Raw genomic sequence first — 72,089 nt, forward strand, 5'->3', positions numbered from 1 at the left:
GTTTTCTTCAATAAATCTTTTTAATAACTTGAATTTTTTTTTCCAGAATGCCATTTAAGTTTGAGAAGCAAAGTTAAATGAAGTGCTCTTAAATCATGGAAGCAAAGTGCTACAATTAGATAGAGTTACGGTCCACTGTAATGAGATTTCAATTCAGTATCCTAGTCAAGACAGAGGCAGTATTTGAAAAATGAGCTTTTCTGGCATGTGGATATTTCTCATTGAATAGTAATTATGAGATGAGAGATGTTCTTTTTGTTTATTATGCAATTTAGTTGCACCCTGAACTAGGAAGTTCTGAATGCCAAGTCATTTTGTTTGGTTCTGAAGACCTGTAGGTATGGTGCTTCTAAGCACTAGTTAAAAAAAAATGTTCAGTGGAATTGCTCCTTGTTTTCATTGTGATATGAAGGTATCTATACATATATATACACATACATAAACATAATACAGCATGTCATATATATGCTTGCGAACCCACATGTAAGAAAAACTACTTACTTTATATGCATAAGGGATTTATATCTAGCATGGCTGACAGATATTTTGCATTTTGTTTTCTGTTAAATGGACCCATGGTATCCATTCTTGATTAATTCTGTTGAGATTATGATGGAAAAGAGTAATACTAGAAATTAATTTTTATATCAAACAATGAAGAAATACACATATAGAATATATTGGTACATGGCTTTTTCCTTAGCTCTTATTGAATAACCTGAGAGAAAAAGTGATATGAAATAAAACATTCCTATGTATCCATTTCACACCATTTGCTGTTGTGCACTTTGTACCTCTTAAATGTTAAAACACAGAACAGATGTCTTATGAATTATGTATATTTCATAACACAAGACAATTGTCACATGTATTTTGATACTGAATAATTCATAGATAATCCGCTACATCTGTGGAGGGATGGATCTACTTCTTATTGTAAGAGACACTTTGAAAATGACATGACCCAGCAACGTGCACTCTCAGCCCAGAAAGCCAGTCGTGTCCTGGGCTGCATCCAAAGCAGTGTGGGCAGCAGGGCCAGGGTGGGAATTCTGCTGCTCTGCTCTGCTCTGCTCTGCTCTGCTCTGCTCTGGTGAGACCCCACCTGCAGTGCAGAATCCAGCTCTGGGGGCCCCAGCACAGAAAGGATAAGGAACTGTTGGAGTGAGTCCAGAGGAAGCCACTAAGATGATGGGAGGGATGAAGCACCACTCCTATGATGACAGACTGAGAGTTGGGGCTGTTCAGCCTGGAAGAGAGGAGGCTCCAAGGAGACCCTATGGCAGCCTTCCAGTACCTAAAGGGCACCTGGAAGAGAATTGGAGAAGGACTTTTTACATGGGCATTTAATGATAGGACAACAGGTAATGGCTTTAAACTGAAAAAGAGTAGGTATAGATTAGATATTAGGAAGAAATTCTTTACAGTAAGGGTGATGAGACACTGGAAAGTGCTCCCAGAGAAGCTATGGATGCACCACCCCTGGAAGTGTTCCAGTTGATGGGGCCCTCAGCAACCTGATGGAATGGAAGGAGGGTTGGAACTAAATGATTTTTAAGGTCTCTTCCAACCAAAACCATTCTATGTTTCTGTGACCCTACAAACAAACAAACAAAACCTAACCCAGAAACACAAGTTGATTTTGATTTGCCCTTGAGATATTTCAGGCACCAAGCCTACTAAGGATTTTTGCTGTCAGAAGTTTCTGGGATGAGTAAATCTCTCTAATAAAAACTTCCGGTATTTCTTGTGCTATTTGCTAGCATAGGGAATTTTCATAGGCTTTTTTGGAAAGAAACACCACTTTGGGAAATATAGTATGGTGAAACATATCGAACTCTTGAGTTTAAAGAATAACCATTATATATTTTCATTTCTGGGTGTAATATGCTCAATAGATATCAAAGTTAAAAACTCACACTGCAAATGCCAGGAGACCATTTCTATCAGTAATTTGGAAAAAAGCCTGGTAGAATACTTGAAATATATTTGAAATTATATTTGTCAAGCAAAGGATAATTTGAAATTGTCAGAACATTCCATTGGGAACAAGAGAAGAAACCTCCAATGTAATAGGTAATATATTTTTTAAAAATTCAGGAATTAGTAGTTCATTAGAAATTAGATGTTACTATGTTGATAAATATTTTATACAGCATTTAATGTGTGTCTAAAAATTATCAAATAGAATATTATAAATTAAGGGCATCTTTAGACGATAAAAATAATTCTCACCTGAAATGAAGAACTCACTTAAATGATTTTGTGTGCATTAAATTGCATCAGCAATCTTTTCTCCTTCTAAGTAAAATGGGACGGTTTAATTCTCTAGACATTAGACACATTTAACATCTTTTTTACTTTGCAGGGGGACAGTTGATATTCTGCTTAGGCATGCAGTAACTTCATTATAAGACATGGAATTAACAAAAAAAAAAAACAACAAAAAAACAAAGGCAGGCAGACAAGACTTGTTTTATTCAGTATTTGTCTCTAAGTATATTGGAAAGAATTAGACACACAAACAAGTTGAATACCAGGAATTAAATAAAAATGAAATACATTTTCTACAGAATGCAACTTGCAATGCAAAGTGTACAGCAATAAATTATCAGAATAATTAAGTGATTTATAGTGTGCATTTTTTTTCAAGCACAGAAATGGTGGTAAGCAAGGTATTAACTGAGGATGAATATTATCTTTTCAGACATGGAGTGGCATCTATAGTAAAGGCAATTTCTTTTCATTACATAGAGAATTTAATCACATACAATTTTTGGTTACAAAATGGGACAAGAATTTGCTTACAAATATGAGAAGCAAGTCATTCAGTTACCACCAATTTGAAAAATTTAGAGGAGTTCATTAAAATTTTGACATGTAGTAAAATCAAAAATGGTTTGAAATAAAAATGGCTCGAAATAAAAATGGCTTATATTCTAAAAAACTGGGTACAGTGGTTTCATATATTGGAATGTGTTCCTTTTGGTTTTTTTTTCTCTTTCAAATGAACCTTTGCCTCCTCTCTGATTTTCAATACCAAGTGTGCCAGTACCATTCTACTAGTAACTCCTATTACCCTTATAGACTGAAATGTAAAAGCTTCTGAATTTTACCAGTAATTTGCCAAGGCAGAAACTACATTAAATAGAGGCACAATTTCATTAAAACTTTTAAGACTTAATTGCAAATAACAGTAGGAGAAACCATCTACATGAACAGAATTCTGGTGTTTTGTGTCTTGCAGAGGAAGATTTGAACCAGGTGCAAGATCCTCTTTAACAGTCAATCAAGCTCACATAAAAAAAACCTGATGAGCAACCGATAGCAAAATTAGGTTGTTGAGGTTCAGGGACCACAGTTACTCATATATCTATATCTATATCTATATCTATATCTATATCTAATCTATATCTATATCTATCTATATCTAATCATCTATATCTATCTCCTTCCTCCATTCTCCAAGTCTGATCCAAAGCTGAGAAAGGGCATGTACAGAGGATAAATGAAACAAATCCACTTAAGACTATAGAATATTTGTGGGACAAATCTAAATCCTTTAGCATTACTCTGTTGGGATTTGTATTATCCCTGACAACTGTAGCTGGATGAAAGCCAAATCAAACCAAAATTAAGTTGAATGTTTCTAAGATAAAATTAGCTGCTATATACATTGTGGAAAGTAGTTGCCAAAACAACAAATACAAGCACAGAACAGATATGAAATTTGATAAATCAACCAGCAAGATGGTGTAGAGTAATTGGGATGTATATTAAAGACCCTAGTTTTAAACCACCTTACAAAAAACTCTGAAAATATTTCTTAAAGAGAAAAAACCAAAAAATTTGAAATTATTAGACCAAGTAGTTGGGCTAAAGTCAAAAATCTCCCAAATTTCGAGTCAATGTTCAAGAATTCAATATTCTTCATAATGATCCAGTTAAAAAAACTACACTTTTTGTTCTTGAAAACCTCTGGGCACTTTGCTTTAATAAACAAAAATATTTATGATCCTAAATGACTGCTGTTAATGACTTCATTATGGCTGAGACAAAAATTGTCTATGTCACACTGATGGCCATTTTTATTTTTTGACAAGTTTCTATGCTAAATTCATAGAAGATACTTTTTATTTGTCTGATGGTTAGAGATGCATCCTATGAATTGAAAAATTATGTCTTCAACAGCTTTAAAGTATTTAAAATTCTGCTTCTTAGGTTCTTAAACAATGAGCTCTCTACACCACAGTGGAAGGGGAAAATATCCCATATCTCCTGTTCCACATCTGGAAATGTGGTATGAAGAATCCAAAAATTCATTAGGAAAAAGTGTATTTTCTTTATGTATAAATGAATTTTGTTATATTCCAGTTTTGCTATTACTTCTTGCTCTTTTACTGAGTACCACTGTGAAAACACTGTCCCTTGTCTTCTTTACTGCCACCTGACAGATATGATTAAGTTTCCCCTGGAGCCTTCTCTTCTCCAGGCTGAAAAGTCTCATCTCTCTCAGTCTCTCTTCATATGACAGATGTTCCTAACCCTTAAACATCTTCACAGCTCTTCTGGTAAATTCATGTCTTTCTTTTGTGTTGAGCCCAGAAGGCGCCTCCAGATGTGCCTCGTCAGCGTAAAGTGGAGGGAAGAATCACTTCCCTCTACCTGGTGGTAATGGTCTTCCTAAGGACACCTCTAGGATGCAGCTGTCCTTCTTTGTCACAAAGGCACATTGCTGGCTCAAATTCACCTTGTCCAACAGGACTTCCAAGGTTCTTTCTGCAACACAGAATTTCACTTGAGTGGGAGATTCAAGCCCTTAAGTATTTCAAAACTTGTCATGATTGAATTTTACATACTTTTCAGTGCATTATTAAACCCCTTTCCTCTTCACTTTGAAATATTTTATTAAAACAATGCTTATTTTATTGGAGAATGTCTATACTGAGTTATAAAACTAAATATAATTTCAAAGATTTTTAAGAAATTGACCATTTCCCTGAAAAATAATGTCCTTTACATTAATCTGAACTCCTAATGAGCTCATGGAGTACAATATAATTCTCTCATCCATAGTAAGCCCATTCCAGATATTTCTTTCTTTCAGGAATAAAAGTCAAATGATACCAACTTGAACTCTTAAGAGAAATGATTCTTGGACTTATAACTTGGTTTCTTGTTTTTAAAGTACTAAATAGATCTTAGTATCTAAAATATTAGACTTAATATCTATATTAAGATAAATGCTTAATAAAATTAAAATAATAACACACAGTAAACATAATAATTTCTAAATCACAATTTTTCATGAACTCAAATGGAAATGTATTTTATACGTTAATGGAATGTATTTTTATACATTAATATTTTAGTGTGTAATAATGGTTTAGTACTACTAATCCTGATTTGATTATCAGGAATTTATAAGGAAAACAAGTTGTAATTATGATTCCAGCTGGGGAAATAACATTCCCTTAATTTCTGTTTTGTTGGCAATAATTATCTGCTTTGAACAGATATTAAATAAATGCTTCATTTATGCTGAGGCCAAAGCTTAAATCCAGCTATATACAAAAAAAATTTTTCTAGCTATGTGTTAATATATTTTTATTTTCAAAATGATAAAACCCAGTGACATTTAGCCAATAGATTCAAAAATATAAAGTTAGAAAAACATTGTTTCTGCTAAAGTGCAGATGTTCTCCCTGTGTAGTATCTGTAGCATTGCAGCTGGCAATTCTGGTATTCTGAAGTGAGATTTAAATGCTGCATTTGTAGGGACTATAATGTGAAAAAACCCACAGTATGGAACAGAGACTAGAAAGAGAAGTGCTTGTTTTGTTCTGTATTTTTTCTGTTTATTCTAATTTACAAATTAGAGGAAGGATTGTTAGATTGTTACAGGTTTTCCTGCTGGTTTTGCAGCTTTCTGAAAAGAATCCTTATATTCTACTTAATTTTATACCTCTGTGGTGGTTTTGTCTGGGGTAGAGTTAATTTTCTTCACAGTGGCTGATAGAGGGCTGTGTTTTCAATTTGTGATGAACATAGGGTTGATGATATAGAGATCTTTTTCTTTTATTGCTGAGCAGTGCTTGCACACTTTTCTGCATTTTCATACTGTCACACTGGCACAGAAGCTTTGGGTGCATGGGAAGTTGAGAAGATGCACAGATGACCCCAACTGCCCAAAGGGATATTCCAGACCATATGACAACATGCTCAGTATTTAAAGCAGGAGGAAGAGGGAACATTAGGAGTGATGGCATTTGGTGCTGTCTTCCCAAGTCACCGATACTCCCGATGTTTGCCTGGAGATGGCTGAACACCTGCCTGCCCATGGGAAGCAGTGAATGAATTCTTTGTTTTACTTTGCTGGCGTGTGTGGCTTTTGCTTTCCCTATTAAGCTGCTTTTATTTCAACCCACGAGTTTTCTAGCTTTTAACCTTCTGATTCTCTCCTTGATTCTACTGGTTGGGGAGTGAGTGAGAGAATGCACAGTGCAGAGATCCTACTCTATTCCAGCTCAGCCTACTGTCTCCAAGGTTCTTCCTTAAAAGCATCAAAACCAGAAATTAATGATGAGGTAGGAACATTGGCTCTCAGCAATAGGATCCTAAGGGATGCTCCTGGCTAATACTGGAAGAAGAAGAATGCCAGTAGAGAAAGCACATAAAAAGAGAGAGCTGAAGGCAGGGTAAAGCTGGGGGTGGGGGGGGAGGCAGCATTGGGGGCGGGGAGGGGGGAGGTGGAAGCTTTGGAAGTGGGGAGGGAAGAGATAAAAATTATAGAATTGTAGAATCATGGAATAGTTTGGGTTGGAAAGGAACTTTAAAGGTTATCTAATCTAAATCCTACCAGATAAGCAGGGACATCTTCCACTGAATCAAGTGGCTGAGACTCCCATCCAACCTGACCTTGACATTTTCCACCTCTCTGGGCAATGTGTTCAAGTGTTTTACCAACCTCATTGTAAAAAGATCTTTGTCCTTACATCTTACCTAAACTGATCCTTTTTTAGTTTAAAACTGTTGCCCCTTGTCCTACTGCAACAAGCCCTGCTAAAATGCTTGTCCCCATCTTACTTGTATGACGCCCTTAGAGACCCAAAGGCCACAATAAGGTTTCCTCATAGCCTTTCTGCTCCATCTTTCTCAGCCAGTTCTCATAAGACAGATGCTCCAGCTCCCTGGAACATCTTTGGGGCCCTCCTCTGGACTTGCTCCAATGATTCCGTGTGTTTTCTATGCTGGGGAACCCTGAAATGCAATTTAAACAGCTTGAAAAGAGAAATAAAATTATGTAATTTTTGAAAAGTTAGGGGTCTTTAGGGTGGTGTTTTTTTCAGTTGACTGTATTTTTCTTTTGTTTTGTTTTTTTTTCTAAAAAATTAAAATAAATTTGATTCAGGTTCTAGCTCATATAAACTTCAGGTATCAACTTTATATACACTATTCATATGAATATGCATAGAAGCCACAGATTGTGATTTGAATGCAAATATATTTGATGAAATCACTAACTGTTTTCAGAAACTCAGATTAGTCCTCAGAATAGAAACAACAGCAATTTTTTTCTTAAACAAGTATGATTTCATTTATTATTAGAGAATGTGCCATATTTTTTGTATTTCTTCAGGAGATTAATATTACATCAAAATGAATATGACCAGTTATTAACTAGTGTATCTGCAGAATAGATTGTAGAAAAGTTTTTCTTTTCTAATTTAGAATACAGATACTGGTTGAAATTTCAAAATGACTTCTGATAGAAATTCCAAAATAATGTGAATACTTGTAACAACAGTTTCCAAACACACAGATAAAAAATTAATCTATTTTTGCCACTCATTCCCTTCCTGTTGTTTCTGTTTTGGCTTTTGGCATTCAGAACAAAAAGTTGTACCTGTGTTTTGTGACAAATGAGATAATACGGGTGTGAACTCTAGCAAGAAGTAGTATACACATAGGATACTGTAAAGTGTCAAAGTTGTTACCATTAATTTGGCACTTTAGGAAAGGAAGTTTTTTTCACAACCTGAGTAAGAAAAAGGTAAGAGGAAAGAATATTGAGAACAACTCTTGAGGAACCATCTGATTTTTTTTTTTCAACTTATAACATGGTAATGATGCTACTTACTTAGATAATGTCTCTAAAATGGAAATGAAATGTTTTTTCTAAAGATACTTTCTGAACTTCAAAAGACAAAGTGCAGCCAGTTTGCATGTTTCAAAAGAGATGAAATACAAATATCTCATCATCTCCTTTCTTCAGATTACTGTTTCTAAATATTTGGCAATTTGCCATTGTAATGAAAATGCTGAAGCTTGGCAGCGTGCCATGAAATTGCAATAGAATATATTGTAATTGCTTTTATGGGAATAATAGTGATCAAGATAAAAAATATACTTTGAATCTACTAAAAGTTGGGGCAACATTAAGTTCTTTCTCTCTCTCTCTCCTCTTGGTTTTGCCTTCTAGCTCATTTTTGGGACAAGAAACTAATTTGTCTTCCGGACAGAACTGTTTTCTAAAAACATGCTCCATGTAATGAGGTGAGGCTTTGTAGCGCCAACACTAGACTTTCAGTTGTATCCTTTTGACACTATTTGTTGCATTACACTTTCTTCCAACACCTTTGCTTACATAATTCCTTCTTTAACCTTCAGTGCACCATACAGAATTCTATAAATGCTACACCATAAGTAAATCAGATGGAGATATGCTGATTTACAAATCATCATTTTTCTGGGGCATTTAAAGAGTTCTACCTGTGAAAGTGAGTGAAACAGTTATAGGTTACTATTCTACATTAGTACATATTACAGGAGTCCATAGATCCTTTGTCTCTGGAAGAGCAATTTGAACCATGAGAGTCAGATACACATAGATACAAATTAGATAAATGTTAGGATTACCTGAAACCAGGTCATATTGCCATCTGGTAAACCAAAGAATGACTGTGGTATAATTTATTTCTTATTCTTAAATTTCAGACAGCCTTTGACATCTTGTCCCATACTTTGGCTATGTTTTAAATAGCAGCACAGGTAAATAATCAAATAGTTTTCCAACAAAAGTACCGCCCAGTGGTACCGTGAGTCATAAAAAAATCTAAGGCAAATCCCCCACTGGTCTCAAGTCTTGTCCAGCCTGCAGAAGATAAGATCTTGGAAGGGAACCTGACAGAACAGCAGCATGCCCATGCCCATGTCTGTGTGGAGATTATCCAGAGCGTGGAATCAAGTTCTTCACAGTTTCCTATGGTGGGAGGACAGGAGACAGTAAACACTGAAACAAGATTCACACTGGATATAAGGAACACCTGTTTTGTTATGAGAGAGTCAGACAGATGAAGAAGTTGCCCAGAGATGTTATGCAATCACCTTCTTTGGAGGTTTTTGAAGCCTGGCAGAATAAAGCCCTGAGCATTCTGATCTCATAGCTGACCCTATTTCAAGCAAGAGGCTGGATTAGAGACCTTCTGTGCTCCCTTTTGAAATGGCTTATCCTGTGATCCTAGATCCTATAATGAGTAATTTCTAAAGCAGGAAACTGCTCACAGAAAGACTCTTCTATAATTAAAAAAAATATATTCTTAAATGTTAGAAATTCTCAAAAGATTTCCTGAAGTTATACTACAAAAAAACATGGATCTTTGTATTATACCAGACTATATTGTTTCTCCATTTAGAAATCTTCACCCTTCTCTCAACAGGAAGTCTCATAATAGAACAGTTAATTTATAAATGCTGAAATTCAGAAAACCTGGATTTCCTTGCAAATTAGACCTTCAGTAATATATCCCAAATAATGGCAATTTATATATTTTTAAATTTCTTTTTGTTGTTTAAAAATTATTTATTTATTTGTTTTTATTTATTTTTAACATTGTTATTTTATTTTTAATTTTTTAGATTTTTAATTTCTATTTTTAAAAAACATATATTTCTTATTTTTTAAAAAAAATTGTTTAACTTTTAGATTTTTTTTCTTTTTTTGTGGGAAAGAAATCTTGTTTTATTTTTCTCTGACTGTAAATAGTTCATCTTCTAAAGGTTACCTTTGCCTCCAAACCTTGCCTTGCTCATATCCCCAGACAATCATGGGTACGGATACAAAACCACTAGCATTACTTGTTTCTCCTAAGTTCAAAGACTGTTTGTTATGATGTTTTGAAATGCAAAGATTCGGTTTCAAGGTTTCTGCATGATTCCTTTAATAAAATATAGGGACAAAATTCATTAATCAGTCACGTACTAGACAATGCATAGTTTTACATCTGGCATTTGCTACCACACACCTCAAAAGCAAGTAATTTTTTTTTTCTGCTTTTGGTATTCTTGAAAGTACCTTTCTAACTGAGGGGAATTCCAGTTCTCCAGGAGGGAGAATTTTTGTAGTTGAAGGAACAAAACAGAGTTGGCAGGAATGAATAATTTAAAAAAAACCCTCTCTCCTAATTAGATAGTGTATATTGTCTTCTTAACTTTGTAGAAATTTAAAATTCAGTTTGTGAAGTGTAGGCTAAACAAGGTTTGGTTGCATAAACAGAGTAAGTGTTATAGCCTGCTACATCCAGAACATTGGCTGCAAGCCCTGTGGTAAACTCCCTCAGTTAGAAGTCTGACAGAGAGAAGATAGGGGAAAAAAAATACAGGTAGTCTCATTTTTGTTTTCAACATAACATAAAAACATCTGTCCTGGATCAGATCAGTAATTCTGCTTTAGAGAGTGGTCAGTAATAGGACTGGAGTGTAAAAGACAGGGAAATTATAAAATCTATTGTTTTCTTTTTTTTTTTTTGCATTACTGTTTCCTGGCAATAACTGGGGTAGAGTATTCCTGTCTCAAACAGTTGCTTGTATCTAAATCACTGCATTTAGCAACCAACAATAAAACTTTCCTTTTGAACACATTTATACTTTTGCACACAAAAAGTTACTGTGGCAATAAATTATTCTTTTAAAATATGAAAAAATTATACCATTAGGATCCAGAAGTATCTACTTTAAATCTGGGCCTGCAAATTTAAATAAACTCTTCTTCTCCTAATACGTAACTTGTATAATGATGAAACCTATTATTCAGACCTCCGGCTGCCGTATCCGGTGTCCCGGATAGCACTGGGTTGATAAGTACAACCTGTCCAGCTCCCTCAGGCTAGCTCCCAGCCGTAGGCAAGCTTAGCAAGCAGCTCTTAAGTGAGATCAGCTCTTTGGTGAATTCAGCTCTTAAGTGATTTCAGCTCTTTGCTTGCTAAATGCCCCAGGCAGACACATAGAGATGGAGAGAGGAGAAGGCTGTATGAGGTTCCACAGCGGTGTCTTTATTGGCAGCTCCCGCGAAGGGTTTCAGTGACAGCTCTTCTGCTGAACTGGGCAGAAATGGGGGTTTATATAGGGTACAGGGTCCAATAGTAAGGGTCGAGGTGAATATGACCTATCTCTCTTACAGAGAGATAACAAGGGTCCCAATGCAGGAGAGGGGCTACTTTGATCCAGTCATCATGACTAGGCATTTCTTATCTTAGGCAAGTGACCACCAGGGAGGCCTTGCAGGGCCTCTGGCTGCTACAGAAACATATTTTAAAAAATGCTTTTTCATCACCTCTGATAATTTCTAGTGAAATCCAAATCCTAAACTGTGTTGTTTCATAGCATCAGAAGCAAAAATCTCTTCCCCTTGTGTTTCATTTAGTGGACACAATACCTTTTTCAGTTTTCTCCCCCATTTTCAGCTTATTATGAAAGAATTAACATTCGTTTGTTGTTCATAAGAGCAAAAGAATTTTAGTTGTGTGGTGTGGTAGTGCATGGAGCACTGCACTTGGGGCACCCACTTACCCACTATACAGCACATCCTTCCTCGAGCATGGGAGTAGAGGTGCTGGATACCCAATGAGTTCACGTAGCACAGTAGCTGTAGCTGTAGCTGCTGCTGCTGGTATTCAAAACCAGTCTTATCATTGGTCTGTTGTCTAGATTTGCATGCATGGTTAAGGTTCAGAGATCCCCTTGCTATTTTCACGTAACATCAGCAGTACCTCATGGAACGAAAAGGAAAAAAAAATTCAGCCTTCTTGTAAGTCACTTTCATATCTAGTGACAAAATATGGTATATAAGAGCTTGACATTTAGCTATTATTCCATTAAATTATTGTCAGAACAATCTCCTTACTGAGTACACAATATGGCTTTTTGCTTTTCTGTAGCAAACGTTTCTTCTGTATGTGTAATTACAGAATGGTTATCTCAGTTTAACTCATATCTAATTATGTAAATAAGCATTTATGCCCTCAAACTGCTTTTTGCATACTGTTCTGACCTAAGAATCATGCCTTTACTTGCTCAGATTCATGTCTTAGGGGTGTTGGCCCAAACCTTCTTTACATGAAAGTTTATAAATAAAGATCGCATAGAAGTCTTATTATTTTAAGCCCATTTTTATGTTTTCTCAAACATGAATTATGGGAAAATCAAAAGTGATGAAGGTGGGAAGATTGTGAATGCTGCAATGCTGAAACATTTTTATTTCTGTACTGGAATTCAAATGTATCTCCTGGAATTTTAAGAAAACTGACATATAACAAAGGAGAGACACAAATTATTTTTTGTTTGGTCGGTAAGAAGTTTTCATGTTGAGACAAGAGTTTTTGCTTGCATGAGAACATTCTTTCGTCCAAAAATCATACCAAACCAGACTGTTCCTGTTGGTCATTCTCTCCACAGACCACTAACTATGTTGTCTTTCATTCTGTATGTTTCAGTTTCTGATTTTTTTTCTGTTAAATTTTTAGCAAGTCTAATCATCTCTCTTGCTTTTTTTTGTCTCTGCTTTCTCTTTTTTCTAACCCTCTGAGATGAAGATTCTCCAGCAAAGCTTTTTCAAAAACTGTTTCTGAGAAACAGGTGACTTCAGTGATATAGAAAATAATATCCAAGTGTTTCAACCAATTCTTAATACTGGGCATTAAACAGCTACATGGTGTGCTTGGGTGATTAAGAATATCTAACACAGTTCTGATGTTTAACAATATAATTGATAATTTTAATAATTAATAAAGCCTATTCTGTAATTTGGAATCAAGTATTCACATAAGCCCTAACTACTTAAGATAGCAGAAAGCAATAATCTACAATACTCCCAAAAGACACTCTGGTTCCCTGAATCACAGACTCAGTCGAGTTTGGAAAGTACCTCTTGAGACCATCTAGTTGAACACTGTCCTCAAAGGATGATTTACTACAACAGGCTACTCATGGCTGTGTCTCATTACATTTTTAATAGCTCCAAGGATAGTGACTCCACAACTTCTCTGGGCAACCTGTTCAAGTGCTCAGCTGTATCCACAACTAAAATAAAGTCTTACTTCTTCAGACTGAGTATGCTGATTATAAAACAAGTATCTTTTATAATCTCATAAAGGGTTGCATGGATACCGTCACATTACACTTTACAAGTTTCTAAACCAGATTCTTTTGCCTGCACTCAGCTTGGCAAATATTTGTCCCACAAACTGGCAAGCAAATGAGTTCAAAACAAAGCAGTTAAAGAAACTACTTATAAACCAGTTAATCTGTCTGAGTATAGCTTGAAAAAAAGCTTTAACCATAATCTATGGTTCGGATGGAGCACAGGCTTGTAGCAAGCAAATTAATCTTTCTTCATCTGCCACATGGAACACCTGTGTATTTTAGCATATGAATCCTTGCTGAAATGAAAAGGCTGAGCTTAGCATGCAGCATCACCTCCAGTTCTGTTCCTATCCAAGCAATTGGCAAATATCACTGAATTTCTTCCTACTTATCTAGATGCACACTATGTCTTGGTTCATCCAAAATTCTCTGGCATTTTATTCAACTCTGTGTGGTCTTAAAATTCCTGGTGTGGTCCTCAAGCAGACAATACCCAGCATATTTGCTGTCTAAGTTGAAGATTTTGATACAGATTTGTAAAATGAATGGTGCATTTCTTTTGGTTCTCATTTAAAAATTTAGGCGCTTCATTAAGATTAATAATTTGTTTTTGTTAGTCACAAATACCCACATAAATATTTCACAGAATTCCTTCAGGATTCTGTTCAGGACTGATTTGTCATGACTGTTATGAAAAATTACATTCCTGTAGATGGATATCTATTTATTTCCATACTCTTACCCTTCTTTCTTTAATCTGTAAGATTTCTATATGCCTTAGGGACTGAATGATAAAGTAGGTGATCTTTCTCAGTTATTTTCAATGTGTTCATTTGACACATTGTTTATGATGCTTTCACTGTATTTAGAAGGTCATAAACTATCAAAAGCTACAATGAAACTTTGCTGTAAAAATAACTCATGACAAAACAAAGCTTTTAGAGGGTACTCAATTATAAATTAGATAAATAGGTAAGACTTTTGACATACTTGTAATCGTATTTGGCATTGATTTTGTTTTAAAATTACATTCCCTGAGGAAATTCTTATAGCAAGAATAGCTTTCCTTGAGTTTTATGAATTCTAAGGCAAAATCAGGAAGAAATTGTTTTAATATTGCTCAGTTTTAGCAAAGGGATATAGCCATTTCAAATCAAACCATTTTAAAAATGGAAATGTTCCTGTCAAACTGATGGCATAGATATAAACAAGAATTATATCAGCCACTTTTTTTACCATTAACAGATGTGATACAATACAATACAGGATTGTAAATATTCTTCACCAAAGGCAGACTTCATGGCCCATATTTCTGGGCCAGAAAGTAAAGAGGTTGTCTTAGTTGTCAAATAAAACATAAGGAAAATATTTTATGATCTTAGCACTGTCCCTTGAAGAGAATGACTTCCTCATGCCAGCTGGAGCCATTGAAAATCTAAAAACTGAGTAAAACACATCCTGGATGGATTTTTTATCAAATATCTACAGGTTGGCCTTTTTTTTTTTTTTTTTTTTCATTTTTAATGAATTACAGTCCAGTGAAAACTGACATGTTTGGATGACAAGGTAGGATCGGAGCACGGAAATCATTGGTGCCTTTTGTAGGAATTAGAGGCTGAACTGAGTCTTAAAATTTTATATACAAAATCTTTTAAGAAAACTTCCATGCAATTTTAGTGTTGCTTGATAAATAAGGAAACATTTTCATTTGACTTCCATATATGGACATGCAATCTAATGCTAATACTGTTTTTTTACTTTTATTGTTGATAAAAACCAAGATGTTTGATGAAAATACAATCACATGTATTAAGGAATGCTGAGGTTCATGATTTGCCTACTTAAGATTAGGAAAAATAGCTCTTTTGATTTTAGTGTGAAAAATGAGACATTCCTTCATCCATGAAAAGCTTGTATAACAAATATGGTACAAACTTTTTATTTTTATAAGTAAAACTATATAGAGATTTTAGCTTAATTGTTTACATATTTCAAAAAAAAATGTAACAGGGAAACCAAAGTGGAAATGAAAATTACAAAGCTAACACCTAGTCTACTGGCTTACTTTAAAGGTAATTTGACTTACAAGATGTAGTCACTCAGTTACTTTCAAGAATTTGTAGCAAACTTACACTTTTTAAAGAAATTGTAGTGGTCTCTTTCTCAATGCCAAGCATAATTTCTGCCCCAAAACATAAAAGCAGGCTGGGAAATGACTGCTGTTAGTAATTTTTGTTGTGTAAAGATTTGGCTGTGTGAATGAAGCAGGAAAGAGTAGAGAAACTGAGAAAAGGTGGCATTCAATCACGAGCTGCAGCCTGGAAAAGCACTAGGATCATGGCCCAGGCAAGGACCTCTAGTAACACCCATTCAAAACAGAACAAATGGAACTGTAAGCAAAAGGACTGTACCTCGGGTTTTCCTATGTCCAAAGAAACAAGATTTGGTAGATTTTCTGTAAATAAAAGGAATTATCTAAACCTACTATTGGTCCCTTTGTCCGTCAGGAATAACACTCACATCTCTAACACTACCTAGCTAGATGTTTCCAGAGAGAAAACACCAGTGGTATATGTGGTGGGGAAGGAGAACATAACAATAATGTCCTGACACATGGCTCACCACTTTAGGCTGGGATATTTTAGAAAACAAAGTGGTTTGGAATGAACCACTGGTATAAGTCAGTATTGCAAACCACAGATACTTGAAAAGAAAATCAACACATGCGGCATTCTGGTGTTTCTCCCAGCTCCGGAACAGCCGCCATGCCCGGCGGGGCACTGTGGCTCCTCCAGTCCCAGACACGCCGCTGCTCCTGGGCTCCACGCGCTCCGGGAAGGTGGGTCGGCCGTCTCTACCGCCGCACATGAGGGACCTCGGTAAAGGGGGTGACGGAAGGACCAAATTCCCTGTGGCAGGAGCTGAGAGCATTTTATTGATGTGCTCCCAATCCCTGTATTGGGTAATATGGCCGCATGGCCTCGGCTGCATGGGGGGGTGGAGCGGGGGGTGTCACGTGGTCTGGAGAAGCCAATAGGGACGCAGTAGGGGACGGCACCGGGGCCCGGGGCAGTCCCGGGGCTGCGGGGGAGGGGTAAAAGCAGGGAAGGACCCACATGGGGGGATGGGAGCCAGGCTGCATGGTAAGGCAACCCAGGAACCGGGTACTGTAGGGAGGAAAACCCAGGGGATACATGGGGGTACACAGAATTTGCTAAGATACATCAGAACCCCGAGCTAAACCCAAAGTCCGGGATGCAACAAACACACAGCAGCATATTTCATCTGTGTCCTCTCAAGGCCTACCACCATGTAAAGATTAATAAGTACATACTTCATTACTAGTATTCTGATTTGCCTGTTTTCTAGATAAGGTCCACTGATTATAGACATAGAATTTAATTGTTTTTCTAGGAACAGGATGTTTTTACATACCATGTAGTCTTTGCTTAAAATGTATTTTTCAAACAGTGGGGTGTAGAGGGGAATCCATATGAGGAGCAGCTGAGGTCACTTGGTGACCAGCGACAGGACCCAACGTAACAGCATGAAGCTTTGTCAGGGAAGGTTTAGGTTGGATATTAGGAAAATATTCTTCACCCAGAGGGTGGTTGAGCACTAGAACAGGTTCCCCAAGGAAGTCGTCACAGCACCAAGCCTGACAGAGCTCAAGAAGCATTTGGACAATGCCACTAGGCACATGGTGTGATTCCAGGGGCTGTCCTGTGCAGAGCCAAGAGTTGAACTCAATAATTTCTGTTGGACCCTTTCAACCCAGCATATTCTATGATCCTATGATAATAATTAACATGATAATAATAATAATAATAATAATAATAATAATAATAATAATAATAATAATAGGGTTTAGATATAGGACAATTAGAAACAACATCAGCTATGTTGGTCAGCTCCCTTCTTCCAATGCCTAATTAATTTTTTACTAGATGACCAAAGCATTTGTATGACAGAAGTATGATATAGCCTAGAAAGAGATTTTTCAGATTAACCAGACTCTGGAGATTTTCTTCAGGCTACTTACTTGAGAAGAAGAATGGCTTTGGTTTTTAAATTTAAAAGTACTTCTGTCTACTTTCTCTACATATAAAGAACAGATACTGCATGTGCAAAGCATAAAAGTGATTAACTGAATCATTAGTATATAGCTTCTAAATAATTAAGCAATCTATTGAAGAAGATGTCTAAAACTATAACCATATACTAAAATGTTAGGGGGACAGCATTAGTATCATATACAGAAGTCTGACCACCTTTCTCAAGGCCTGTATGAAACAACTGGAATACTACATGGAAGGAATCCATGTACAGAGATCAAGAGACAGATACATTGCTTTTGACTTATTACTCTATTCTCTATTATTCCTTTGAATATTTTACTAATGGTTTTATCTTTCTGACAATCAAGAAACTATTCTTTTGTTCCTTCAGGTGGAATTTTAACAAAGTTATATATAATCAGCAGAAGATAATCACTTTTACTGGCTACAAAGAAGAATAATAATATCCACGCGGTAAACCTGAAGATATCACTCCTTCAGGATGTATGGTAGCAGCTTGTGGTCTGGTGTTCAAGGTCCCATATGCAGCTTCAGCTGAAAAATCCTAAATTTTCTAATCTGAAAGACTAAACGCTTTCATTGTCTTACTGCTGTTAACTTGACTTCCTTTCCCTTTTTATATTGCTTTTTAGGTAATGTTTCTGTTGCAATTTTATAGAATTATGGTGGTTTTTTTCCTAGCACAGGTTATCTTTTATAGCTCTACTGCTATTGGAATATTGTTCTGATTGTGATGGCTGCACTCCTAATATTGAATCTTGCTTCTTTCCAATTACTTGAAAGCTCAAACTAGAGACAGGTACAGAAGCATCTACAGAATCATTATTCTCAGGTTATGGTCTTTTGAGACAAAGAAAATAATCATGCTTTGATTTAGAGTGATTTGACTTGGAGTGAAGCTCTACAGCATGTCTGTGTTTCTCCACTATTATATTGAAAATCGACAATAAAAAACTTCTAGCTAAAAGTATACTCACAACCATCCCACCCTCTAAGAAATTCACTAGAACAGTATGTTGAAGTTCCTTGTGTGAGTTTCACTTGCAGTGTTCATTTCCCTATAAAGCAATTGACTTATTAAAAGATGTTGTTCATCACAAGACAGCGTCAAATAATCCTGTGGTTTTGATTGCATAAAATAAAACTTGTCTTGATTGCTGCAGATCAGCTCCATTCCCTTAGAAGGGAAGAACTCAGGTTGATAAAAAAGAGTAACTGACACACCAGTGAGTGCTGTAATAAATTTAGACTAATGCTGGTGACAGTGGCCTTGGGAAACATATCCACATTTGCAAGATTGATGTCTTCATTACTTTCAACCTGTACAGTACACCAGCAATATAAAATATTCTCTTCAGGTTCTTCCAATTATTGGTGTATCAGCTGTGTGCCTTTTCAATTTTTAAAAAGAAGTCCTTAAGCACTTGTATTCTTCACAATAAAAATTTACATCTTTCATGACCAGCTAAAATAGTTTCCTGCTTTTATTAACTCATAGCAACTTGGATTGACAAAGGGATAGTTTTTACATTTTAATTTTTCAGAATGCTTCCTGTTGGATTTTTGCAGCTTACTTGATATATGCATTGGTTTTGACCAAAATAGTTAGAAAATGTTTAACTCTATTTAGCTATTTCTGTGCTAAAACTAAAATAATGTCTCCAGAGTGCAAAGCACATTACATTCTGAACAGTAGATATGTTTGATGTCTTCCTTTCAAGGAAAAGCAACAGAGCATAACCTGAAGCATTATGACTAAAATATTTGTTTGACAGAAGCATCAGTTCATCTTGTCTTATATCAATATCACAGAACTGTATGCATTTGAAGTACAAGAAATTAATTTGTTCCCCACCTAGAGTGCATTTTTAAAACATCTTATGTTACAGAAAATAATGCACCAGCCAAAGAAAAAAAAAAATTGTATAAAGATCTAATACACTTCCAGAATGACTGAATTGTGACACTACAGTTTTCACAAACATTACGTATTTTTTGCACCATGTGGTGCAAAACCTGAAATTCTTTGAAATTACGAAGATATTTTCAGACAGGTCAATATCAAGTGGATAGGTTAAAATAGAAGGGAAAAGAAATAGAAAAGATCAGAAGAGAATTCAGTGCAATTTATTTTTTTAGGGCACCTCTTATATTCTGAGCACCTTGAATTTCTTTACAAAGTAATGAATTAACAATTTTACTTGTAGCAAAGCAACCATTATGATAGGAGAAGATGTTATGTGCCAGCATTTCAAACAAGTCCCAGCAAGCCTCGTGAGTTTCAAGCCTAGTTGTTAGGCTGTGCTGTTTGCATCCAGGAGTAATTGTGCTTGAAAAGTTGCAGGTGCAAATTAATAATAAAAAAAGCCCAGGAAATATATATTACTTTAAAGAACTGATTTTTTAAATGTTAAATTTACAAATTTGTGGAAGTGCAAGCTTATCTTTGGAACTCAGTAGTTTAATTAGCTTGGGGTTTTTTGCAGGTATTTTTCTTTGTTTGTGTGCTTGTATTTTCTTTGTTTTAGAAAAGGCAGGGGAAAACTAAAATTAAGATAGAAGGCCATTATGGGTTCTTTTGTGATGCAGAAGTGATCTCTCAAACAGAGGAAGGAGCAAGTCTTAAAATTCAAGTTGAAATAATCAAAGGCCAAGAAAGAACTGAAAGAGGGGAAGAAGCTACAATATTTCAACGCCTCCTGTTATCATTCCAAAATTATGGAATGAAAACAGAGGATGATGGACAAGTTTGAAAAACATGTACCAGTCATAGGAGATACTAAAATTCTTTTTTAGAGTTTGATTGATATGCTTATCTTCATTAAGTCTGTACCAGGAATGAGTATATAAATTTCTCTTTGTCTGGTGAGGAAAAAAGAAATGGTTCAGGCTTTGATAAAGTTTTTAAGGAAAAGAAAGATGTTATTTACTTTTACAAGAAATCTTGTATTGGATTTTCTTAATACCTGAAACAAATAAAAGCATGAAAGAGAAGATAAAAAAGGAAGAAGTTGTTACAGTCATTCAAACCTTAAACCTATCTTTGTCTTAGGGAAAAAAAGTAATTTTTAATGCTGCTTTCTTAATAGGGAGCTAAACAAAGCACAATGCTTGATTTTGAGAGTCATGTAAATGCTATGCCGTTATAGGAATAGGAAAATCTATCAAAAGAATGTTTTTAAAAATTAGAAAAGCATGAAAGTAAAATATGCAGAGTTTAACAGACCTTAAAATATGCAATCAAAATATGTTGCCCAGTGACATTTCACTGTACAAGTTTTAGTTATTCACCAGAAAGACTCTTCAAAGAGATAAGACAATATAGCAGCCAACACACAAAGAGGTTCTACTTTTTAAAGTATCACCATTTCATATGCCTACTTAAGAATTGTTCAGGAAGGTGTGCACATAATACACTTTAGATAATTTATCCTCACAGTGTAAAGGCAAATGATTACTATATGTGGTCCAACATGTAAAATTCTTCAAAAAAAAATTAAGATTTTTTTTCTGCAGTGGTTAATGTCATCTAAGAAGTGTCTCAAACTTTGGTATTTCTAGAGATTGAAGTATGCAAAGGAAAATGATACAAATTCATCTGAATATAGCCTTTTAATTCTTCAGAAACTTAGACAGAAGCTAAATAGTGGTTTATACATCTGTTATCACTTAACTCTCTAAAATATCCATTTGTGCGTAACTGCCCAATGCCTTAGAACAATACAAAGCAATATTTTAAAATGAATGCTTTGGACTTTCTCCAGAAAGCACAGAAATAAGACCACAGTGGCACTTGTTGAGGTAGACTATAGAGGAAAAGTCCTCAGATATTACAAAATTATATCGGCACAAGCATCTGAGACCATCCCTTATGTCTGAATTGTGACTTGTGCCACCAAGCTGTGTTAGGGGAACTGCCATATGCCTCTGCTGAAAAATCAAAGAAAAACCTCTGGTTCTCAGAAAACAAAGGAGTAGCACTCCTTACCCCTTTCGGGGTAAATGTTGGCCAAATTAACTCCTTTTAGGTGTTGCCCAAAAGGAGCTGGGCATACCTAATTTTTTCCTTCAGCCTGATGCATCCAGACAATAAAAGAGTTGGGAGAAATTAACTTGGAACATGGATTGTGGACCTGGGATTCAACTTCCAGCTGCCACTGGGGCTGCAGCACTGGCAGCTCTGCTGACACCTCCAGGGAAATGCATTTTCATTTGGTGACATTCATGTCAGCCAGGGAGAACAAGTTGGAGTGCAATAACTTAGCAACACAGATTAGGAATCTACTGAAAAGATTCTGTTGCTACTACTGTGGTGCAGTAGGACTGTTCTTTAAGTAAAATATGTTCTTTAAGTAAAATATGCCCAAAGTAAAAATTTCTCAAATATCCTGGTTGATCCTTCATAACTTCTTTCAGTTTTTCCCTTCAACATCATTAATTTTAAGACATTTTATTATACAGTTTTATAAAGTCTCAGGGAAGATGGAAAGAATATTTCTGAGGTTTTTTTGGGTTTTTTCCTCCTGAATTATGGAAAGGAACAATGAAAAATAAAGGTGGATCCCTCTGCATCAGTTACAGAGCAGCTATCAACCTTACAGATTTAAGGCTTGATTTTGCTGCTATTAAAATAAATTCAAAATTTCAATTTGATTTTCAATTACACTTAGAATCTAAAAATTAATGTTGGAGCAACAAGAATTTACTGTTGCAGAAATGTCTTAGTCCTGTCTTTATGGAAGATTCCTACTGAACTAAATACTTGTTGTCTGAACCAGCCGCTAGATTTTAATAGAAATTACATGGTGGTGACGGAACTCAATGGGACAAATAAAACCATACTAGAAAAGAAAGCATTCTTTTAGCAAATGCCATAATTTTTTGGCTGATTTGTATAGGATCAAATTCTATTTCTACAGAATGGATTTTTCTTTTACCTTTGTAAGTTACGTCCATGAAGGCTGTCTACAATGAAAAGTGACAAGTATTAACTTCTCCAACACATTTTTCTAGTGCTACTAGTACTTATACTGTACAGTATTTCTGTAATTTTCTATTTTCATTGTTTTCTTTTGTTATTTTGTTTTTCTATTTAAGCTGCAAATTAATAAATAACCTTTCCTTTTCTTTTGGCTTGTTACTGATGTTCAGAAAGACATGTGAATATCTAATTGTTTTGATGTTTTTGACAAGAGCAAAATGGGATTTTTATCATTAATTGCAATGTTTCCCATTCTATTTTAACTGTTTTGAATCTCTGATTCATGAATTATTTCATATTTGAAGCTATAGTGTGGATTCTTAACTGTTGTAAAAAGGCTGAATAGTCCTGACAAATAGACAATAGAATTGTCACAACCTACCCCAACAGTGGGTTTCACACCAGCAATTTTCCTAAAACCTGATGCTAAACTATCCCAAGAGCTTGGTGAAGGAACTCCTTCATTATATTAATTAGCTGCACTCTGATTATTGAGTAAATTGCACAGGAAATAAGAGATTTGGGGAATGCTAGGCAGGTCTAGAGCTGTATGTACAAGAGCTTTTAATAATATCAGTTGTTATATCATTTAAACAGTAATGATGATAACTGCGTGCATTTCCTGAAGAATAATAAATGATGGAAACCCTTAATGACCTGAGATAAATATGAGGCACTTTTATTACTAACTGGTCATTAACCCCTTAAGAAATGCAGAAATATAAGATGCTTATGACTTTCACAACATAAACTGTGATTAGAAAGAATTATAGATATTCTCCCTCCTTCTTCTCTTCCATCATTTCTGCTATATGTACATAATCCTATGCACTTTCACTTGACTGGTCATATCTATGTCCTGTATTATTAGTCATACAGAAAGGTGCTTGACTTTTTTCCAGATGTCTTTCTAGAAATAACATATATGCTTTATTATCATATACCTACTGTCTAAGTGAAGAAGTCTTCATCTCCTAAATTTATGACAATTTATACATTTAACTTTGATAAATAATGGCTATTGTTATTCTGGTTTACAATTGTCTGGGTAACCATGTAGATTGTTTGGACTAGAACAATTATTATGTAATATGTTTCTGTACATTTGAAAAGGAACATCATGTACTTCTTTTATCAATTAGAAATTACTCAAGGTTGAACTTGTTTTTTAACATAAACAGCTTGGAAAAGTCTTTTTGTTTTAATAACTGGAATATCAAATTATAAATTTTTTTACAGAAACAGAAAATTAACTAGCTCATGGCTTTTCTATTTTACAGAACTTGATAGCATTAAGTGATATTCTATGTAGTCTAGAAAAATTAAACAAGATTTTAAGGAAAGGGTGCTATTATGTACTATTATATACATGTAGTCCAACTCTATTGCTGTACTAATGTCAAGGTTGTGGGTTTGATCCCTGTAAGGGCCATTCCCATATGTGTTGGACTTCATGATCCTTGTGGGTCCTTTCTAGAATATTCTGTGATTCTGTGATTACATGCTTGTCTTTCATCAGGGAGAAATTAAATCCTATAGTAAAATTCTCAAAATGAAGTAAATCTGTCATGTGGGAACATATGACAAAATGCAGGATAAATTAAATGAAAGAAGAAATTTCATATTATGAAATGTTGTCCTGTGGCTCCAACACAGAAATTTAAAAAAATTAAAAAAAAAAAAAGAGCCAATGAAAATGGGCCTTAGTATTCTTAGTGACTTTATTAAGTCTCAGAACTATATCTACTTACACATATATGGAACAAGGAACAAAGAAACTTAATTAAATTAAAGAGAAAATTATTATACTGTTCTAAAAACAAAATAACAATGAATTCATAAAGAATTCATTAAAATGAGACATGAAATGAAGTATAATTCTGCTCTGTGTTAGAAACAGAGGAAGATATATTCTATTCCATATATTATATCTAATACTGGGACCTTACCATGTAGTTGAAAGCAATTTGTAAGACCGTAAGAGCCATACCAAACAGGAAGCAGGAGTGTGCAAAATGTATCATCAGTGAAAACAGAAGTAAAATATACAGTTTAAATTCTCTGAATCATTCTCCTTTTCTGCTTCAGGTATGGATGAGTATCCACAAATAAATTTTTCAGACTTTTTATCACCTTCTTCAACATAAACAATACAGAGGAAATGCAGGACACATCTATGTTTATATTCTTTTTGAAAAATGGAACAAACTCCCATGAATTACAGTTTTTCTCATATAGATGTGCAGGTAGTAAATTGAGAAGAGTTGAAAAATGCAGCATATTGTATGTCTCTGCATTGATATAAGTGGGTGCATAAGTGGAATATTCTTCTTTGGGAACAAAGCAATAACAGATAACTTCTATTACTTATACTGCTCCTGGGAAAAGTGGAGGTATATGCTACCCCTTATTTAAGAATAGAAGAAAAGTGACAGTCTATACTGTGTAATATGAATTCTACTGATACAGTCATCTATGTTCTTTCATCTTCTTGTCAGTGCAGAAGATTTGGAAGAAATAAAAAAAAAAAAAAATTGTGTTTGTAGCTTTACATATATTCTCATATTTTTCTCCACAAGCCAAAAGAGAATCATAGCAGAATAAAAGTGCTGTGAGTTTAGGGTGAAATTCTTTCTTTAATATTTTAATACTGCTGTTGTCAAATTCTGTATTCTTTGTCTTGTCTGGCAGCACCCAGATCATATTAGCAAGAAAATAACATGAAGCTTATTTTACAGTAGTAAAAACTTTTGTTATTGTAAGTGAAATATGAATGAGGTGCTTTTAATTAGAAGTTCTGTCTCATAAGGGATTATAAAATGGAGCTAACTTATATGTTAAAATAGCTGAATGCTACACTTGAATTTATAGAATATTCATTATATAAAGTGTTAGATTCTAGTTACTTGAATGTAATAAATTGAATGTTGAGAGTCAACTCTGATATCAGAGAATCTTAGAATGGTTTGGATTGGAAGGGTAAAGATAAAGCTATCTAGTTCCAACCCCTCCCTGCCATGGACAGGGATACCACCCACTAAACAATGTTGCTCAAAACCCTATCCAACCTTTTATCTTTATTCTTTTTACCATAGATGGAAATGGAGTTTACACAAGTAAATGGCCCAGAAGCCTTGCCTTTTCCTTTGAAACATGGAAAAATAAAGCCAGGTTTTGTCATTTTCTAGCTCTTCAAATTGTCTTTATGGTGTTTTCCTTTCTGTTCAATTCGTCTTTACTTACATTTGACTTCAAAAGAGAGGTTAGGCATGTTTATAATGCTTACTGCTCACAGAAAGAACACATGGGAGGAAGTATCCAATAAATACTCGGCAGTTTTGGATGGTATTAATTTCAGTCAGGAGTTTTCCATAGAACATGACTGCTGAATAAACAAAAGTAGAAACTTGGAAACAAACAGAGGTTTGCAGAAAGAAGTGCAAGTTATTTTCCTACAAGTGAAAAATTGCAGTGTTAAAAACTAGTGGTCCTAGTAAAAAAATTGAGATCATCAAAAAGCCCCCTCAAAAAAAGCTCACTTCTCTAAGAAATGCTTCCCCTATATACATTAAAAAATTTAAAGCTTAAGGCTTTTATGTCCTGGATATTTTATTTGCTGAGGTGAAGTAAAGGTTGTGACAAGGGACTTTGATGTATTTGGTTTATCTCAAATAAAATAGATTCACCTGTGAGGTACATCTGGTGTATATTACACTCAGAATATGTAACAGTTTAAACTGTAAGTGAATTACAAAAACCACGATCTGGACTAAGGAAGAGAAGGATTTGCTGACTCCTACTTACCACATGATGTGCTGTAAGAAACAGATATTAGAGCATATCTACACACTTGAACACCTTAGGACAGCTGTCAGGATAAATGCTCCTTCAGGATCTAAAGCTTGTCACAGCTGGTTTCAGAATATGAGAGCTAACTGCAGGGTGGTCCATTCCCTGCATGTTTGCAACGACCTGGAGTTTAACTGAGCTAGCAAGCATGTCTCTAGGCTGAATGTAAAATTTCAAATGAAACTGTTATGTTTTTGGTGTAGAAAACATAACATTATGTGCATTTCTTAAGAAATGTAATGCAGCAGAAACACTTTGAAAACTTCTCCCCTCTGTTTGCACAGATAAGAGCAAACACACTATATGTGGATGATTTGTCATATCCTTATGCAGTCACTCCTTCTGAGTGCGTGACAGACAGAGATGTGCACATTGTGAGCTGTGCTAATGCATGAATTCAGCTTTTTTAGATTAGCATTTAATGCCTTCCAAAAGGCTAGGCATGTGAACTGCTTTGTGTATTACTTGGAATAAGTCCTGCCAAAGTTGGGTTTTGCAGCACCTAGTCCTGATGATCAGGTAGCTGTAGGTCTGAACTGAAATAAGGGGAGGGGCTGCCCTGGCTGGGAGGGCAGGAGTAAGAGCCTGTGACTCCCACTGCCCTTGCTGGTTTTGGGCTTGATATGGAGAGCTGGCTGGGACCACATGGAAAGAGAGGTGAACTTGACAGAGTTCTCCTGGGAGAAACAGCAGTGCATAGAGACTCAGTGGCAGGTTTTCCAAGCTAACACTTTATTATGTGAAACTCTGATTAGAATATTCACGTGATATTGTCATAGATGTCTGCAAAATTCCTTATAATCCACTGAGAGGAAAAGATATTTCAGTATACAGTTTGTCTGTCATTTTAGACTAGGTGAATAATATGCTAGTTACAGCTTTTATTCTTTATCCTTGCATAGGCAGTAAATTGACTGCATGACAACCTAGTAAAGAGTTGTCCTTACAAGGACAGATATAAGGAATTCTGATTTTGACATCAGCCTCATGGAAATAATAATAATAAACAAAATAGCTAATATCCTGTACATGAGCAATTAGAACAATGTGAAATGCTTCTGAATAGAAAATATACACTCTGGTTGTCATTTGTCTATTTATTTGCTTACAAATTGTGTGTGTGATATTCTATAACTCACAAAATACAGACTGTCCTAGCTAAGATACCACTAGAGGAAGAAGAATTCCTGGTTCCCAGTTTGAAAGCTTGGAAAGTCTTTAATTCATAGGCTAGAGAACATTCCACTGCTTGTTTGTCTAGTAAGGTTGGTTATTGCAGAAGAAGGAGGTAAATCCAATTAGTAAAATCAATATTCAAGAGATGTATTAGAGCTAAAAAATTGCCTTCTACATGATAATAAATAAACAAATAAATACAGAAAACAAAACAGTGTAATATAGAAGGATAAAAGAAAGGTTAAACATACCATGAAAAAATGAAGATGAGCAATTTGCTCTTTTAACAATGCTCTGTTTCTGAAAGAAAGTATGATTCTATTGCAAAAAATGGTTAATTTGCTTCTTTGTGCTTTATGGATGTCAAATCAATGTCCTTTTTTCAAATTGTTTTCTCCCCTCCTCAAAGCAGGAGGAATAAATAATTATTTAATTATTATTAATTATTTTATTATTAATTAATAAATATTAAGCACAGAGTATTAGTGTTCTTTCATAGGCAATTCCTAATTTTCAAATATTTTAGAAAATTAAAAAGCTATTTCAGCATGACTTTTCAATGGCTTCTTCAACATATTAATTTAATTATGAAATTTAATTATGAAAATTACCTTTCAAATTTGGACCAAGAATCCGAATTGTGGAATGGATGAAACTGCTACAAGAATTATAAGTATATGCAGTTTCAATGAACATGTATTTTTCCTTTGTACTATTTACCTACAGATTTATACAATGATAGAATAGCTCACATAAAGTAAGTGCACTGTGTATTAACGATCTTTTCCATAAACTTCTCTGTCCAAAATGTCTTAGTTGCTTGGTAGATTGTGAAGAAAGTTGTTTTCATTTCCAGTAGATATGAAAATGCTTGATATGAGGTCTTTCAGTGTCCACAGAGAGCAAAACATGATTTTTTAAAAAAGTTTTTGCTCTTGGATGATATAACATCCATAACAAAATTTTTCATCCATTTCTCAGCTGAAAATTCTTTGGATTATCAGAAGAATTACTTCTTTAATGCTGAACTCTGCGTACATGCCAAAATTCTTGCCATTTAAGATTTTAACAGGGACATTATATAACAAATTTGTAAAAGCATATCAGTTGTAGGTCCATTTCTGCCTTCATACCAGGCAGGACCCTACATTACTCGCTTCTCTTTGTGAAGAATGAAGAAATAAAATCAGAAATTTAAATTCATGATTCAGCGATCTTAACATCTCTTAACATCTTTGCTACAATATTCTTCAAAACAGACAGTACTTTTCTCTCCCTTATGGCAACTTAGTATTGTGTGTCTTCAGAAGATATTTCCTGGTCAAGTCCACTTCATGATATGACCAGAATAAGTTAGCTGAAAGATTTAATTTTGCACTTGGTGTAAAAAATCCCAGTTAGATTTCCATGTGCTTTATTGTTGTGCCAATAGCTTGACATTGCTCAGTGACACTGATATTACAAACATGCAAAAAAGAAATTAAAAAAAAATTTAAAAAAACAACTTGACCTATAAATTAATTTTTAAATTATCATTGAGTAAACATGTTTTTTTCTTTTTCAATAATGTACTTATTTTCTATCCCATAAAATTTCAGAAGTATGCATTAATTACCTTTTTTTTTGGCTATGACAATGGTTAATGCCTTGGTAATAATAATAATAATAATAACATGAATAATAATAAACAAAAATACTGGCCTCATTCAGTACAAGGCACTATAATTGTTTGCCATTTAAATCCTCCACAGGGAAAAGGGTTGATACAGAGTAAAACACGACAATTTACTAATTGATGTTCTGTAGCTCTCTCCAAATGCAAAACCCACACTGCCCCTAGAATCTTGCAGTCTGAAAGATTATTTGCACAGTGGCTAAAATTAGATGCAAATAGAAAGTTTAATCCATGTGTGTAATCTGATAAGTGACATTTCTACATATTTGCATATATATTCTTTTAAGAGAACTACAGGCTTGGTTTGATTAAAATGCAGTCTTAGTGAAAAAACAGAGGAATGCCTTTTCAGACACCTTCAAAATTGTGAATGTAGCATGGTCTTACCACACCATAATTTATTTTAAATTCTATTAAGTGCAGCAGTAAGTTTTAGCCGTATTCTTTTTCCTTCCAGAAAATATTTGAAGTAATAAATAGCTCACTGATTGGAGCTATTTTAAACTTAGCAAGTTAAATACTTAACATTCTTTTTCTATGTTCTCCAGTCATCTGGGGAAATAAGTGTTCCTTATAAAAAGAACCACACTGAAACAATTCAGATAATTCAAAGCCTTAGGTTGCCTGCCAGAACTGGCTTTAATGCATTTGTTTTCTGAAATTTAAACAAGGGACACAATATTTATATGTGTACCCTATCATTATGCAATTTGTCTTTTTAGAAATCATTCTTAGGACTGGGCATTTTCAGAGCTATAAAAATGTTTATAAATAAGATTATAAAGTGATACAGTAGATCTAAGTTTGTTTAAAGCACAGGACTGGGAGTCGTAAGAACACAAGACTTTCTCTGACTTCACTAATGACATTATGGAAGAAAACTTTCTGCAACATTTAGGTTTAAGCATTCATAGAAAAACAAAGGTAACATCAGCAGCAGGGAGGTGGGGACACACAAGTAGATGTGTTCCCTTACAGACAACCTTATCCCTCATAAACTGCAATCAATCCTCCTCTGCAATTTCATTCACCAAGATCCACAGATTTCTTTCTAGGAAGAAACAAGAACTGAACAGTTCAGTCATTGTGGCCAATAGCACTTTTATTTTCTCTCCCTTTAATTTGCTAATAAGAAAATAAATAGGACATGATAATATGCTGTTGAAAACACTAGGATGTTGAATCTCTCTCATATTTCTTCTTTGTTCTGTAGACTGTGACACCAACACCAGGCTGTAGCAAGGATTTAAATTATTGTAAACAGGCTGTGTCTTGGGATATCTAAACCTGCCATCCTGCTGCCCATCTGAGACTTCCTAAAGTGAGACTGACAACTCAAAAACTAGGATTATTTGGGATTTAGAAATATTTACTGCATTTCCACAGGTAACAAACCCATGACAGCAGCATTACTGTCAAAAATGAAGTGTGCTATATTGCACAAATCACTGTCTAGGCAAACTGCCTTTTAAAAGGGAGACTGAATGTGCCCAGTTGTGTGCTCTGTCTTTCTAAGTGCATCAAGCAGCAAAGTGTATCAAACATTTCTCTGCATCAATCTCCACATTCCCAGTGAGGGGGTCATTAGAGTTATCAAGCCTCTACCACTGTAGATACCTCTCCATGATGGGAATGCTCTCTTTTCTCATTTTTAATTATTTTTGACCCTTACAAAAGCAAATGATTTTTTTTTTTTTTTTTTTTTTTCTGGTAAAGCCATGAGTGTTCTCCTCTGTGTACATTGCTTTTTCTAATTGAGGTTTAATTGGCTTTTTGTTCCCTGGATCTTCCTTCTTGGGTTTTTTAAGATGTAAATTACTTTCTCCCCTGCCCCCCCCCAGCAATAGAGAACTTCCTGATCACTGTGACCTGTGAGAAGGTAACAGAGAGTGGCCGCTCATTAAAACATTCCTTAGCAATCACAGGTGCATCCCTCCCAGTGTCAGTATGTCAAACTGACTTGAGTGGTTGCTGCCTTTGACATTCCTCTGCTGCTGTTAGTACTTCCTTCACCCACATCTTGTCACTAAAGATCTGGGAGGCATGACGACAGAGCTTGATATTCCAGGTCAGTGTAAAGAGAACATTGGTTATCTTTGTTTCTGGAGAGTCACGTAGTCCTGAAAGACAGGGCTCTGCCTGAAACAAAAGCTATACATATAGGTGTTAACTTGCAGGATGTGCCCATGGCCGTCTCTTTCCCAGTGACTGGCAGGGTTGGGGAGACCACAGTCTGATTGCCTGTGCTCCCTGTCTTAACCCCACAGAGCCCTGTAATCATCCCTGAATTGCTCAAGATCTCCCCGGCCAGTAACATCAGTGCTTAAATTAATGAGTAGAATTCTTTTTCTGTGAAAAGAGAACAGTCTTTAGGCTGGACAGTATATTAAATTTGCTCCATTACTGTGGAAAGGCAGTGCAGAGCCTTAGCACCAGTCTGCACTTGTCTTGAACCAAGCTTGTTGTAGCTTGGTTTAGCAGTCAGTAACTACTGCCTGACCAGTTTTGCTTCCTCAGTGGGAACTGTCTGTGGTAAAGCCCTAAAAATCCTGGAAAAATAAATTTTCATCCTTAGGATTCAGGGGGTCATCAGGAAGGTCACTATATGTTTCAGTAGAACAGTGGTTTTGTGTAATAAATTTACCTGTATTATTAACACAGCTATTCTGTGGACTAGGAGTTTTAGTTTGGACTAGGAGTGTTAGTATTACACAATTTGTACTTCTAAATTGTTAAGACAAAAATAGGAATAACAATTAATTCTTCGATTCCCCTTAGACCCATATCTATGATGTGCTCCCCTTACCAACAAGCTGCAGAGCACTGTGTCCTGTTCTGCTTTATCACTGTTATCACACTGGGTCTGGCAGCCCCATGCAGTGACTGAGCTCACTGTGAGCACGCCTCTGCACCAGCTGTGGATTATCATTTTTTATCTTGTTATAAGAAGTATTTCTGGATAATTCTATTCTGGGTAACAAGTCTGATTAATCTGCCTGAACCAAGCAGTCTGCTTCACTAAGTGTATGAATGTGGAGCCTTGTCGGTGGTGGCCTCCCTGGATAACGGTCAACACTGCTACCACACACTGCTACATATGAACTTTCAGTGACTAACACTTCATAGTGTGAGCTTCTGCATGATAAACTGAAGGAAAAGTGTCTTTCAAAATCTTCTCCAAGGTATAATTTTTCTGCAGAAGTTTTAGCTACTTGAGTGTGAGATAAATCTATCATCCTTCTAATTTCAATTGCATATACAAAATGGTAATCTAAAGGAAGTCACTTGTGTCGTGCTAATGCAGCCTGACCTGGAAATAGTAAAGGAGATTGCTCATCATGACTATTTTGGTAAAGATTAATTAAAATAAGTAACAAGATTTTCTTTCAGACCTACACAAGAAGACTATCACCTCTGAGTGAGTATATCTATACTGCTTCTCCAGTGGTGAAGAAACAAACCGGTGTGTGTTTTATAAAATGGAAATGCATAGACACCTATATGCACATGCAGGTGTGTGTATGGTTCCAATACAGAACATGAGATTTATTGAAAAAAATTCTTTAAAAAACATCACTATAGGGAAGTAAGACAATATCTGTATCATAGAGTGTGATTCATGCTGAATGCTTACTAATGCTTGCTTCTTCTGAAAAAAATACTTAAATAAAGTCAAAAAATCATGTTCTATTTTTCATAAAGTCAATTAATTGTCTTGTATTTTACGAGTTTAACCCTAGTTGAAAACTAAATACCACAGTTGTTCATTTACTCTTCCCCTTCCTGGTGGGATGGAAAGGAGAATCAGAAAAAAAGTTAAAAACTGTGAGTTGAAATAAGAACAGTTTTATAATTGAAATAAAGTAACATATGATAATAATAATAGTAGTAACAATAATAATAGTAATGAAAAGAGAATAAATCCCAAGGAAGAAAATCAATGCTTAGTAAAATTACTCACCAGCTGCTGACCAATGCCCAGCCCATCCTGAGCTGTCATTGGCAGCTTCTGGGAACTTCCTCATGGACCTGATAGTCCATGGTATGGAATATCCCTTTGGCCAGTTCAGGTCAGCTGTCCTGGCCATGCTCCCTCACAGCTCCTTGTGCACTTCCTCCCTGGCAGAGCCTGAGACACTGAAAAGTCCTTGACTTGGGATAAGAACTGCTTGGCAACAACCAAACATCACTGTGTTATCAACATCATTCTCATACTGAATCCAAAACTGTACCCATCTACTGAGAAGAAAATTAACTCTTTCCCAGCTCAAACTAAGACACTGATTTAACTCAAATAACATAAGAATCTTAAAAACTGAAATTTCTTAAAGTGCATTTTAGAAGAAGTGTGTAGTTCTTCTTAGAAATGAACTTTTTAATATACTAAAAACTGCAGCATAAGATGTGCTTTAAAATAAATATTGCCCAGAAGTCTAAGAAAAGATTTGCATTTGGTGGATATTACAGAATGAAGTTCCCCAGACACTGAAGTTTTATTTCTTACACACTCTTATATGGCACTTTGGCATTAACATTTTCTTGAAGAACTTGCACTCACCACTTGTCTCACAGAACACTTTCATGTATATTTTTGTGTAAAACTCATTCAAGTTTGTTCACATACATCATATGCTTCAACATTTTGTATTTGTAATGAAAAATATAGCCATTAGAGGCATTTTAAGCCATGGAAGTGTCTCTATGAATTCATATTGGTTTGTTTGTTTGTCTATATTCTTGATTTTTCTTTATTCCTATATGTCAGTGCAAGTCCTTGAAATTGTTCAAGTGTATTTACACTAAGACACCAGCTGGAAGAAAATTAGGTACATGTCAGCAACTTAGGTGGCATGGTACTACCATCTGGGCTAAAGAGACATCTGTCCATCTTAATGATGAAACAAATATAATTGCATACATAGAAGGAATGGATGAACTATCTGACATGACATAATTTCTGAATGTTTATGTATATTATGCTTCTTGCATTAAGGAGAAGCTACCTGTTTATTTGTTTTTGTGCTGGAGGTTGCTGTTCCCTTAGCAGGGGTGACTGACTTGATACATAGACATTACTGAACTTCTTTTGCCTATACTTCAGTATATTTGCCTGAAGGGAAATCAATATTCCCTTTTTTACCTTAACATTGGGTTATAAACTGCAGGAGTCCAGGAACTGACTCAGGAATCTTGTCTTTTTCTGTAAGCTGTGTTACTGAGTAAAGGGTCAGTAAGTTCTGAAATGAGTGTTTGGGGCCCATGGAGGTCCTGACTCCAACTCAGGATGTTTCCCAAGTATGTACAAAGATGAATTAATTTTTTAAAAGTTAGATGGCCTTTTAAAAGTCTCAAGTGTAGCTAGTTCAACCACATGATGAATGAAAACAGATTTCTTGTACCTGAACCTGGACTGTCATCCTTGATGAATTCCTAATCTAGCCAAAAAGACAGCTAGGAGTGTATAAGTGAGAGAATGACTTGTGCACACCAGTGCTGGTGCACCTGGTGCAACAACAAACTTATAAACAAATAAAGCTGAAAAGGGGAAAGCTGGACTAAAAACACAGCCTGAGCTGCCTCTGAGTCATAGGCTTTTGCTAACTTTGGGCTAAAAAATAGCACTTGTCATCTTATCCATGCTTACGACAGCCTCGGTAACTTTTAAGATGAATAAACAGCGTTCGCTTAAAAATGGATTTCAATAGGAGAGGGATAAGAAATATATAATGCAAATAAAAGGGTGTCTGTGAGTCAGTCAGGTCTATGACTCTAACACAATAAATAATATTTGAACTTTCAAAACAGTTTTAAGCAATCACTACATACTATAAGCTACAGTTTTGGTGCCTTCAGAGCATCGGTAGAGATTCGGCTTTAAACAATACAGGACATTAAGCTTGAAACATCAATATGTGTCAGACTTACACTTTGCAAGACAGAAGATATATGATTCTTATTGCCATAATGATTAGAGGTGTAAGAGTTTTAATATCCAAGCTGTATTATCCCGCTTCTGACAGCTATCAAGAACTTGTGTCCTACAGAGAACCAAACAGGCATCTTATTAATCAAGTTTTTCAGAGAAAACCTGCTCTCAGCTCTTCAGTAGTCAAAGTGTACATTCAAATAGTTTCTTCTGCTTGTGAAAGGACTAGGGTGACAGCTACCTGAAAAATATATGAATATTGCTCAGTAGACACTGTGCAGTCAAGGGTGTCCCAAAATATTTTCAAATAAAATATAAGTCAAATTAGGTGTGAGGAGGAAAATTATATAAGGGACTAAATTAACTCATGGGAATCAAGATACACAATTTCCATGGTTTAAATTACAAAGTACCTCTTCATGTTATAGGAAACAAATGAAGAACTTGGGAGAAGGAAGGGAAACAAGGCTGAAATGCAGGAACAACTAGTCAGGGAATTAGGATACATTTATATAAAAAATCCATATGCAAATCTTTGACTTTATAAAAATCATATTTGCTTCATTATTTGACTAAACGAGGGAAGGTACCTACCTTAATTCAGGAGGGTGGTGCTGGAGCCAACTACCCACTGGCAGAAACTGCAGAAATAATATCTGCATCCAATTTTATCTGATAAAACTTTTCCCTTGTTCTTTGATCCTGCCTAGGACAAGTTCTGCCCTTTGATGAAGGTGAAAAATATGTTTTTGAGTGAAGAGTGGTACAGGAAGAAGTTAAGGAATGTGGTTTTACTGCATATTCTCCATGCAAGTAAGCAGGAAGGAGAAGAAAGAAAAAAAAAAGAAAATTTTATTCTTTGGGAGTAAAGACGTATCTGATTTGGAATTCATTTTGCGTTTTCCCTATTTTTGCATTTATATATTATTTGATCTTCCATATTGTTACATAGAAATTAAAAATTTTAAATCATTTGGTAAATCTCAGTGAAATCTAGCACAATTTCTCTAGTATTTGAAGTCTCCAATGGCCTAGTGGAACTTTTTCTACTTTTGACTGAAGTGAGTGTATTTCCAAACTATATGTCCCTCCTTTTCCAGCATTTCAGTCTTTTCAGAATGAGAGATGGTGTAATAATTTTGGATTTTAGAATTGCTTTCAAAGTCCTTGAAAATCACAGGATGAAAAAGCAGGTGACAATATTTTTTCCTGGAGATCTCAGGCTCAAGATTCTTGTTGATCAATAGATCTACAAGATACAAACCAGCATTCTGTATATTGAGACTCAGGGACAACTGATACTCTATACATATTTTTTTCATTTAGACCTGAAATTACAGTTTTATATTTCAGGCAGACTCCATTGTCTGAAAGGTTTTAGTAAGCACAAATCCTAGGTTAGTCTTTTTGATACCTAGCTTCAATAGCATATTAATTTGATATTTCACTAGTTTGCTAAACTATCAGTCCAAATTGTGTGAGGGAATAATCCAGACATCTATTTGTCTTTGTTAGTCTGAAGTTCCTTACCACCAGTTAAAAAAGGTGATAGAGACAGATCCCTAACTCTTAGAATTGCCACAAATTTGGATAGAAACTTTCAGATCAGATAGCACAGACAGAAGGTATTTGTCTTCCAAACGAAAATCTTTAAGAAATCGTTACAAAAAATTGAGTCAGAACAGGTATTCCAGTTGCCTGGCACAAAAATGATTACGTGACAAAACCCACATAATTTGAAAATAATAATTTTTTCATTAAAGAAGCAGAAAATCCAAATGAACAGCTTCAAACTGTGGCATTATCTGCTATTAAAAGATCTATAACAAGCAACTTTCAAACAAGCATGAAACCTAATTATAGAATAACTTTGCTTTAAGCTGCTTCTATTTACATCCCTTCAAGCTCAGAAGCAACATCAGCATATTCCTGACCTTTCTTGATGACACTTATGAAGGAATTTAATGTATTTTGAAGACTGATGCTTCTGGTATTGAGTTCTATGACAAAGCTTCAGTTTACTCCATTGCAAAAGAACTACAAATAATGTCAAATTGATTATATAGGAATCCTTTTTCTCCGTGTGCATTTCCCTCCTGTACTGAATTTTTCTCTCATTTCAGCCCCTCCACAAGGCTGAAGTCACTCTTTCTGTGCAGTAGTAGGGGCAGCAGTAATGAGTAAGCTGCAGGCATGTTTATCATCACTTTATCTCCATTTGCCATTTTACTGGATGTAGCTGTTCTCCTGGAACACTCCTTTACTCACCAGGGCATTGTCTCTTAAGATTATCTTCAGGTATTTGAGATGAAAATATGTATTTATTTGTATAAACTCTTCACATTAAGCACTACTGGACCACAAAAAAAAAAAAATTGGTAAAAAATGAGGGATATTGAATCATCACACTCTTCAGGAACCTAACTCGACTCAGAAATTGATTATTATGGAGCTGCAGAAGATATAAAATTTAATTAGTAGTAGCTATTAAAATGTATTCAATCCGAAGGCTCTGATGTTCATCATTCTGTCATTGCCTGGACATTTCACTCACATACTTATGATTCACAGATATATTGTTAATATAGAGCTGTGAATCATATAAAATGATGGCATTTGCAGTGTTTTGCTTTTTCATAAAAATATATTGTGCAAGGAGCTCAGACAGCAAAAAACTTGCATACAGATCAACCATATATAAAATCTGAGAAAAATGTGACAGTTTGTTTTCTTATTTATTACTACTCTTATTGCAAGAAAGGTGGATGCTTCAGGAACAAGCAGACCTGTGGCAAAAGACACCAAGATTTCAATTTTGAGTTTCTTCTGATACTAATCCAGAAATGATAGTGAGGGGAAGAGGGTAACAAAACTTGCTTCTGAAAAATGACTGTCATTTTACAGGCTACTGATATTTTTCTGAACCTTTAATCTCTAATGCACGTCTTCTTAAATTATCATTATGGTCTAGAATTGTTCAGGCACTCAAGAAACTAGCTGTAATTTGAATTGCAATAGTCTAATTCAAGACCTTTGTTTCTAGAGCAGTGACATACCACTGTAAAATGTAAAATAACACTTTCTGGTCCAAACAGTAGTTTATTGATGTAAATTAGAACAATTAATCCAACTTTCATTCCTCCCTAGAAGTTAATTTATTTACTTTAAGCCCAGCAGTTTAGCACCATTGTCTTAGAATTCAGGGTCATACACATTTTTATAGATATTGGATATTTTATAATTCTCTCAGTTGAAAATGGTTGCCTCTGACTAGTCCAGCATAAGCTTCTTTCCTAGTTTCCTACACTCTGGCTTAGACAGACAGTAACACTCTTCATGTACATTCTTTTTTTGGAGCGTACACAGGCTTGTTAATGTGACAAGTCACCTGAAAATTTGGTTTTTCAATGCTCAGTTTCTTTTTAAAATTTGCCTACTGCAATCATTCAATACTGTCTTATTGACTTAATGAACTACTTGTGTTTATTTTGTTATTTGCACATTGATTTTACAGTTGCTTTTCAAAGTTAAGAATTTATTTATTAGCTTGAAATGTAAACACACTTTTCAATTTACAGTTTAGGAAAATAGTATGTACTTTTACACTACTTCCTTGCCTTCCCTATTTTTCCCCACTTTAGTAATCACCCCTATATTAATCTTTTCAAAATTATTAAATTTGTTTCAGATTTTACAGGTTACTCTGAATCCCTTGAACTGAATACATAATAATTTGTGAAAGGCTATGTTTGTGACATTTCTTATCTTTGCTTGTTACATAACATTGATTCTATTTGTCTTATATTTTTCTGCACAGAATAGCAGTTGTGATGAATTTCTGTGCCAATATCCTATGATAAGACAGCAGAATAATTAGCTGTATCAAGGCTGTGTGAGTGAGATTGTCTCTCACTTGTCAATAGTGGGTTTCTGTAGCTCAGAATGAGATTAAAATCTTCTGAGAACAACAGCTAAATTAGTATTGCAGGGATTTAAAGTGTTGGGTTTGTTTATTCCTAATGCCTTAAGACTGTAACAAGAAGCTTTCTGTGACTATAATCAGAGTTGGACACTAACAGTATGGTCAGTGAATGAGCAGATAGTCACAGAGGAATGAGATGGCCTCTCCAGACCTTGAAAAATGTACCATTGAAGCATAAGCTTACCATTGTCGTGGAAAATGTGTTCAAAAGAAAAAAAAACAAAAACCAGGACTAACTACCTTGCACCATCACCCTCTGACTTTGCAACTATCATAGTGTTAAAGTCATTGGGTGAAGAAACTCTTAAATGATGAAATTATTCTAAACATGTTTAGATTCTATTTTTTAAGTTGTGTTGTCTTGCACGAGAGGTATCTGTTAATCACACTATTGCTTTCTTTGGGAAGGTTCATTGAAGAGCATTGTATTTGACTTTTATGAGGTCATAATATTTTACATAGTAGACCTGAACATAGCAGTTTGTTTGTGCAGAATAGTGATATAGAAGGATCAAAGGTATTTGGGCAGAATATATTTGTGTGTTTAGAAACTGGTTCCTTGGCAAAACACATGAGTTCTCAGCTGCTCTTCATTTATGAAAATTTGCAAATATTTATGAAACTGCAGATTTTTTCATATTTTTTGCAGCAGCTTGGGAAAAAAAACAGAGACCACTGCTTCTTCCAGCAGGATCCATCTTTATTACACACACTCCAGTATTTATGTTTTTACTATGGGAAAATTTAAAGGAAGTTTGGGAATGCGGAGAAGGAAAGACAAAAGAGCGACACCACCAAGCTGCCCTTATCAGCCATTCACTCAAACATGCCACGTCCCAGAGTTCTTGTAGGCAAAGGGAAAACATTCACATGTGGTGTTTATGGCTGCAGTCATTCCTCTGGTATGCACCTTTCCCAAGTGAACAGAGAGTTTTTATCAAAGTTAAGATAAATGTGACAAGTTGCTGTTCTACATAGGACTCTCGTTATGGCCAGGATGGCTGCTGCAGGCCGCTGTTTCTACATTTTTCTCTGGAAAAATTACATTTCTGCACCACATCTCCCAGATTAATTACTGTAACTGCACGCTGCAGTCACAGGGAAGATGTTCTCCAGCCAGCTCACTCCTCGAGACCGATGGGCAGTCATGAGAGCGGCTGCCCCGGATCTCTGCTGAGTCCCCCGTGTAGCAGTGCGTACAGGGGCTCGCAGCTCCCTGCAGCACATGGCTGTGGCTGGGGAACACAGCAGCAGCACAGTACGAGAAACCAAGGCAAAGGAATAGAGAGGGGTCACTTGTTTGAGTTCCAGGGAAGGTTTATTTCCCCAGAGGAGCCAGGGACAAATGACAATAATTGAGGGCAAAAAAACTGCTTTTAAGGAGAGGTAGTAATAAGGGGACGACACAACCTTTTACCAATAGGAAGGCATTAGGGGAGGAGTGCAGGGTAAGGGCTATCCAACAGAAGCCAACAAGGGGAAGGAGCAAAGCTTGCAATCCAATCTTGCTTTGAGGAAGGGATGAAGGACAGGGACCATTCCAGAAGGGAACAAGGGAGGTACTACAACAAGGAGACTGACAGGTACATTGACAGACACTTGGTGGGAAAATCTTGGGCTAAACAACTGAGGACTGAACCATTTGGGAAGCCAAATGGGGTACAGGGAATGAACCATTACAAACTTATAACAAGGAATATTTAAAACCTACTACAGAAGAACAAACTGTAAAATAACAGATTACCACAAATTACCACAGGATAGGGTGGGTTTGATGGGGGCTTCATATTTCTTTTACCATCTTTCAGCTCACCATTTGGTAAAATGAAAATGTCCTAACAGTTCTGTGCTTTCCACAACATCAGAGGATAATATATGGTACCTCAAAGCCTAGGCAAAGAAACAGATTGTGAAAAAGTTATATTTTCATGCATCTGCACTTCAAATGTGGCAGACAAGTATACTTACCTCAGCACAGCTTGCTAGTCACTTCTGCCTGAAATCTTACTCACAAATAGGTCTCTCTGAGGGGCCAAGATGAAGGAAGATCAGGACCTTTTTGAGTATTCAAAATCTGTAACAGCAACTGTTGCATATAAGTAAAATCTTATGAAATAAGGGCCTCGTTACCCTTGGAAAATAATGGCTCAGGCCTTCTACTTCAATTAAGAATTAAAGGACTATGGCAAAGTGACTGAGCTGAATTGGAGGTAGAAAAACAAGTTATGTAACCATTACGTGCTCACATTGTGGTATATGGTGGTTGGTTGAATTATATTTGTTATATGTGAATGGAATGTAACTGGTAATGGGCTAACTGCTTTAAAAGGCCCTACTTTTTGCAATAAAGTGGCTCTCCTTTGCACCTACCTGGGGACTCTGCATCACTTTGCTTTGTACAAGCAACAACAAAATGATTCATGATTAATGGAGCACTTTGAGTGGCTTCACATGAGTTATGTACCTACACCTGTACAGCCAAGGGTGCTGTCATCCTCAGCTGTTAGGAACTCATGATGACAAAATTCTTCAGATTTTTCAACATTTCAAGCAAAGTTTGTCAAACATGAAATTGTAACTAAGTTTATAACCAGCAGCTTGTAAAAAATGCCTTCTTTGCTTTCCATCTACCTATAACGATGCTGGGAAATGACAAAAGAAGAGTTGTTTACAGCCAGGACAAGCTGAAAAGTTGCATAAATCAACATTTAAATTTACAGCTTTATTTTAACTGTAATGGGATTTCTGATGTAACTTTCAGATTTTCCTTTCCATAATTTTTGATCCCTTTTTATGGAACTGATGGAGACCTTTCTCAGTTTTCCGTGTCCCTTCTTTGTAATGATAAACTACAGATTGATGAAAATAAAGTATTTTTATACTCTCTGCTGTGCTCACTGCAACAATTTGAATGTTGTCTCTTCTGAGAGGAAGAAAAACTTTGTCACTGGTTAATAGCTAAATTATATTGAAATCTGCTGTCTTTACTAATTTTCATGCTCTAGTTACATCAGGTTTCACTTCTTTGGAATTAAAACAAATCAAATAGCCATTTTGTTGAATCTCTGAAATAGCTGTAATAAGCAAAGCATGCAAAATTTAAGGAAATAATTTTAGTATTATTTATATGTTCTTCATTCTAAGCTAGTTTCTGTTCTTTGTTACTGAACTCTCTCAAAAAAGATTGATGAAATTTCTTAGCAATATACATTACTCTGTACTCTTTCAGTACTCTTGCAGTTCTAGGAAGTTTCTGCATGCTGCCACTAAGTTATGTGATGTAATTTTTACTGAATTTTCTCTGAAATAAGCAAGACCTCATTTCTATAAAACAAAGTCCACATACTCCCTGCCCCAGCAGGCTTCTTTTTGTACTATAAACAGCTGACTGTATAGGGAGAAAGAAAGTGAAAGTTATTAATGGTAGAAAAAGGCATATTTGCAGAAATTATTAAATGCAATGCTGTAAAATATACCAAATTAGTGTCTTGCTCTCTTCAGGTGACTCTGCTGTAGGAGTTTCAGCTGGCACGTGCAAGCCTCACACCCTGCTCAGTAATGTCACAATCTGTACGGTACAAATGGCTTGCCTTGCTCAAAAATTCTTATAGCCATTCCAAGTGACATGATAAGCTTAGCTCTGTTTGCTAATAAATTCATAAACCTCCATTGACTTTACCACCATTTTGAGAGCTCTGCCTCAACACCAGATTTCTAAGATATGTCTTTAATGGTCTTTTTCTCTGGAAAAATTCTTATTTGCAGCTAACAGAATAGTGAGGTTTTGCTATCTCTTGATTAGAAATTTCTTCAGCTATGATGTTATTGAATTTTAAGTTCAATAACATCAAATGCAAATAACCCAGATTTGGAAGCAGGAGTGGGTTTGGGTAGTTATTACTTTTTTTCTCTTTCTTTTAATTTTTATTTTACTTCAACCAGTGAAATTTCAGTGGAATTCAGCAATTCTAGTGAAGGCAAGCCCCCTTAGAAGATATAAAACCATATTCCCCAGTCCAATGAGTGTTCCAGACCTCATCACTACAGAATTTAAAATTGTAATTTGGTTTCTGGAGTGTCACTATACCTCTTCCAGGAATTCAGCTGTGTTGACTTAATTCCTTTATTTCCTCACCTAATATCAAAGTGTTCTATTGATTAAAATGTAGTAATTTACTGCATTTTACATATCAATGAAGTAACCATTTAGAAAAATCTCAGACATATTTCCTGTGTATAATTAGTGGCTTTATCTCTGCCGTATTTTGAAGTATACTTCAATATTCTGTTGAGAGATGTTTTAAGACAGTTAACTTCTCATTAGTACTTTTGTTTTTGTTATGTCTTGCTATAATGAGGAATAACCTCATTTACGTTTGCTCATTTTTAATTTTTTTAGGATGCTTTTATACAATTATAAGCATTGCAGTTGGAGTTCTAATATATCCCTAACTATGAAGCACTTACTATTTTCTTAAGAACAGTGGGGGTGTTAAATAAAGCTTATAATTATTAGTGAGTTTTGTTTTTAAAATTTATTTTATGACATAGAATAGTAATGAAACAAAGCTAAAAGCATTATTTAAAAATCAATCACTACTATACAGACTATATCTACTATATTACTATATATGACACACATATTTCAGCTGAACAGCCTGACTTTCTAATCCTTTTACATGCAGCTGAGCATAGCTTAGACTGATTTTTGTCTAAACTTTTTTGTACTTTAAGGGAAGGTGCTTTTCATATTTCAGGCATACTGTGCCACAATCACACATCACTTTAGAGGTGTAGAGATTATAGAATAAGTCACTCTAGGAAGACCCGTACCAGGTCAGGCGAGAAGGAAAGAGAAAAGGCAGTGTACACTTCTAAATACCTCTTCAGCCTCCTGGGACTAGCTTCCTGAGATTTGTGTATTTAGAGATAGTAATCATTTTTTTCATGTTCTTTTCCTTCCAGTGTTTTTTCCATCCCCTGGCATGATTCCCTACTTTGCCTTATACTAACTTTAGTTGTGACAGCAACAAAAATGTATCAGAAGACCTTTCAGTTTTCATAACGCTGTTCAATTTTCAAAAATCAATCAAGGAGAATGTTGATCATCCACATGGATGTAATGTGCTCTGTAAAGAAAGAAATATGATTTGGAGGAGTTAGCCTGCTGCTCATCTTGCAACACCATCAGATTTACCATCATTAGTGCTCTGATTGTTTGAAGGGATAATCTTAGGTCTTTTGTCACAGCTCCCTAAGGGATTATGTTGAAACAGTAGTTAGAATATTTTGTATGACTCAAATTTCACTGTCAGGAAAAAATGTGGAACAGTACAGTTTGCTTTATGCATTGTTTATATTTCAATTACTATCAACAACTTGGTTTTGTTTTTTTTTTAACAAAACAAAGTTTAATTTAAAAATACCAGTTTAATTGAACCTGAAGTGCTTAATATGAAACAATCCAGGTTTCATTTCACTGGGAAAGGTCTGTTGAAGATACTAAGAAGCGTGAGAACTTTTGTTAAGACAGTTAGGAAAGCTGGCTACATCAGTCATCTTTAATATTAATTCTTTATGAGTACTTGTCTTCAATAAATTATAGCTATCTACTATGAAATACATCTCTTTTCAGTGTTATTCAACATAAGTTACTTACCTGAGAGCATTAATTTAAAGAATACTCATGAGATTATTTATTCTGCTAGAGGACAAAACTCATTCTTAATAATTCCTACTTTTAATCAAAATATCTTGTGCCAGATCAACATTAAGCTGAAATACTTACCATTGTTTCTTCTTCCAGTTATGCTCTAGAATACAAACTGGCAACATAATTAAACTTATTTGATCTATGATATGGCAGGAAGTAACAAGACCTGAAAAAAAGTAATCTACTGTCCCAAAAAACTTTTCCATCTTTGACACGAGTGAGTTAAATCAGTTAATTTAGTGATGCTAATCCATAAATTATTATAAAAAAATATTGTTCAGTTGGAGCTCTGCATTACTTCTTGCACAAGTACACCTAATAAGTGGGAGCACATCCACTTTCTAGATACTCAGAAGCCAAATACACTATTATTTTGGCTTTATTGTCAGGACTCCTGTTCAGCTTGATGAGAAAAATCTTTTCCATTTTCCACTGGCCACAGTCTTCTCCTGGCTCACTGGTAATAACTATGGCATTATGCCAAGGAAACTTTCAAGTTCAATGTGATTCCCATGTTCCATTGAAGGAAGTTCCATTTCACAGAGAGAAGTTTGTGAGTTTTTTTCCCTCTAAAAATTATTCAGCCCAAGAACAGGGCAACCCCCAAAATTCTACATTGTCAAGTAATAGCTAAAATAGTATGACTTATTTTTCTACACATACTTCTAACTTTAAGGAAAGTAACTTGCAGTGAGTATTTAAAGATCAGTCCCCTAATACCAGTCAAAATAGAGCCTATTTGTTTTAAAATGTTTATTTCTGGCAGTTAAAATAGTGAGCTTCATGTGCTTCATTTCCAGAGTGCTGGAATAGTTCCTTCTAAGAGTCATCTGCTAAAACATTTTCTATCAAGAAGAAAGAAAAACCTCTGTTCCAGCCAATTATTTCCCATCCCTCTTATTTTGATCATCTCCAGCATCATATGGAAGCCATCACTTTTAGAAAGTTAAACTCATATTTGTACCAGACAAACTGACTCCAAATATGGATTTTATTTTTGGACACCACTGCATTTGACATGATCACTATAATAAGCCATTTCTTATATTTAAATTGCAAACAATTCTGTGGTAATTATAATACAACATATTCTCCATCATATGTCTGCCTGACTTGGGTAGTTTTCAGGATAACAATTGTCCAAAAAGCTGTGGTGCAGTGTGAAAAAGTCAAACAGATGGAAAGTTTTAGTTTATTTTAGTGTATTTCTAACTTTTATTTCACTAAAGCACAGGGCAACAGAAAGTTTAAAAAAGTGTTAAATGACTAGTATCAAGGTCAAACAGTTCATTTAAACCCCTGGTGTGGCAACTTACACAAAGTTATGGTAACATCAATACTACAGGAAAAAAAAATAGGTCTTTTTAGGAAACCTGAAATTATCTCATGGAGCATTTACTGCTTACGGCATGAAACAATAGAAATAAAAACTTTTGAAAGTCTGCCCACTCAACATACCGGTAAAACAAGTACTTGAATATGAATGTTTGGGTAATTTCACATTTATATCTGTGAAAGGTTGATTTGTCCCAAGGTAATAGAATTAACTTTGCAGCAGATTGGTAAAAGCATTTCACTCTTTGCTTTTCTTTCACATGTATTCCAAGATTTTTTTTTTTCTACAGGAACTGATAGAAGCCTGTGGTGTACTTAGTCACCTGAAGTATTTTAGGGTTTTAACTCAGAATCTAACTTATTGTCTCACTTTGGTGTACATGAATTTAATATTTCAGACAGTTCAAATATTACCAAACAAAATTACCATCCAAAAAAAGGATCTTACTGAGTATCAAATGCTCAGCTGGAATGTAATTTCTCTGTTAATCGATTAAAGACAAACAGAAAAATCAGCTGGGCTTAAATAGCTCAGATCTGGATCAATAAACAGCAGAAAAACTATGTTAGTATTACAACTTTCTGAAATGGGAATGGGGGTTGAGATAAAATATTCTGAAGAGAATTACTAAAATGCTAATAATTTATATACATAGCAATAAGAATAATAGGCTAATTGCTTCTTAAATATATGAATAATTTTTTCCTCATTTAAAATTAAGTTACATGACTAATATGGAAATATTACAGTGAAACACTTCATGACTTTAAGCAGAAATCGAATATAGACGAAATAAAACTGCTGTTTCTGTTTACCAAAAGACATTTAAAATCAGGAGAATTTGAAGCGTTGGGACTAAATAGGGCCATATATGTGGGAAATAGAAGACCTCAGTGAAATGCAAAAGGACAAATGTCTCTGAGAAGACCAGACTAAAATATCTTAATTTCATTTATTACTAGCAAAACTAGAAATGAGATACTAGATAAATTTTCCTGAGTAAATGATGGTTAGTGTAGGTTTCTTGTTTCCTAACTGTTTTACATAAGAGGAAAAAAGGTAATGAGCAGGTCAAGGAAACAGCTATAAACTCCTTCTGCCCAGTTATTGATTCTGAATAATTTTAGTAGTGTTGACAAAAATGGTTAAAAATGGGTGTATTTACTGAATTACTGCACTTTTTGAGTAAACTACTGTAAGCATAATGTGCTGCTTTACTAGTGCTTAACAAGGCCAAGGTTTTTATGGTGTTAGTAATAGCTTTGACAACCTGAAGGGTACAAAGGCAGAAAAGTCTTGTGTTTTCCCTGAAGCATTGGATGGAAGGAAGGAATAGGGAGGTATATATGGAATTAAATTAGGTTGGCAGGCTCTCAGGGGATAGTCTTTTTACAGTGTATGATGCATTTTATGTCCTAGCAGTGTTCTCCATCTGTTTGTTCAAGGTACATACACTTGGGTAGAGAACCTTTTAAGACATTTCTTAGATGTATATATAATTGAGGTTTATTTTGCAGATGGTTTGCAGGAGAACTTAAGGATAGTTCCACTACATTAATATGTAAGATTTATTTCCTATGGTACTGTAGTCTCCAGGCAAGAAAAATCAATAAATTTTGGAGCCTTGGTAGGATCTTGGAGGAAAATAGTCCTGCCTACCTTTTCCCATCACAAAGAACAATGCTCTGTTTTGAACTTTTGCTGCCTAAGTTTCTTACTCCTAATTAAGACATGTAGTGTGCATGACAATTTCTTGCAGGAGGAAGAAAGTGTCCATAATGGACAGGCCAGACTTTTCCTTGTTATCATTCAGCAGAAACCCAGTAGCATGTCTTTTAGACAGAAGTGGATGTTTTAGTTCTCTAACTCATACCAGTGCTTCAAGTGGAAAGTTAAAATGGGAATGGTGTTACTTCTAGCTGCTGGGACTATACTGACTACATCTGAAAACATGAAATATAGAACCACAGCTACATTTTGAAAGTGAAATTGTTGAAAATTTTGGATTTGTATTCATTTCACACAGAACAAAATTTCAAATTAAAAACTAGACAAAAATAATGACGGAGGAAAGGAAGGAAGCAACTTAAATAAGATATATTTATTTTATTTCAACATCAGAAACGTCAGTTTTTCTCTCATATTCTGACACCAGAATATAGGTTCAAGCTTTCCCACTTCACAGAAGAACAATGGCCATAGAATGGGATATTTGTATCTAAGAATACATTAATATGAAAAGGCAATTCAGAAATATAATTCAGAGTCACATGCTACAACCACCACATAGAAAGGGGAATACATGCAAACATTTCTACAGAGAAGAGCTTCAAACAAACTTTGCTGAGAATAAAAATACAAATAAATTAGAAACAGAAACATTAGTCATTCACATGACTGAATAGGCCACATTATTGATTCTTGAGACCCTAGAGCCTCTGATTTTAGAGCACATTTGCAAAAGGCTTTTCTTAAACTTGGGTATCCATGAATATTGGCATAGTTTTGAAAGAACCCACAGGCATAAATCCAAGTACATTCTACATTACTATCTTTTCATGTTTTGTCTCTCAATTCAGTTCAAATTAAGTTTTATTATAGCTTTTGTTAGTGCTCAGAAGTACCAGCCAAATTATGCCAAATGTTTTCCAAAGATAATTTCGCTCTCTTCTATATGTTGATCCTAACTGTAACTATTGCAGTGCCCAAGTGTTATTTTGATCTCAAATTGCTGAAGATTTTGTGGTCCTGAAGTACAAAAAGTCATATGATGACTGCTATTTGCAACTTTGAATTTCATCTAGTGCAAAAATGAAAATAACAAGTTTCCCATAATACATTGAAGTAATAAGCTTATTTTACACATTTCTGTCTTTAACTGATTTAAACTGCTAGAATTTGGTCATGATTATCTAATTAATTTCAAATGTAAAGATAACGTTGTCAAACTATTTTGACTTAATTTTCAACTTGCTTTTAAGACAGAAGTAGATGAACCTCAAGCTGTTCACAGTTATGCTTCAGTAACTGTATACTGACACATTTCAGCAAATAGTACAGACATTTTCTGGTTTATGCATGTGACAAATAGGTCTGTGTTCAACTCACATACAGCTTTGTTTAAAAGGAGTAGAGGTTTTGTAGAACAGAAAATGCATAAATAGAATTAGTCCTATCAAAAAAAATATAGTTGAATAATTAGATTGAATTTCACCTTCCAATTTGCCATTTCTGTGCACTTTTAATTATTTCATTTCACAAAATATGACTTTTAATTAATTTTAAACTTTAGTTTATTTATAGAAAAATTTCCAGGAAATTTGTTCTGGCAGACTAATATTAAAGAATGTTCCAACAATGGATTTTTTTTTAATAGGGTCATTATATCAAATGGTCAAGTTCAGATTATGCATGTCTATAACTAATTAAAGTACCCTGGAAAATGTATTCTGTCATTGAATAAATGCAGTTGTGTGCCGAAGTTTCAAATATTTATCAGATTCTGAAATAAATACTAACACTTGTTGTAGTAAAACAATTTTGCATTTGCAGCTAACTATATAGAATTATACTATAATTATAGTAGATATATATAGAATTATACTATATTAGATACTCTATTAGTACTAATATATACTATAATTAGTACTTAGTACTTAGTAATTAGTACTAATATATACTATATATTAGTACTTAATATAATTAGTACTTAGTATTTAGTACTAATTAGTATAATTAGTACTTAGTAATTAGTACTAATATATATTATATTAGATATATAGTAGATATATTAGAATCATACTATTAAACTGTATAGATTGCAGTCCAATAGAAAGGTCTGAAATCTCATTTAAACAGACACCCTTAAATGCTGTAGGAGAGATTCAGATCAGAATTATAGTACTCCATGTCCAACACAACTCTATTGTCTTCTACTGGATTTTTTCCAAGGAGACTGACATCAGAGTCAGGCTGGCTGGTTTTCTATGATAGTCTGGCAGTGTTAAGCTCCCCTGATGTTTACTGCTGGCTCCTGCCATACTTCAGAAATTCTTACAGTATCTTAAGAAGGGTAATAAATGCAGGGGCTTGACCTGTTCTCAAGTTTTGTAGAGGAAGGGTAATAAATGCAGGGGCTTGACCTGTTCTCAAGTTTTGTAGAGGCTGGTACACTATGGAAAGCAGACTTGTCTGGGGTCTTCTTTCTACAGAATATAGGTGTGTTTCTCAGCTAAGTACTGAAGAATAATACATTTATTTTTCATGTGCTCTGAAACTTCATTCATCTGCTGATGACAATCCATGTATAGTTATTCAGTTAGCTGAATAGTGATGAACAATGATGATAGATATTTTCCCATAAGATTCAATCTGCTGAAAATAACATAAATTTGTCTTAATTCATGTCTCCTTTTTCATCTCCCTTCAAAATGGAAAATATTCCTTTGAACAGGATGCACTCTTTCTTACAGAATTTTACTAATTTCATTTAACAGCTCATCTGAGTATGTGATTTGATGTCAGTTTCAGTATTTGTAGTATATTCTATGGCATTTTACAAGCTATTTAACAATGTGGTTGAAAAAACTCTTAATCAATTAGTTTGCTCAATTAATTTCTGATTAGTAGCCAGAGACCCTATCAACTGTATCAAGCTCTAGAGAATACTCACTTTATGAGCTAAGTTGAGATTAACTTTCACATTTCCTGACACCTTTTCATGTTTTTTACAGTGGATTTCTGGGCTTGTGCTGTTTGCTGTTTTGTTGATGGACTGAGTCTCAAAAGGGTGATAGAAATGGATATTACACTCCAAAATAGAAATTGAGATTTAGGATTGTCTACCATGCCATTCATAAATATTAAAAGTGTCTTAGGCAGAAAAAATAGAAGAAAAAAAATATAAGAAACAAATTGTGATGGGAAACTATGAAGACACAGTGAATGCTGATGGTAATGGAAAAGCCATGGAAAATGTTATACAGGTTTGCAAATATAAGTATGTCTATCTACATGGAATCTTCTTATGACTGTGAGTAGAACTATGCTCTGAAAGCAACAAAGGCCCATTTTTTGAAAAGCTTTTGTTACACTGAGATCAGCAGTGTGCAAGAATGGACACTCTCTCTTGCAGGGAAGAACAGGTTCACAGGCATCTGACAAGACTGCATTGGACAGATAAGCATAAGCTGCTTAACAGGGTATGAGCAGTCCTGAATCTTGTCCTTAGAATTCTTCAAATAAATTATTCTTCAATGTAAAATATGTGAGCATTCTCTGTAGTTGTCCATCCCATATGCTGCTGAGCTGTTAACTGTGCTCTTTAGGAGATGAGTTGAATCTGTTTATAAAGAAGACAACAAATGTAAATTTATTACTCCAAAATATTCTAACCCCTATTTTTTCCTATCTTTTCATAAAAGGATATTAGTGTGCTCTAACATCAGAGGCTGGAATGCAAAACCACTGGAATAGTAGAAATAGAGTTTTACAAAGAGGAAATAAAATATTTTATTGGTAATTATTTTCCTTCCCAAAAATCTAAATAATCAGTTACAAAGGCTGAAAATCACTGTTTTGACGACTAATCTATTATATAAAAAGAAATAAGGTTTCACTCATGTTTTAGCCTATAAGGAGTATTGCACAAATATAGTTAAACAAATCAAAGTTACTTAGCTAACATATGATTTTTGAACAAGCAATTGTCTGTATCCATCCAAGTGGATGTTCCCAGAATGGAGTGAAGCATTCTGGGTTCTGTCTGCAGAAAGTAAGTTTGAATTAATTGTTCTACATTTCTGAACTAGTCAGTATGTGTTAAAGATCTTTGGAGCATGCCCCACCTCACAGGGGACTTATGTTCCTATTTTTCTAGTCTCACTTGGTTAGGACTATTCTGTACAAGCACAAATACTGAATTGCCAGCACAGGGGAGTTCAGTGGCCAGGGAGGGAATTACCTAACTAACTCAGGCATGCCTCAGCGGAGGCAATTTGCTTTGGTTAAATCTCAAAAAAGAGATATAAAGTCTGTCCAAGTCTTCTGGTTCCAGACACCATGCTGACATTTCAGTGAGATATGTGCTGTTTCCACTGATGGAACCACATGCTGCACCTTGGAATCCTAATTCTTTACACTTCTGGAATAGAGATATGGGTATCAATCCAAGTCTACCTTTTACTATTTTTTCCTCAAATCTCTGCAGATTCAAAGGAGGAAATACTTTAGGAATCTAATCCAAAAGTTGTAATTTCTCCTGCTTGCATATTTCAGAATTTTTTTTTTTTTTCATTTATAAGTGACTCTGAACATCTGGTTTTGGATAGGATTTTTGCTAGTGTAATCAGTGGTTTTATTTATAGACATTTTTCCAGAAGAACCCCTTGTATGCTTGAATATAGATTTATCCAAATGATCTTGCAGTATTTGTAAGATCTCTTCTTTTGCCACCTTTGATTTGATTTCATCCTTACTGTTCTTTTCAGTTTTCCTTGTGTGATTATGCAGAAGTTGCAAGTGGTTTTAAAACTGACATTTCTATTCCTCTGGTAAATAATATGCTTTAAAAAAATAACATTCTATAGCATGCAGTTCTAGCAAACAAAAATACAGATTATTTAACTTCTGCTGAAGAATTGAATTGCAGGTATGATTATTTTAGGACAGTTTGTCAGCAGATAGGTCAAAAGGGGAACAGATCTAACCTCCATGTACAGATATTATTCATTCTGTAAGAATGGAAGGATGAAATATTAAATGTGAATTTGAATTTCTTAAGATTTTTTTTCATTTTGTGCCATATCCCTATTGTTTTTCTAGCTTAACTGCCTGCTGGTAATTTGTTCCAAGTAGTTTTAACAACTGTCTGTACTGCAGATAGGAGAGTTTATCGATGGTAATAAAGCTCTATTGCAGATTTCATGTAATTTCCACTCAAGCACTTTTTTTTTATTACAATATTTTTTAATTTACATCGTCCAAGTGCCATGACTAAGAGCTGCACAGAAGGACTTTGCAAAACTACTGTGCTATGTATATTGAGAGATCATTCTGAGACATGATAAGATGGGAAATTCTATATAAATTAAGGTATCTTACAGGCCTTTGTACTGACAGGTTCCCTTTGTTTGTTAATGTCACTTGTGCTTCAGTGAAAATACAAGTTTGGTTTTCCACAATGGAATGCAAACATACATAAAAAATGTAAAAAAACCTATATTTTATATAGGATGATATTAGCATCTCAAAATTTACTACCTGCATTAATTAAAAAAAAGAAGAAAAGAATGTGCAACCAAAAACCAGCGTCTTAGCTACAAGAAATGCTAGAAGTAACGCTCCTAAGTGAAAAGAAAACCCAAAACAAAACTAAATAGAAAAAAATTAATGCAAATAATTTTCTTTTGAAATCTCACTTTCAATTATTGACAGTCATAAAATCACAGAATATCCTGAGTTGGAAGGTACCCACAAGTATCATCAAGTCCTTGCACAGGACAGCACCAAGAGTCACACCATGTGCCTGAGAATGTTGTCCAAACACTCCTTGAACTCTTTCAGGTTGGTGCTGTGATCACTTCCCTGGGGAGCCTGTTCCAGTGCCCAACCACCCTCTGTATGAAGAGAATTTTCCTAAATTTAACATAAACCTCCCTTGATACAGCTTAATGCTGTTCCCTCAGGTCCTATCATTAGTCAACAAAGAAAAGAGATCAGTGCCTTCTCTTCTGCTTCCCCTCATGAGGAAGCTGTAGACTCTAAAAAGGATTTCTTGCTTCTTTATGTGTAAACTATTGATTGCACTGAAAAATATCCTCCATTTAAGCTTGCTGCTCTGACCCAATATGAAATCCCAAAATATAACAGCATGTTATGCAATGCTTTTAATATTTCCTTCTGTATGTCAAAAAATGGATTCTTAACATTCAAATGCCTTCTTTTATTTGTTAATCCTTGAGTTCTGGAGGGCATCATTTATGAAGAAGGTTGCAATGTACCAAGAGACATAATGTTGCCCTAAAAATCATGGAGTTAAAATATATTCAATTTTTCACCTTTCGTGAGACACCGAAAGAACAATCTCAACAGACCTACCTTTTTAGAAAAATATTTTATTATCATCCAATCATTCAGAAAAATAAATTAGCCATACATATAATTATATTGAAACAGTTTTGTTGACCTAAAGGGAAAAAAAAAAAATCAGGTTATAGTATCTATTTTGAAACTTCAGATAGAACCTAAAAAAAAGAAACTCAGGAGTATGCATGCATCTGTACATACTTAAAAATATTGATCTATAAATCATTAAATTGTGTGGGTTCGAAAAGACCTTTAAGATCATAAATTTTATTCTACTTATTCTATAATGCTGCTAATTTCAATATCAGAGTGCAAAAATAGGCATATTATTACTTTTTTGCTTATGGTAAAATTTTGTTTCTTACTGTTCAGCACTATTTTGAGAAGTCAGTCTAACACAATCTTCTAGAGGTTGTTATACAGTCTTTTAAACATATTTTCATATACTCAAATAGTACTCTGATCCATAAAACTTCTGTTGTTCTTTGACTTTATGAAATGTCTAGCTATCTTCCAATCACTAGAAAATGTCTGAACTCAGATAAACGGGTTTTGAATTAAGAATATGTTAAAATGTACATCAGAAAGGAGCCTTATGAACGATTGCCACATTGTTGAAACCTTCCATACTAAAATACTGAAAAATGATTGCATGGATATACTCCATTTGGTGTATATTAAGCAGAATTATCTCCTGTGAAGTAGTCTGTTGCCCTCAGCCTTTAGCTTCCTGTACTATTTTCTGGTTTTCTTGTCTTCTCAATGTTAACCTCTGTCTGCTTCTTTATTAGTTATTAGTTATTTTCCATCTTTTCAACTATTACCTTTATTTTCTATGTCTGAATAATTAAAACTACAGAGGAGACTAATTTTCTTTTCTTTCCTTTATACTTTTGGTGTCTCCTATTATTTCCCACTATATCTCTTCAGTTATGAAAGGCATTTGTAACAAATTGTAGCTTGTCATAAGTAATATAACATGTTCATGTGATTTTATAATACTCATATAGATTGCATATGAAGATTTTGCATCCACCATCTACAAAAGGCTCATCAAGTATTTTTCATTGTTCCCTTTGTCCGAGAAGATTATTTTAAGAAGCAGTTTTCTTAAAGAACAGACTTTTTCTTAAAGAAAAGACTTTTCTTAAAGTCTTTCCTTAAGGGAAGTTTCTTAAGATTCTCCATAATCTACTTTCACATCAAAAGGGATTAACACTGACTTCCATGTCCAAAAAAAATTGTATAACCAATGAAATTTGAAGGTCAAGACCTCAGATGAGATATATAGTAATGAAGGCAAAGGATGCTGAGGTTGTGGTCATTTCTTTTTGAGCCAGGAGCTGATACATGCAGTGTGAACATAACAAACGGCTGTCTTCACCCCAGTACCTATTGTGTCTCTCTTTGTGTCAAATAAAATGTTTTTTAACTAAACATTTAGGCTTTATTTAGCTATCAGAGTATCTGTAATCAGCTTTAATCTTGCTCTGTAGCACAAATAACACATTTATGTCCATTGCTCCAGACATTTAAATAGACATAATGGTCTCTAATACTGAGAAAACTGTTGTAGTTTAGGAATGGTATTATTCAATTTTAGTACTCTTGCTAAAATCAGATGCTGCTTCTCCTCCCCTCTCCAAATGGAGGCACAAAAGGCAAAGATCATGGGTTGAAATAAGAACAATTTACTTGAAACAGCGAGATAAGAAAAAGAACTATAACAGAAACAATATGAATAATAAAAGGTATAAAAAAAGAAAAGCCCCTAGCAATTAACAATATCAGGCTTCTCCCTCTGCAATATTTTCTTGACTGGAAAGACTCCCTTTTCCCCAGAAGAGAGTTGTTTTCCCACATTCATCCCTGGCAATGACATGTGGTGTTATAGAATAACCTCAGGGCCCTGGTCATGCCCTCTCCTGGATAAAAATAAACCTGTCCTGTCCAGAACCAGGACAGAAACATTAGCGTTTTGAGAACGTAGACAGAGATAAAAATCCTGGGGTTTTTTGAAGGGGAAAAAATTACAGAATTTGCCAAGTAAATAATTTAACAAATATTCTTTTAATAGCTGCTATTTTTAGGTCCAGAGTGCTACTAAGTTAATTTAGTTTTGACATTCTCTGCAACAACAAGTCTTACAGATACAGGATTATTTTTTAATATAAATTATCTCAAAACTCTATTATTCATAGAAATAACTGTCTCTTTGGTTGACAGCTTGAAAAAAACCCCAATGCTTTATGGCACTAAGAGAACATTTATTAAATACTTGCAGCACTTGTTAATCTCAATACATTTTTCAAAGGTTATACATTTAATATAATTCCCAAACCAAGCTTGAGCAGCAGACAGGAAGATAGACAAATCTCTGCCAAGATAAAAGTATTTCAAAGCAAGATTGAAAATCAGAATAACAGTTGAAATGCAATTATAAACCAGGCCAGAGGTTTTATGACCTTCATGCACACAGCAGGTCAACAGAAGTCAACAGAAAAATAATCCTGCACTTCAATGAAAGCTGAATCCTAAATGAACAGTGGGTGGAGGTAGGGATGTGTATGCCTTTTGCAATAGTACAATGAGATTTACATGTGACTTTCTCTTTCTTCAGGGAGATTATGCTACTATATTGGAAAAAGTCATGAAAGTAAGCTCATAAGATGGTTACACAAAAGAACATATAATTACTTAGATTTTTAATGTGGCAAGATAATAGGCAATCTGAATTCAGCTACAGTTTAGAGAGAGCTCTTAATGTGAAACAAAAGTTAGAGATTTCAATTTTCTCTAAATTTCTGCATTGCCAATAGTTTTCCAATTTTTTTAACAGTAAGATACAAAGAATTATTTTCCCCACAAAGCTCAGCTTCCCTCCTAATAAAAATTTAATGTGGATCACAGTGAAGTGTACAAGGTGAAGGTCAAATTCTCTGTTTTACTTACCGCTACTCAATTTTACTCATGTGGTCATCAGGTGTACAATGCTTCACACTTGCAAGCACACAACAAAATCCCTTCCATTGCTTTTAATTTTGTTTTCTTTAGTGCAATATCAGGGAAAAAATACTGATTACTATCCATTCTTTTTCACTGTGTGCAAAAAAAACAAGATACATTTGATCCCTTTCTTTTTTGTTTTTTATATACAGGTGGATATGACACTTCTGTATTTGAAGAAAAGAGTATCATTGTAAGCAGAGGTGAACCTAATTATTGTACATAAGTATAAATATATGAATGTACACAAATGCACATAAATAGCAGAGTTAAAAGGATTACCCTAGCATATTGTAGCCCTATATCCTAGTGCCGTTATTTTATTTCTGGCCAGGTGTTTGTAATTAACTTACACATACAGCTCTTAGTAGGCTGTGGCTACCATGCCTCTTATAACTGTTGCTGAATAGATCACCTGTGATACAGGACAATTTTTTTTTGTGCTGCTTTGGGTAAGAATGACTTGAGACAATAGTGTGCTTGAACGCTGTTTTCATCTATAACAGATTTATAGATACTCTGAAATTCCCCATTCAATGAAATGCTCTTCCAACTATGGTCTAGTGTCCCATAATATGGTGACTGACATATGCTATAATTTTTAACAATCAGTCTGGTCTGTCTATCTTATATTAAATTAAATGCTCTCCAGTTTCTTCATAATATCACATGATTTAATTAAACTCTGATGAGCAGGCATAACACTAACTTATTTTAAAAGCTATTTATGCAATGCAACAATCGCAGTTCATTATGCCTAAAGAGTCCCTACTATATCTTTGTGTCATTATATCTTGTCAACTTTTAATCAGTGGTAACAACATGAGAATACTTTAATTTCTGGAAAGTTAGCTGCCATTAACTGATAGCTTAATTTGAATTAGCTTGATGCTCAAAGATAACTGATATTTAGATTATTTATTTATCAGTCATTTGACCTATATATTATCTTGTGTTTAGAATTTTAATTAGGAAAAATGCTTTGATGAATGCCTAATAATTTTCTACTTCTATTTTGCATTGATAAAACATTAAAAAAGTATATATTGAAGCAGATTGTATGATTTATTTCAGTTCAATTTGAACATGAAGAGAAGACAGGTCTTCTGAACAGATTTTTCTTGTTTTATGCCTTGATATCTCTTTAGTGTTAGCATTAAACATAAAATGATGCATTCTTGGGTTTATCTGACATTTACTTACTGATTATGTGTTCTCACAGTCCTTCTTGAAATCGTAAAAACAAAGAAAATGGAAATAATGTTATTATTTTTGACATGATATGATACGGGAAGCATTTAAAAATTTTTATTTAGGAATCACTTTGTTTTGATTTGCATTAAACATCCTTTCACATCTCGAAAGAATCAATAAGATAGAAGTTTAAAAAATGGAAAAGTACACATCTTACACCACTCTTCTCCTCACATTATGTGCCTCACAGGCCCCAGAGCTGCCACCTGAGACATGGCCTAAACCATATGTGATTTCAATGTATGTGTTAATCCACAAGTAAAAAATTTGTTTTTAAAAAGATGATTCTTGGGATGTAAAATTGACCATTTTTGTTAATCAAACTTTTTTTGATGGGGGATTCATCTTCACACAAGGGGTTACAAGCACAGCACATCGCTCCAAGGCTAGCTATTTTTTAATTTATTTACCTGCTTTTTTTGATTCTTATTATTTGTGAATTCCAAGCAACTTGACTGTTCTTATTGCTCATATATCCTAACCTGATAAGATGTTCCAGATGCAGCTGAAAAAGAAACTTAGAGAAAATATTTCTTCTTTATTCTTTATCATGGTGACATTCATTTTGCTGCCAATTCAAGTGAAAACCTTCTATCTGATGAGTTGCTGCATGTAGATCTTTTCCAGAATTTCCAGACACCTCTTTTTTTCCATTGCATATACATATACTCATTTATACATATATATACACATTTCAAATTACTTTTCCTATCAACATTATTTTTTCTTTTAAATTTCTGCACCATATGGAGATACTGATTAGTCAGTACTGTTATGTCATGTCTGAAAGCTCTGGCTTCTGGAGAAACTAAGAAGCATCCATATAACAGTAAAAGAGTTTCATAATTCATCTATTGACCTATCATTTTGCTGCCTAGTTCTTACCACAGGCTTATCACAGGAGCACCATGCAGGGCTGGCCTGCAAAATAATTTCAGATTTTTGTAGATGTGGAATGACTGTAATCTCACCTAAACAATTTTCTCAAAAAAATTCTATGCTCAGTGAGATGGTGAAAACATCTAAGTCAACATTTCTTTACTTCTTGTGCTGCAGGCTGTCTGCTTGCAGATACATTTTTTTCAAAAGATGGCTTTACATACACATTTAGGAGCAACTGCCTTCAGTGGTGGTGGAGGGGGTGGTGGGGAGAGGGAGGAGGGAGGGAGTAGGGGGAAATGACACAATGATAGCAAACCCAGACTTTAAATAAACTGGAGAAAATGTTGATAAGCCTACTGTTGGAGAAATTCTCACCAAAATGTACACATTGACTTTTCCACTGTCTCTGTATATCCTCAGAGTATCAATTTTAGCAACAATGACTAGAAATTTTCTTCAGCTATAGCCACCAATCACCAGCATGTGGGAGAAAAACATGTTAGAATTGACAAACATTCTTAGGGCATGTCACATTTTCTAAAGAAAACACCCATAAACATATGCCTTCTCTTTTGCATCTCAAAATAGCTTCTCTCAGCAGCAGAGGAAAAAAAAAGCAAAAAACATTGAACTTTGGTGAACCAAAACTATGTGGCACATCTTGTTTTGTTCTGTGCACGTATCTGTCAGCTTGTGCCACATTCAAAGTCTGCCATCAATGACAGGAAACTATGTGCACACCCCTTAACTGCTTATTTCATGCTACTCTTACCAATAGTGGAAGCTTGTGGGGGTGGAAAGAAGTCAGTATTTGTTGTTTGAGAGAATTGTTTACTGCAAAACAGTCCTAATACAGAACTTCTGTTTCTTCTTTGTGTATGTGCTTGCATGCATATGTGTGCAGAAACACACAGAGTGTTTGAAAGAGTGGGAGAAGAGGTCTTCAGAGCCTGCTCTCCCAGGCTGAAGGCTAGCATGAAGATTTTAGATTAGGTGACCCCTTGGACTTGCTGCACCCTAAGAACAGGTGAGAGACTGGACAATCTGAGAGCACTGGTCTGATAGGGGTTTATTTGGGACTTATTAAATAAAGAGTGCCAGGCATAGGTTATGGGTGAAAGCTGGGCACAGGTACTTCATGACAGAGGAAGCTGCTAAGATCAGGCAACAAGAAGATCTACGGAGCACCAGCAAGTGGTAAAGAGGATAAAAGAGGGAAGAATAAAGAGTTGGGAAGGAAATATCTGGATTATGGTATAGACCATGTGGTAATCATAAAATGTATACTTGGCATGTGATTAAAAATACGTGGTTATCCATAGTTGCTAATTACATTATGTATATATATATATTATATTGCAAATAATTTTCAGTTCATATAGTGATTTTAAGAGAGCTTTTGCCCTCAAGGAAATTATTCTGAAATTATCAGCTCTATTTGGGAATGAAGAGGATAATATATTTGAGTAGCATCTTCTACACTCTTATTCAAAGTCCCATGAAACAATTTTTCTTGAATCTACTACTTTTTTTGCTTTCTCTCAATATTTTCTTTTCTGCCTTTATATTGAGAGCCTCAGATATTGCTTCCCCGAGAGTCACAGAATGTGAATCATAGATTCACAGAATGGTTTGTGTTGCAAGGGACTTTAAATATCATCTAGTTCCAACACCCTGGCATGGCCAGCAACACCTTCAGGTTTCTTGAAGCCCCATCCGACTTGGCCTTTAACACTTCCAAGAATGGAACATTCACAACTTCTGTGGACAACCTATTCCAGTGTCTCACCAACTTCACAGCAAAGAATTTCTTCTGTATATCTAAGCTAAACCTGCCCTCTTTCAATTTAAAGGCATTATCTCTTGTCCTGTCACTACGTGCGCACTACGTGCGCTTACAGCTGTCCTGTAGGTCCCCTTTAGGTCCTGGAAGGCTGCTGCAAGGCCTCCCTGGAGCCTCCTCCTGTCCAGGCTGAACAACCCCATCTCTCTGAGCCTGTCTTCGTAGGAGGAAGTATATTTTAAGCTGGGCTTTGCACAGGTGACAAGAAGGTTGTAGATCACATTACTTGGTAGAGTTCATTTCTACTGATAGCACTAGAACTCACTTTTCTCCATAGTGAATTTTTGACCATCTGCTGCTTTTGGAGCACACAATTATTTTTCCTAACCCAAAATGTGTACATGGATTTATGAGGGTGTAAAACACTCTTGTTGAGATCACTGGAGTGTACACGAGGAGATAATGATAAATTATAGCAAATTTATTTGCAAAATTGAATTTTGAGAGTAATAATTTTGTACCATTAAAAACAAATTGTGTATCAGTTTGTCAGACATAAGGAATTCAGCACAAGGTATTCCTAAGAAATCAAGCCAATGTTCTTTCAGAAGAACATATTATTTTATATTTCATCACTGTATTGTTATTGAAATGAAGACCTTTCTTTTCCTTATATAACACATCTCTACAGGATTTGGGAAGTGGAAGAGATTTGGTGAAACTATAAGTTCCAGTGAATTCACAATTTGATATTTTGATATGTAAAATATGCAGTACTTTATTGCAGAGCTACCTACAACCTAGAGGAGGTTTCAGAAGTGTGAGGCACTGCATTACACTATATCCATAGAAATAAGACTTTTTTTATTTCCTAAAGGGAACTAGTGACCCCCTCTCTGACAGACAGGAGATTATTAGATGTTTGTGAAATTCAGTCAAGCTATATGTCAAAAAACCTTTTGGCCCTGTGTCATCAGACATAGCAGACACAGAACAGCTTTTAGCATCTGCTCAGCTGTCCTACAACACATGAAGTCTAAGAAAGAAATACATTTCACAGACACTTGAAAGTTCTTCACTGTGTTGATTAGTATCTTAAAAATGTGGGAAATGAACCAGAATAAAGGTGTCACCACACCGAATCACAACGTTCACAAAATAATTATTTAGTTTTTCCATCCAAATGCTAGGATTGATTTTCCTCCTCTCTCCTTCATTTTTATAGCAGTGATGAATATAAATAAGTCACAGGAAAATTACTTCTCCACTGTTTCACAATGCTTCTCTTATCTAGCAGGCACAGCTGTCACACACCCAAATACTTTTATTTACATTGTCTATGGATAGAAATACTAATGCAAATGTTATTTAATGGAAAAAAATATTTACTACTAAAATACATAATGAATTTAAACTATACTACTATTTTTTTTTGTCCTGTAAGAGGTAATGATTGATTATTTTATCCAGTTCACCAAAATTTCTCTTCTGTCCCTTGTTGCATCCTGGGCTTAGTTCAGATTAGGGGTCCTGGTAAATGTTAGTTAGCCAGTTTTATGTACCCTGTTTCCCCTCACAGTGGTTCACACCAGGTTATCTGCCATAGGAGCATCCCCATGTCAGTCTTGTGGTCAGCCTCCTGTCCAGTCCTGAGAGTTCTGTGTCTGTAACCCCATCCCAGTATCCCTATTCTTCCCGGAACCCTGTACACACCCCTGTCACGTTTCCGTTAGTTACCGTGGTCTGCATCACTCCCCCGTTGCCTGTCCCCATTGGGCGAGGGGGCTTCCGCCCGTGTCTGCCCGCCCCCTATAAAACCCCATGCGTTCCTTTGTTCGCCGCCGTCTTTCCCACGTGGTGCCAGGGAGCGGTCGCTGCTCTCCATCGCAGCACCACGTGGCAATAAACCCTCTCCAGCCAACCGCAGGGCAGGGTGGTAATTCCTTCACCTCTTTACCTCATCCCAGCACGGTTACACAACACGGCCAACCCACGCCGGTGTGCTGAACACCAGAGCGCCCAGACCATGCGGCAACCCCGGTCCGGCCAAGAAGCAGCGCCTTTAACTGGGCTCCGGAGCTGCCCCGGGCTGGGGAAAAGAATGCAAAGCCGCAGTCCCTTTCTTAAACTGATGACTGCCACTGAATTAACTTGCAGATGCACATTTTAAAATGTATGTGTACATGAAATTCACCTTGGTTTTTGGTCTTTTTGTCGCCATTTATGTACTTCCAACAAACCTCAGAATATTTCAACATAATATTGGAAATGTGTCTAGTTATGCCCCATAAAAATTAATTGGTTAAAGCTTTTAAGAAAAGAAAAAAAAAAAATTCATTAAAACCTTATCCAAGAGAAATGGAAGTTTTGTACATAAATATCCTGGCAAGTTTTGTGTTTGTACATAAGTGAATGGAATCAGTAAAATAAGGTTTATTAAATCCACTTTTCCATCTTTCTATGTTTTTACTCTTATAATATTATATATTGTTTTACAATCCTATAATATAAAATTTAGGAACTTGCTGAATTTATAATTTTATAAATACAAACCCCAATTTAAATTATTTAAATGGTTTTAAAGAAATTATACATACCTAAAATATGTTATCCCCATGTTTTTTTCAGCAGTTGTCTCCATTTGTATTTGAAATAAATAGCAAAATTCCTTTCAAGGACTAATAATAATTTTTAGCTATGAATTAAAAAAATATGTGGGAAACACTTTTACCAAATAGCTTTATGTTTACTGAAGCTTGTTTGATAGCGTGAGGGGTATCAAATAGCTGCAATTTTATATGATGCAGAAAAAATTAATTTTTACTATGGTTGCAAATTTTAAGGTTTTATTCAGCTTCAGGTAAAAAGTCCTCTATTATTATCACAGGAAAGAACAACAAATTATGATAATATTTTAAGATCTACAGAGCTCCATGCAAAGCTATTAAGAGTATATATCATCACTATATGTCAGGGATACATCATCATTAGAGATGATACAAAATTATAATTCTGTGCCTACACATCTGGAAGCTAGGAAACTTTGGCATATAAGCTTTGTGAGAGCATTTAAATATTTTTTCTTAATAATTGAATGAAAAAAAGACCTTATAGTTATCTACTTCATCCAAAAGAAAAGCTTTTTTGGATTAAATAATATGCAAAGTCTGGCTTATGATAAAATTAAAGACTAAAATTTTTTCAAACTGATTACAGTGTACTTTGCACAATATTGCGTTAAAATCACTGGGTCCAGCATTTTGCCTTGTTGAACACACAAGGTCATAGCCTTCCTGACCTCCTGCAAATCAGCACTCCTAACTGACATAGTGTCATCTGCAAACTTACTGAGGGTAAGTTTGATCTGATAAAGGTATTGATCATTGATAAAGGTATTGAACAGGATCGGGCTCAACACTGAGCCCTTGGGAACCACACTTGTGACTTGCTGCCAACTGGATGCAACTCCATTCACCCACACTCTGGGCCTGGCCATCCATGTAGTTTTTTACACAGTGACTTCATACCATTCCACACCATGGAAAGTCACTTTCTTTAGGAGAATGTTGTGGAAAACTGTGTCAAAGGCTTTACTAAAGTCTAGGTAGATGACATCCACAGCCTTTCCCACATCCACTAAGCAAGTCATTTTGTCATAGGAGATCATTTATTTTAGGTTCTTGGTTTGGTACTTTTTTCCCAACATTTTAATACTTATATTTTGTAGCAATCTGGTAAATTTTTACATTAGGGAAAATCATGTTGCACATTGCCCTTGGAGCCGGATGTCTCTGATGACCCTTATTTCCTTTGGGAATTCACTGTACTTTCTTATGCTGATCACTGGGAAATTGCTTTTGTCATGAGGAATTGTAGTGTGGTTATATGTATAACTATGATCTTCCTTTCCTGAAGTTTAAATTGTTTTATGTTAAGGCTGTCACTGAGAGTGGATGAAAGAAATTATTACCAATAGTGTGTATGATAAGGGCTAAGTTTCCTTTTTTTTTTTTTTACTTTATTTACTTTATTTAACTTTATTTAATTTTTATTTTATATTTTTTTACTTTATTTAACTTTATTTAACTTTTTAAAATTAGAGTTACAATAAGATAGTTAAAAGATCATATTGTGAGAAGACAGACAAGATCTATTGTATCAAAAAGATGGTCATATTTTATCAGAAGGACTGGCAAAATTTGTTTTAAAAAGCTATCAAGGAGCAATGTATAGATGTTTACTTTGTACATCACAGTCTATTTCTACCTTCACTGTAGGAGTATTTAAGAGAAACACCTTTTGATGAAGAGGATAACTGTCAAAACTACAGCTGTTACAGGCCCACATGATAATTCATAAGGTGTGTCAAACCTTCAAAGCATTCTAAAAATACAAAACAGAAATTATACGCTATTAGGCTTGTTTTAAAACTAAGATGTTTGTTTCCAAAATTTATAATAGAACACAAATTCTCCCACTCTTGTTGAAAATGTTTCCTTGTTTCCTAATTTGTAACTATAAAGTTACCCAAAGTAATTGCAGACAGTTACCCGTGACTCTGTAACATTCTAATTTTTTATAATTTCTTAAATGTACAAAATTCACATCAAGCCATATTTTGTACAGACTCAAATACCACAAATCATTTTACCTTCTTTCTGTGTATTAAAAGAATTAACTTTCAGTTGGATAGGTAAACAGTATTCTGTACATATGAAAACTTTAAGTTTTAGAAGAAAAAGGAAATTGAACTGATGTCATCCTGCTTCTGTCAAAATCCCATATGGTCTTTGCATGTTAAGGAGTTTGGTAGTGGGGGCACTATGCCAGCACATTCCCAAAGATGCAATATGTAAAATCTCTGAGCTCAGTCCAGCTAATACTCAGTGCACATCTATTTTTTTCAGTGCCTATCTTTTCTTTAGAATCTGTTCTCCACTCCTTCATACAGTCCAGTTTAAAAAGGCAGAGGCTCTCAGACCTTGTCTTGAGAAAAAATGTAACAGCTCCTTGCAGAACAACATTTTTACTTTTACTATTTGATTGGATACTATTTTATCAATCAAAGATTTTTAACTATTATGTATGAATAAAAAAAAAATGTCCTTTCTTCCGATAGTACTGTGGGTGACTCAAGACTATCTACTCGCCTTTGAAAAAGAATTTTGTCTTTTAAAGACATTACCTCCTGTTGAGGTAATGCAAAATCCAGGAGAAATTTTTTCAGCACTTCAACATCTTATGTTATAAACCACTTCAAAATTTGATTTGGAATTTTTAAAGAAGTAATTTCAGTGTAATTTTCCTCAATAGGTATTTATAAATTAAACTGTCCCTAGTTTTTTCCAGTTTTTCAACATCCCCAAAATGGATGACTTTCCCTCAATTCCTATCCATGCAATACAAATATGTGGAAACAGTAGTAAATTAACGTAATTCTTCCCATTAAGAATTTGAGCTGACTTGTAGTGGTACTACCTATAGCACAGAGCTTTACCCTTTAACCTAAGCTTAAACCTTGCATGCTCAGCTGTGTTATGCTAAAAAATCAACTACTAATGTAAAAATTCTCTTGGGTTAAACTACTGACATCTCACCCAAATCTTTTGCCTAGTCCTTTCTTTTGTTACTTTCTCAGGTTTACTGGAGATTTTTATTATTTTTAGGGTAAATTTCCCCATTTTTAAATTTAATTATCATTGAAGCTGATTGAAAAATGCAAATTCAATGGGGTAGAGGAGAAAGCTCATTTGAATTTTGTTTACATCACAACTTCCAGGAAAAAAAAAGTATTCCTATCTGAACCACTTCTTAAACCTTCCTTGGGTTCTGTTTCTTTCAACAGAAAGGAAATTAAAGTCTTGGCATTTTGTATGCCTATTTGAAATCATCCTTTTAACTTTATGTTTCTGTAGGCAAAAAGAGTAATTGAAAAGAACTGTACAGAGAGCAAAACATAATTCTGACTTTAACTAAGAAAAGGAGAAAAAGAGAGAAAGCATTTCATCTTAATAATTATTTTCCTTCTACAAATTCTAGTTCTCTGAGGTCATACAAGATGAAATTAGCTGCCATTCCATGCTAACCCATTCATAGACACATGGAATAAGTTAGGCTGGAGGGGATGTCTTGAAGCCACCTAAGCAGCCTGTTGCTTTATTCAGCAGAGTTGCTTCCCCACTTGAGTCAGTCTTTAGCTTGGACCATTGCATTGGGTTATTTGATCCCATGTGCAAGGTTTTGCATTTGACTGTTTTGAAATGTCTGAAGTTCCTTACAGCCAAATGCTTGAGGTCCCTTTGACATGTCCCTGGTAAGGTAGGACATTTCACATCCACACCACTGATGGAAATGTTCCACAGCACTGAATGCTGAGGAGTATAACATACAGTCCATGCTACTCATTAAACAAGGGATTCATTTTGAAATGCTTACCAAGGTCAGTATTAACAACATCCACTGCAAGTCTCTTGCCCACAGAGCTTTTAATTTCCTCATAGATGGCAATGACTGTGGTCAAGAACCATTTACATTTGGTAAGGCCAAGATGGCCATTCCCAATAACCTTTCTGTTCTGGTTTTCAAAACATTTTAAGAGCATTTGCTTCACAATTTTCCTGAATAGTGACATTAGGCTTACAATGTTTGTAGTTTGTAGTTACTAAATCCTCCACCTTTCTCTTTTTGAAGATGAGTGTACCTAATTTTTTTTTTTCATTAAATTTTTGCATAACACTTTAAAGACATTCATGAGCAACCTCTCAACATCACCCAGCTCCTTCAGGATTCTTGGAGGATTTCCAACAGCTCACACATGTTTATGTCCACGTCACTTAAGCAATATCTAACTATCTAACTCAACTCACCTCTGCTGTGGGTAGTGCTTCCCCAGGACCTGTTACTAGGTGCAGATAGCTGGGATTCCTGAGAGCAGACCTTGCCAGATCAAGGGCCAGGAGGTATAAATTTTCTAAGTCTTTGCCTTTCTTCTTCATATTGCCTATAATTTTCCTGAATGATCCAAATGCAGTGAAAATCCCAGTGTATTCAAAAACAGCTGAAATGTTCTCTGTGTACCTTCACATTCTCTCCTTTAATGTAACTGTTAGCAGCTGCAACAGCAAGAGAAACTCAGACAGCTGTGTTTAAAATTTTGTGTGAGAGTACTATGCCGTGTACTCTGAGGTCTCAGCCCTGAAAGGATGTAATAGGGAAACATTTAAAGAAGGCAGTGTCTGCTTTTTTCCCTGCTTTCTATTTTTCATTGGAAATACTCTCTAGAAGGGCTAGCAGCCTGACCTTCCTCACATTTCTGCAATTAAACCATGACTGGGACAGATACAAAGAAAAGGGATCTGTCAGCTTTTTACAGTATAGCTTTAGTATTCTCCACAGTGTACTATGATATGTGAAAGAAGTGGCCATCCTTGAAAAGCAGGGGAAAAATTCCAGGGGAAAACAAATACAGACACTGACACAAAAACATCCCTTAAACGAAAAAAAAAAAAACTCACAACCAAAAAGTCTCAAAAAAACCCACCACCACCAAAAAACCCTACCAACCAAAGAACTGACTAACCACCCAACCAACCAATCAAAAAAACCCCAAAAAACCAAAACAAAGAAGAAAATAGCTTTATTTCCCACTCCAGGGAGACAGAATAGAGAAAAATAACTTCATTTAGTACTACTCTATCTGTTCCAGAGGTAAAAATGATACATAGGACTAAATGTCTTCTAGTTCAAGGTTTTTGCTTAAATCCAGTAAACAAAAATAAGCATTTTCCAATCATTTTCAATGCAAATTAATAGAGTAAATGAATATTAAGAAATAAATTTCAGTTGTGTTTCAGTATTGATTAAAACATTTAAAATAGATATATAAAAATAAATTTATATTTATCCATTTGCAAGTATATTATCAGAAAATTTAGCAAGAGGTTTTGTTTTTCCTAAGAGGCTTTTCAGAGCATCAATGCCACCAAAACTGAATTGAGGAAATATCCTTTCTGTATGAAATTTGAAATCAAAATAAATTCTTCACTGGTTTGAACCCTACTGTTAAAATTTACTATTAATTTTCCTTTTAAATTTTTCTTATTTTTCTCATAATTTGCATAATTTTTATGCTTCTCTTTTGGATTTTTTATATTGTTTCATTATTTCCAAATAATTTCTTTTTCTCAGTAATTTTATTTTTTCCAAAATAAGTTAAATTTTTTGAGAAAGAAGAATTTCCAGCAGAGGAAAATCATCAGTAAAAATTCCATGCAGGCAACTGCCAAGATATGAATTCAAACTCCACATGGATGTAAAATTACCATATATTCATATGTCTCCTTTAGAATAGAATATATTTTCTTTAATGGTGATTCTTTACTGAATAATATTAATAATTATTACATTCTTTGGAAGCGGGAAAGAAACCCTAAACCAACTAGTTTATTTTCTTCATTAATTTTCCTCATCTGCACTTGGATCAAGTGACATAAGTGTCAAGGAATAAATATGCATGACAATGTTTTGCTAAAGGATATTTCTCTGTGTGTTTGACCTTAATTATACAGTGGAACTAGTAAAACAGCCCTATTGAATGGACCATCTATTGAGTCTGGTCTGATATAAAAGTTCTATATAGCAAAGTTATTCCGATTTACATCTGAATAACCAAAGTTAACAATCCACTGTCATTTTAAGCAATAGAGTACATTTTTCAGGCAAAAAAATTACAACAAAAGAATCTCAACATTTTAAGGTTGGAATTCTGGTAGTGGCCACTTATGTACAATCTGGTGACACCCAGAGCTGGTATTACACTTATAAAGATGTAATATACCTAATATGAAACTGTGGAAATTAAAAAATTAAGTGTGCAAGGAATTGCATCATTACACTTCAGTGAGATGCGATAACAATATTCTTTTAGCTAGAAGAAGAGCACGTAATTGCCTGTGCACCAGATCACATTGATTAGATTTTAAAGAAAAATCCCTACATTTCCTGGCTATAATAGAGTTCTGGATATGATAGAGTTCAGTTTGTCTTAAAAAATAAAGCTATGCTATTTAATAAGAAAGCTCAGGTAGAAGCTGCACCATTTTGAGACCATGCTTAGGGACTTGTGATGATTGAGTAGCTAACAAATGAGTAGGGGATATTTTTTGTTTGGTTGGGTTTGGTGTGGTTTTTTGCTTTTTTTCTTTGTGTGTTTGTTTTGTTTTATTTTCTTTCTTTTTTTTTTTTTTTTTTTTCAGCATTCCAGCTATGGCATTTTTAAAATAACTTGACTGGAGTTTTTCTATATTAGAGGCAAAGATTTTTAATCAGACCTGTGTCTCTTGGCAGAGATTAGCAAAGTAATTTTCCCTAACTATGAAGATGAACAAGCTGTAATTTCTTTAATTTTGTACTAGAAAGCTAAACAAAACAGGAAGTTTTGAAGCAAATTTGTAAGTGAGCAGTATGAGACAAAAGTTTTACTGTGGTATATAAGACAACAAGTTTTTCCTGGCTCAGTATTTAAATGCAAATATTTCTGTTTGCAACATGAAAATCACAACATTATTTAGAGCAGAATCTCTATTTATCAACACCAGTTTATAAATTTTTACCTTAAAACTCCTTATTCCAGCCTTCTCTGTTAAAATTACGACTGAATTTGTGGCTAGTAGTGTAACATAGCAAAATAGCCAGGTGTCTTACCAACCAAGAAAATAAGTGAGTCCTTTTGAATTTTGAATCACTTAGTTGAATCTACATTTGCAGTCAGTCTCTGTGACTAGAACAGGTAGAGGTTATGACTTGCTTACTTTAAAAAAAAAAATAAACAGCATAGATATTGTTGAAGACCATGTTTCTTTTGAATGACTGCTCCCATTCCATGTCCCATGCCTTTTGCATCCATTGCTTTTGTACCATTACTTTAATCTGCTTTGATTCCTCTGATGTGCACAAAGGCGTTGCCAGTTGGAAATAAGCATGCCCATATGTGTGGCCAGTATAAATTCATAAGTGCAAGGATTGAAGGGAGTGGTAATAATTGATTGGAATAAGTGATAGAATTCAGAAAAAATAAAACCAACCCAAACAAAAACACACAGGCAGGAACACCTATAGTCCTCCTCCCTTCACACACATCCCTTTTAGGGTGTTCTAAAAGTAGTAATTTTTTAATGAAAACTGGTTCTCTCTTGGCAATCCGACCTCTCCAAATTTTTCAGTGATGACAGCGTTAACAATACTGTAACATTATTTTTCTGGTTTTAAAATCCTCACCCTCATTATCCTGCAGTAGTTATTATTTGACACCATATAGATGTGCTCTTACTTGAAGAAATGGAGATGAGGTCCCCAGCCACTGCAAACATCAGATTCATCAAGACTCGTTAGAAAAACAAATGTGGGAAGAAAGGTTTAACAATTGTTGTTCTCAAAGGAAAGGTATGTGCACTTAGGAGAGCTACTCCATGTGTGCTGTGTAGGAAACATGAGTGAATAGCCAGAGAGTACAATTGAGATAACATCAGCATGGAAAGGGCTCTAACAACACAGAGTCCATTCTGCTCAGGCTCAGAGTATATACAGGGGCAGATGCACTAGATTATCTAATGAGTTACTATGTATTTGTGCTTCAGAGCCCCCCCAAAAAAATAGAAACCTTATGAACACTCTTAAAAATTGACTATTGATTTTCATCAAGGAAAATTACTCTGAGATTCCAAAGCAGCAAAGCACAAAAATTATTCTGTATAATTTCATTGTAAACAGATTTTTTGTTTACTTTATGCCATATTTCAGTGTACCAAATAGATGTTATCATAATTATTTTATCATTATTTTTTCATTCAGATCACACAACAAATAACATCCTCCTTTGCACACACTGTTAATTTTATTTTTTCATTGTAGTGATCATCTGTCCCTTATTTATGACTGCCTGGTAT

This window comes from Vidua macroura, chromosome 4, assembly GCF_024509145.1.
Source record: "Vidua macroura isolate BioBank_ID:100142 chromosome 4, ASM2450914v1, whole genome shotgun sequence".
Taxonomy (NCBI): domain Eukaryota; kingdom Metazoa; phylum Chordata; class Aves; order Passeriformes; family Viduidae; genus Vidua; species Vidua macroura.